Source organism: Bufo bufo, chromosome 5 (assembly GCF_905171765.1).
Source record: "Bufo bufo chromosome 5, aBufBuf1.1, whole genome shotgun sequence".
NCBI lineage: Eukaryota > Metazoa > Chordata > Amphibia > Anura > Bufonidae > Bufo > Bufo bufo.
The window spans coordinates 517,478,264-517,550,352 of NC_053393.1; the positions used below are offsets into that span (position 1 = coordinate 517,478,264).

The 72,089-nt window shown below is 46.2% G+C and overlaps 1 protein-coding gene across 2 annotated transcripts; it reads left to right on the forward strand.

Moving 5' to 3' along the window:
* Positions 1-26,615: 26,615 nt before the first annotated feature.
* TRDMT1 (tRNA aspartic acid methyltransferase 1) lies at positions 26,616-59,177 on the forward strand. 2 transcript variants are annotated; one of them, XM_040434509.1, is made up of 11 exons: positions 26,616-26,876; positions 37,979-38,088; positions 46,731-46,807; positions 48,615-48,686; positions 50,699-50,764; positions 52,003-52,072; positions 52,907-52,990; positions 54,728-55,053; positions 55,311-55,368; positions 56,893-57,022; positions 58,912-59,177. In XM_040434509.1, the coding sequence occupies exons 1-11, from the start codon at positions 26,813-26,815 to the stop codon at positions 59,040-59,042; spliced, it is 1,188 nt and encodes a 395-aa protein (XP_040290443.1). In that variant the 5' UTR covers positions 26,616-26,812; the 3' UTR covers positions 59,043-59,177. The 2 variants fall into 2 exon arrangements, with proteins under 2 accessions (XP_040290443.1, XP_040290444.1); XM_040434510.1 differs by having other exon boundaries at positions 26,678-26,876; positions 37,983-38,088.
* The last annotated feature ends 12,912 nt before the right edge of the window (positions 59,178-72,089 follow it).

Consider the following 72,089-nt stretch of genomic DNA (forward strand, 5'->3'; position numbering starts at 1 on the left):
TTTTTTTTTTTTTTCTAAAACTTCTGCAAGCACCAAAGAAAACTGCAAAAACCTACCAAGATCTGGGAGGGAGCAAAGGGGCACACAGAATAACAGCTATGTCCTGCAGAATGCCATGCTAGTTTTGGGCAGACACAACGGTGTGCATGCTGGGATCAGTAGTACAACAACACGTGACTGATAATACGTCAAAATGGCTGTGGATTTCGCCCTCTCCATTGCAAACTGACATGGTCGATTTACACTGCAGATTTTTTTAAACCCCGCTGGTACGGTGCAACTCGGCGCGAAAGTCCGCAACTGAAAATCTGCAGCATTACAGTCCCATGTGAACATAGTCTAAGAGCTCTAGAATACGGTGCCAAGCTTTGGCAGACGCTACCTCTCGCCAGATTCACCACAACGGATAAACAATACCAATGTGACATGCTGGGATTTGTAGTTGGTAAGCCATGCAAGTAACACCTTTTCGAGAATGGCACAGTATGTGTAGTTAGAATGTGTAGTCCAGCTGCTTGGCATGCTGGCATTTGTAGTTCCGAAATAACTGGCAAGTGGGCTATTTGCCAAAGCTTGTCTCACGCCCATTGTACCGCGATGAGGTCATAGCCAGAGTGTTCATCGCCATGGCAACATGACAAAAAGTTTCCTCCGTGAGATGGGAGTATCCCCTGCTATACTATGAGTGGGGGGTTAACAGTCACCCCAGACATGGGTTATATAGCAGTAGAGGCTGGGGGATGTCTTCATTTTAGGAACACTAGGCGCCCCCCACCTATGCTGCCCTGTAGACAAAGGATCCCGGTCTGGGGAGGAGGGGAGCAGGGGGCATTCAGCAGCTGGGTCCAGCCCCTGTCTGCACTCCATGCACAACCCATCCTCCCTTACACATGAGAATTTCATTAGCCACATCCAGATGTAGCAGAGTTGAATCTGTCATTTAACTCTTTGTGGACTGTATCTTTTGCTTATGATTATTTTGGGGCTACCAAGTATTGGTGGGGGGTCTAATTACTGGAATCAAATCTAAGAGAAGGGGGCCACACTCCTGGATTGTCCGCTAAAATGAATGGGTCGCACCAAAAGAGTAAGGGTACGAGACGGTTGTGGCAGTTGCGACGCGGCCAGGCTGCTGTCAGGTACCACACGGCCATTTTGGCTGCAGTGGGCCCTAATTACATTAATGAGGACCGCACTGTTTAGTCGGTCTGCATTGTTAATAGCCATGCGGCCATTAACACTGCAGACCGCTCAAACTATTCATTAGTTTAATTAGATCCCCCTGTGGCCTGTACAGCCGCACGGTATACAACCACAGCGCAGCCGCGCCACGTGGTCGTACCCTAAGGGTCAATTCACTCATAGCATTTCCCTAACTTTTTTTTTGCGAGGGTGGACTTTCCACAGAGGAGTTCTGACGCGGATTTGTCACTGTGTGCGTTGCGTGCAGATTTGTCCGGAATTTGACGGTATGCATTGTAAAAGGTGAAAGCAGTGGTGGAAATCCACAGCCTAAGGGCTCGTTCACACGGCCGTGCTGTGAACCGAAAAATTGCGGCCCGCAATGCACGGGCACCTTCCGCGGGGCAGGCGCATGGGGATCGCAGACCCATTCGCTTGAATGGGTCCGCGATCCCTCAGTTCCGCAAAAAGATAGAGCGTGTTCTATCTTTTTGCGGTGCGGAGGCACGGAACGGAACCCCAGAAAGCACTCCATAGTGTTCCGAGCTTCCGTTCCGCATCTCCGAATTTGCGGACCGATTGAAAATTAATGGGTCCGCATCCGTGATGCAGAATGACAACGGAACGGTCGGCAATACGGGAACGGGACACCAATGGTCGTGTGAACGAGCCCTAAACCGACATCGCCCACAGTGATATCACCATGAGTTGTGCAAGTGACAAACGCAACTCTAAAACTATAGCTCAGTATATTTACAGCGCCATGGAGATCCACAGATACCACAGTGCAAATGACAAACTCAGCTTTGCTACACCTATCGCAGTCTTTTATGTTTGGAGGACTGCAGCAGAGATAGAGATTTCTGTGTAAAACCACAGCAGGAAACAGCGCTGTGCTATAAGCGAGCGCGGTACTAGGGGCCGATGTGTGCCTTGAATGGTTAAGTGCGCAGCTTCTACATCTGGACTTGACTTGAGGCGTGGCAGCCGCGTATTGTGGGGACATCCCATATCAGCCATTTCCTTCCTCACCACAGCGCGGGAAAATCTTGGGAGGATTTCCCAAAAAAAAAAAAAAAAAGACTTCTAAAATGTGCATCCAATACTTGTAGAGATTATACCTTCCCCCCCCCCCCCCCCCCCCATCAATCCCAGTCTAGAAGTTTCCATGACTAATGAGGGGTAGGACTTTCACTGCTAGTAACCGCTACCACCACAGAGACAGAGTGGAGAGAACCCATATTCTGAAAATAAATCAAGTGGTTTCATACCAAGAGAGCTGGCGGAGGCAGACAGGGGGCACAGCTGTAGGAGGGGTGGAGGTAGCAGTCACATCTGGGGTCTCAAGAGGCCTAAAAGGCTCTGCTGCCACATAAGAAGACATCACTATTAGGCCGATTGCACACGAATGTGCCGTGTTTTGCAGATCCGCAAAACACGGATGCAGCCCGTGTGCCTTCCGCAATTTGTGGAACGGAACAGGCGGCCCATTATAGAAATGCCTATTCTTGTCCGCAAAACAGACAAGAATAGGACATGGTCTATAACTTTTGCGGGGCCGCGAACGGAGTAACGGATGCTGTCCGCATCTTTTGCGGCCCCATTGAAGTGAATGGGTCCGCACTCGAGCCGCAGAAAATGCGGCTCGGAACCAAACCACGGTCGTGTTCAAGAGGCCTTATAAGTGTCACATGCTAGATGCGGGCGCTGTTACAAATTTTGCATCGGAATCCATTTTTTATTTAACTCATTTATATAGCGCTACTATATTCTGCAGCGCTCTACAGACATTAGCATCCAACTGTCCCCAATGGGGCTCACCATCTAAGTTCCCTATCAGTACGTCTTTGGGGTGTGGGAGGAAACCGGAGAACCCGGAGGAAACCCACCCAAACACAGGGAGATCATACAAACCCCATGCAGATGTTGTCCTTGGTCGGATTCGGACCCAGGACCCCAGCAAGGCACCGGTACTAACCACTGAGCCACCGTGCTGCCTATATACTCAAGCTTGAAGTTACCCCTCTGAGGGTAGAAGCAGTGGGGAATGGCAGTCAGTGTCGGACTGGGGTTCCTGGGGCCCACCAGAGGAAAATATTCTTATACTTATTAGTTCCTGCTGCTCAGCTGAGGATGGGGGTCTCTTGACGTGACAAAATGTTAGGGGTCTTGACATCAGGATGTAGCCAGCCTTCCTGTGAATATCTATGACCCGGCTGGGATGGGCAGAGAGTGACCTGGAACAGCCATGATAAAAAAAATTGCACTTGTGGAGCCCTTATCACTTGAACTTTTTAGATTGCCATGCACTTACAGGGGTTTCCGGTACTATTGATGGCCTATCCTCAGAATAGGCTATCAGTATTCCATCGATGGGTCTGACACCCCGCACCACCACTGATCAGCACTGTCACTGTAATGGAAGTGAATGGGAGCAGTGGTGCAGTAACCAGCTCTGTCCACTACACAATGGATGGCGCTGTGTAGTTCCACTGCAGGACAACTGATCGGCGGGGGTGCGGGGTGTTTATCAGATATTGATGGCCTATCCTGAGGACAGGCTGTTAATATAAAAGGTAGGAAAACGCATTATTTATGGTCCAGGATATTTTGGGTGCTCAGTGCCAGGCATAGTTTTGCTGTTTTTAGAATGTATTAGTGCACGGATGCCCAACCTGCGGCCCTCCAGCTGTTAAAAAACGACAACTCCCAGCATCCCCGGACAGCCTACAGCTATCAGCCGACAGCAGGGCATGATGGGAATTGTAGTTTTACAACAGCTGGAGGGCCGCAGGTGGAGCATCCCTGTAAATGCTTGCTTTTAAAAAAAAAATATTTGGGGCAATTTATATGATTATTGCAGAATTGCCTTTGTGACCAATGCAGGTTTCATTTTAAAGCATATTCAGACACATCGTTTTAATTATTAGAATTTGCAATAATATTTTTAATTTTGATATATTAAATGTCTAATTTACAACTGTGCAACTGGTGGTGATGGGGTTTGGCGGAGAGGTGTTTATTTTATAGCGCCACAAAACCTACGCGTGACGCCAGCCTCAGGGCTGGGCTGTGACCCGACATCTCACTTCCGCTACTGGCATCCCAGAGACTGTGTGATCGGATCATCTTCAGCGGTCCTGTGTGCCGCCAGAGGGAGGCCAGCTTGCTGTAGGGCCTTGTTCACATTGCGGCTCAAGGCTGTTTTGCAGATTTGAAGGCAAGAATGTTTCCATCAAAAAACTGGAACCTTGATGGAACCCCATGATAAGTTGAGGGTCTGTTGGGTGCCATCGTGCTAAGTTCTGGCTATAGTATGGTAGCTTCTGTTACAAAGTTGGCAGTGGGGGCATCAATAGACTGCAGTACTACTGGTACGTTTCTAGGACATATAAAAAAAAGTTTTAGCCTTCTGGCGGTGTTTAAGGAGTGATGTAAGTTAAGAAATAGCTGTGGGCCCCCTTCTGGCCATGGGCCCTGGGAGGCCGCCCTACTGCCGTGACCAGACTGCCCCTTCGTAGAGGCACTGATGAAAAAAAAAAAGTTCCAGTTGAGACCTCCAACGGCTAAAGTAGAGAGTCACTGTAAAGAGCGGCCTGCTTATATTATGTGAAACCATGGAAAGAAAGAAGCTTCCAGGAAAAACAATTCCTTGAAGATACCGTGTGAAGCCACCATGTAGGGATGGAAATAGTCAGAGGATCACATCCCATTTATTATGTGTCTTATGTTCCGTGTAGTTTAGGGATGCTCCACCTGCAGCCCTCCAGCTTTTGCAAAACTACAACTCCCAGCATGCCTGGACAGCCTACATGCTAGGAGTTGTAGTTTTGCAACAGCTGGAGGGCCGCGGGTTGAGCATCCCTGGTGTAGATGATTTCTTTACCTATGTCAAGTACCGTATACATTGTTGTTATGAAGGCCTTCTGGGAATTCAGATCACCAACCACATCGCTGTCTACACATAACCGCCGCTGTATCGGCTCTGGTAGGACATCATTTTAAAGGGGTCATCCGACCTTGGAGTTGACAACCCCTGTGGTCCTCCCCTGTCCTCCTGAGCATAAAAAACCCCACTCTCCTGTCAGCAGTCCCAGCTCATGCCGCTTCAGTTCCCCGCAGGACTTCCGCAGCCAATCACAGCCCTCAGACTGTCACAGTGGCTTGATCTTTGTGATGGTTCAAGGCGCTGCAACAATGATTGGCTGCAGCGGTAACAGGACAAAGCCGCTTCCTGGTCCTGCAGGGACTGGAAGTGGCCAGGAATGGAGTGCAGACAGGTGAGGGACAGGGAGGACCATAGGGGTTGTGAACTCCAAGACCGGACAACCCCTTTAATGGAGATGGTGCTTTGGTAACTCGTGCTACCAAGGTATATTGTACAATGCAACGATTGTAGCCACAATGCCTAGAGCCATGAAGACCGTAGCAATAGTGCCCATTGTAACTGGTGCAGTGCCAGGGCCATTGTTCCTCCTATAACTGGGTCAAAACTAGAAAGTTGCATTCGAGCAGGGAGCAAGTAAATGATTACTGTGACTGGTACTCATGGAAGTCATGGCACTGCTATGTGGGACCTCTTATTATACTGATATGGGGGTACTGTGGCATTAGGCTGGCGGGAGCACTGTGTCTGGTAGATATTGGGGGAAACTCTATGGCTTGTACACAGGGGGTTGCATGGGGTAAGAACTGCAGATAACACTCCTTAGGGACAGTATGGCTGCCAGTCTTATGGGGTAACTGTGGTTGGCACTATGAGGGGATGCATAACATTTTTTGGGGGTTGTCTTGGACATCAGAACAGTCCTGGATGGACCATAGCCAGCACCTGTCATCATAAGTTCTGGAGTTGTGCTCAGCTCCAGCTGATAGTCAATAGGCCATTTAGGAAGCTGGGGAAAGTGTGGGACAACCTATGGGAAGCTGTAATAGAATCCATAATTCCTTCACCCAGCTTCGATACTTCATGCTGCACCTCTTTTTGTTCAGATCGCCTGCTGTGTATATGCACAGGCTCACCGAAACGTGCCATCATTTCATTTCATCCCCATTACTCCAAGGTCATTACATGCAAACCTCAGGTGAGGTCCTGTGCCCGTCACTGAGACACTGCTCTCAATGTCTGTCCGCATAATGGAAAAGCTGAGAAGATCTTTCAGGTTTCTTGGCTTGAGCTCCTTTCAGACTTGGTCATGAAGTGAAGCCACAGCTCTAACGCTGCAGTGCCAAAAATGATCAACACCCAACCAAGATACACATGTGCGGCACTGATAAAGCTACACGCAGCCATAGGCCGGGACACCCCGCATGAAGAGAGGTTATTACAGTCCTCAGCTCTTAGTTATAAAATATCTAGAATAGATCGCTATGTGCAGTGGATAGAAAAAGTCTACACACCCCTGTTAAGATGTCAGGTTTCTGTGCTGTAAAAAAAATGAGACAAAGATAAATCATTTCAGAACTTTTTCCACCTTTAGGCCCCTTTTTACACGGGCGAGTATTCCGCGCGGATGCGATGCGCGAGTTGAACGCATTGCACCCGCACTGAATCCTGACCCATTCATTTCTATGGGGCTGTTGACATGAGCGGTGATTTTCACGCATCCCTTGTGCGTTGCGTGAAAATCCCTGCATGCTCTATTTTGTGCGTTTTTCGCGTAACGCAGGCCCCATAGAAATGAATGGGGTTGCGTGAAAATCGCAAGCATCCGCAAGCAAGTGTGGATGCGGTGTGATTTTCACGCACGGTTGCTAGGAGACGATCGGGATGGAGACCCGATCATTATTATTTTCCCTTATAACGTGGTTATAAGGGAAAATAATAGCATTCTGAATACAGAATGCAAAGTAAAATAGCGCTGGCGGGGTTTAAAAATATTTTAAAATAAAAAATAATTTAACGCACCTTAATCCACTTGATCGCGCAGCCGGCTTCTCTTCTGTTTTCTTTCTTTGCTTTGTGCAGGAAAAGGACCTGTGGGGACATCACTCCGGTCATCACATGGTACGTCACATGATCTTTTACCATGGTGATGGATCATGTGATGACCGGAGTGACGTCACCAGAGGTCCTGTTCCTGCACAAAGCAAAGAAAGAAGACAGAAGAGAAGCCGGCTGCGCGATCAAGTGGATTAAGGTGCGTTTAATTATTTTTTTTTAACCCCTCCAGCGCTATTGTACTATGCATTCTGTATTCAGAATGCTATTATTTTCTCTTATAACCATGTTATAAGGGAAAATAATACAATCTACAGAACACCGATCCCAAGCCCAAACTTCTGTGAAGAAGTTCGGGTTTGGGTACCAAACATGCCGATTTTTCTCACGCGAGTGCAAAACGCATTACAATGTTTTGCACTCGCGCGGAAAAAAAACGGACCCGCACATTTTCCCGCAACGCCCGTGTGAAAGAGGCCTTAATGTGACCTAAAAACTGTACAACTCAATTAAAAAACAAACTGAAATCTTTTAGGTGGAAGGAAAAAAACTTTGTCTAATTTTTTTATATCACAGAAATCGTTAATTTCTAACGATAATTTGTTTTCCCTTAGTCCTAACAGCAGCACAGATGGGGTTAACTGCCCCTGTGGACTGGTAGGACCGGTGGAATTTTAATGAGCCCAAGAACCAATAAACGATCTTCAGCTCCCTGAAAGGGAGGAGATCACCCCCCAGCCCACCGTGTTTTTAACAAGCATAATGTATTTAGGGTGGGATATTTGTGTGCTGCTGTTAGGACTAAAGGAAAACAAATTATCGTTAGAAATTAACGATTCCCTTACGTCCTCAACAGCAGCACAGATGGGGAGATAGCAAGAAGAATCCCCTAGGGAGGGTCCTCATGCCTGGCAGAACTAAGAACAGTCTGCCCAAAAGCCGAAAACTATGCCATCCTAGCATCTATCCTATAATGGGAGATGAAGGTTGACTCAGAGCTCCAGGAGGCCGCCTTACAGATCAACTCTAAGGGGAGGAGTCTTCTCTCCGCAACCGAGGTGGAGACCGCCCTAGTAGAATGGGCCCTCACAAACTCAGGAGGATCTAAGGATTGGGAGACGAAAGCTTCCATAATGGCCTCCTTGATCCAGCGACTAATGGTGGCTTTAGACGCTTTACGGCCTTTAGACTTACCGGCAAACAGGATAAGAAGATTCTCATCTATCCTGAACTCACTAGATCTATCCACATAGATCTGGAGGCATCTTGAAATATCCAGCGGGTCTCTAGCTGGAGTATCAGAGGAGGAGGCTGTAAACAAAACTGGTAAAGATATTACCTGATTGATGTTCTGGAAAGTAGGCACCTTAGGCCTGAAGTAAGGTAAAAACTTCAGGAGTACTCTATCCTGTAGAAAAATAATGTACGGGTGAATTGCGGAGAAAGCCTGCAATTCAGAAACTCTTTTGGCTGAAGCTATAGCCAGAAGAAAGACCATCTTTAAAGTCAAAAATTTAAAATTTACCTCCTCCAAGGGCTCGAAGGGGGGAGATGCTAGCCCCCTGAGCACTACTGAAAGATCCCACTGGGGGATAGGTTTCAGTATAGTAGGCTTTAGTCTTTCAGCTCCCTTCAGGAAGCGTTTGATGAGTAGGTCCCGAGAATGTGGCCTGTTGAGACAGGCCGAGATGGCATAAACCTGTACCTTCAAGGTAGCTGGAGATAGGCCTCTATCTAATCCATCCTGAAGAAATTGAAGTATCGCAGGAAGGGGCGGATCTGCAGACACCACCTGTCTGGAATCACACCATGCCTCGAAGATTCTCATGATCCTGGAGTAGGCCTTCTTTGTAGACTCTGCTCGGGAATGCGACAAAGTTCTCAGGACCGACTCGGAAAGCCCTTCTATGTTGGGAAGGGACTGATCAACCTCCAGGCTGTCAGGTTGAACCTGTGCAGATCTAGGCAGAGGTGAGTGTCCCACGACACCAGGGTCTGCTCCGGGGGGAGTCTCCAGTATTGTCCCCGACTCATCTGAATGAGCTGGGTAAACCAGGATCTTCTGGGCCAAAACGGTATGATGGCTATTACCGAGGCCTGATCCTGACGGATTTTCATCAATACCCTCGGTATCATGGAAAAGGGAGGGAAGATGTAAGCCAGCCTGAACCTCCACGGTATTGACAGAGCATCTATCGCCAGGGGATTGTCTTCCCTGTAGAGGGAACAGAACCTCATCACCTTGGCGTTGAACCTGGTTGCCATGAGATCCACTTCTGGCATACCCCATCTGTGAACTAGCTGCCTGAAGATCTCCGGATGCAGAGACCACTCCATGGTCGGTAATCCTCGACTTAAGCGGTCCGCTATCATATTGAGGGAGCCTCGACTATGAACGGCAGATAGATGGGAAAGGTTCAGCTCTGCCCACCGAAGAATTACCCCGATCTCTGACAGAAGGGGCAATGATCTTGTGCCTCCCTGTTTGTTTATATAGAGAACTGCAGTCATATTGTCTGACTGGACTTTTACTGCTTTGCCCCGGATCTGAGGCGCAAAGTGAAGGAGGGCTAGCCGGATAGCTCGCATCTCGCGAAGATTGGAGGAAAGATGCCGCTCCAGAGGAGACCAATTGGGGATCCGTCCAGGTGAGCGCCCCAGCCTACAAGGGACGCGTCTGTAGTCAATATGACCCAAGCTGGTTGGGTCATAGACTTCCCTGCTGGTAGCTGAAACCATCTGAGGGAATTTCGGGTTTGACCGGACAGGGAGCACAGGGAATCTAGCCCCGCAGGGCTGCCATTCCATAGGTGTAAGACCTCCGACTGAAGAGGACGGAGGTGCCATAGCGCCCAAGGGACTGCATCCGCAGCCGCTGACATGAGCCCCAGCATCTTCATGAGAGTCCGGATAGAGACTCGACTAGGGACATAAAGGACCTTTGCCAGGTCCTGAATCCGCGCTCTCCTTTCTGGAGTCAACCGGAGGGACATCTCCACAGAGTCGACCACGAATCCTAAGTAATGGATTGAAGTCGATGGGCTCACATTCGACTTCTGCCAGTTGATAATCCAGCCTAGGCGGAAGAGAAAAGAGATTGCGAGCTGAAGATGGTGGGTAAGGATCGGAACTGAAGAGGCTAAGAAAAGCCAATCGTCCAGATAAGGAATAATAGTCAGTCCTTGGAGTCTCAAAGCTGCCACCACCGAAACCACCACCTTGGTGAAGATAAGGGGGGGCAGAAGAGATTCCGAAGGGAAGCACGGCGAACTGAAAGTGCCTGCAAACCCCTGAAATCTGGACCGCGATCCTGAGGAGTTTCCGGGAAGCGGAATGGATCGGAATGTGAAGGTACGCATCCTTGAGGTCCAGAGTAGCCATGACGTCCCCAGGATTGAGGATATGGCTGACTGACCTTATGGTTTCCATGCGAAACCTTGTTTTCCTTATAAATCGATTGAGGAATCTCAAATCAATGATCATCCGGAGATCTCCTGTCTTCTTGGGAACCAGGAACACTGGTGAATAAATCCCTAGGCCCCTCTCCCCTGCCGGTACCTCCTCTAGGGCTCCCTTGGAAATATAGTCCTGAATGTAAAATTCTAGGACCACCTGTTTGGCAGACCCGAAGTTTCGTGTGGCGATGAATCTCTCTGGGGGGAGAGAGATAAGATCTACCCGGTACCCGGCGGAAACTATGTCCTGGACCCAGGGGTCTGCAATCAACCGGCTCCAAGAGTCTTTGAAATGGGTAAGACGGCCCCCCACGGGAATCTGGGGGAGAGGTACAGGAAAATCTAGAGGAGACACTGCAGGGGCAGCAGGGCTTATCCAAGAGCCTCAAGGAGGCCCATAGTTAGGAGGGTTTTGCCTCCCTGGTGGGTTTGCGGGGGCGTCTCGGATATTTACGAGACGGCCCCCCCCCCAATCTCTGCGCCTAGACTGCTGCCCAGGACGACCTCCGCCCTTCTTTTCCTGTCTGGGGCGTCCCCGAAAGGGCTGCTGGGGGAGGCTCTTCCCTTTTTTATCGGAGAGCCCCTCCATTATTTTGTCCAATTCGGACCCGAATAACCTATCTGGTTGGAAGGGGAGCCCACAAAGGTTAAACTTGGATGCGTTATCCGCGATCCACGGTTTCAGCCAGAGTGGTCTGCGGGCAGCTGAAACTAGGGCCATAGTTTTGGCGGCCAGCTTCAGCTGCATCTGGGAGGAATCAACTAAAAAGTCCATAGCCAGGTTGGCTGACTTGAAGGCTGCCAGGATGTCGTCTCTTGATACGCTCTGGTCCACATCCGTCTGGATTTGATTAAGCCTAGAGCGTAGATAGGTGGCTACCTCAGTGGCCGCAATGGAAGTAGATGCGGAGGCAGCGGCCGCCGCGTAACCCCTCCTAAGGGTGCACTCTGCCCTCCGGTCTAGAGGGTCCTGCAGGCTAGACCCATCGTCTGCAGGGACTAGAGTGCGCCGGGACAACTTGGCTATAGCCATGTCCACCTTGGGAACGGAACCCCACGATTCCACCAAGGGTTTAGCCATCGGGTACATGAGTCTGAATTTTCTGGTAAGCACTGGACCCTTCTCAGGCTTTTTCCACTCTGTGCGCATCACAGAGAGGAGGGTCTCATCCGCTCTAAAGACACGCTGTGTCCGACCGGCGGGATCGGAGGACTCCCCCATGTCAACATCCTGGTCCCCCGACCTGATGGACTTGAGTAACTTCTGCGTCTTTTCTGGAGGGAAAAAGCAAGAAGTAGATTCTTCTTCCTCAGAAGAAGAAGACCCCACTGAACAGGGGGTAGGTCTTTCGACCGGTGCGACCACCTCCATGGGAGTCTGAGAGGGACCTGGTAGCCTCTCATTAAGCAGCTGAACTACTCCCTTGATGGAATCATCCACGTATGTCTTGGTCCATTGGAACATCTCCTGCATCGTGGGTTCCGTGGATGCCGTGCGACAACTCTCACATCTGGAGTAAGGACAGCTGTCATCTAGGGGTGTGTTACATTCGTAACATGCCAAATGCTTGCTCTTGGCCCCAGCCTTCCGCTGATCCTGCTCCTTAGGGGAAGCCATAGTCTGTAATGGAAGAAACAAAACAGGTCATAACACCTACAATATCAGGAGGTGGAGAAAACCAGACCTTAAGGGGGCCCACCAGCACTAGAAGAAATAGAGCTGAAAGAAGAGGAAGTACAAAACCCAAGCAAAGCAATACTGCAGGAATATCACAAAGCACAGGAGAGCTCTGGAGCTAACTTGTGAAAGCAACGCAACCAGAGCACTGACTGATGGGCTCTGGGCGCTTAAAAGGAGGAAGCCCCGCCCAATGGGCGGGTTCCTGAAACGAGATCAGCACCACTCCCTTTTTTTTTTTTCTCTTGTAGAAAAACCAGAGCCTATACTGGCTCTACCTATACGAAAATTGTCTCCCCAGACTAATCCTAAGTCCAGGATGTCCTTCTAGGGAGCCAGTTTAAAAGAAAGGTGAGTTTTATACATCACCGCAACGCTTCGGAAAACCGGAAGTGACGTAGCGCACCAAGGGCGCGTCACTTCCGGAAAATGGCGGCGCCCATAGCGCCGCACACATGCGGTAACGGAGGGACGAAGCACCGTCTACAGATGATGAGAGAAGAGGGGAGGGGACGCCCCCCTCCCCGACGGTACCCCAGACCGAAATCGCCATGATCAGGCCTAAAATAAAGGCACTGAGATCCATAGAAAGCGAGCTAAGCTTAAGGAGGGGAAAAGAACCCCTAAGCAATCTTCAGCTCCCAGAGAGGGAGCGACACGCCAGTCCACCTGTCCAGAGGACAGAAAAAAAGACGGTGGGCTGGGGGGTGATCTCCTCCCTTTCAGGGAGCTGAAGATCGTTTATTGGTTCTTGGGCTCATTAAAATTCCGCCGGTCCTACCAGTCCACAGGGGCAGTTAACCCCATCTGTGCTGCTGTTGAGGACGTAAGGGAACTTGACATAACAGGGGTGTGTAGACTTTTTATATCCACTGTATGTATTGTCCCAGTATAGGGGGAAGCCAAAAGTGGAGATAAATTAGGATAGATAGATAGATAGATAGATAGATAGATATAGACAGATGAATAGATACATAATAGATAGATAATAGTTATGAGATATACAGACAATTAGATAGATAATATATATTAGATAGATTGATATGAGATAGATACATTGATAGAGTCACCATATTTTGTTTTTGTTTTTTTAAAAGAAGACACGGCGCACCCCCACTCCCCTCTCCCAGAATCAATTATTAGAACGACTCTACTTTCTAATAAAGTGACTTACCGGTGACGTCTCCACTGATTTCAGTTCTTCACTTTCCTTTTCTTCTCCATTTGGTCCGGATCGCAGACGTCTTTGGCCAGGGGTGCACTACCCCCTCTGCTATATAAGAAGACACCCGGATTGATAAATGGCACATGGTAGAAGGGGGGCTGTTACACAGGCTTGGGATTCAGCCAGTTCCCTCAGGTTCTCCAGATCAGGTTGTTAAAATAAAAAGCGGCAGCTGGAGATGAGCGCGTCCGTTCCGTAGTTTAGCTCCTTAGGCTTTTTAAAAGTTGGGCAGTATGTGTGTGCAGTGTATGTATGGTGCATGGGCAGCTCACACTTGAATGGGGTCCGCGATCCGCATCCGATGGTCCACACTGCAAAAAAGTAGTGCACGCGATAGTTTAAACTTTGTTAACCCTTTAGGTGTTCCACAAGAATTAAAGGAAAATTTAGATTAAATTTCAAAATTTCACCTTTTGGCAGATTTTCCATTTTAATCAATTTTTTTCTTTAACACATCGAGGGTTAACAGCCAAACAAAACTCAATATTTATCACCCTGATTCTGCGGTTCACAGAAACACCCCACATGTGGTCGTAAACTGATGTAAGGGCACACGGTAGGGGGCAGAAGAAAAGGAACACCATATGAATTTTTGGAAGGCGGATTTTGCTGGACTGGTTTTTAGATGCCATGTCCCATTTGAAGCCCCCCTGATGCACCCTTACAGTAGAAACTCCCAAAAAGTGACCCCATTTTGGAAACTAGGGGATAAGGTACCAGTTTTATTGGTACTATTTTGGGGTACATATGATCTTTAATTGCTCTATATTACGTTTTCTGTGAGGCAAGGTAACCAAAAAATGGCTGTTTTAGCACAGTTTTTATTTTTTACAACATTCATCTGACAGGTTAGATCATGCACTATTTTTATAGAGCAGGTTGTTATGGACGCAATGATATCAAATATGTCTACTTTCTTTGTTTCAGTTTTACATAATAAAGCATTTAAAAAAAAAAAAATTATGTCTTTTGTGTCTCCATTTTCTGAACGCCTTATTTTTTTTATTTTTCTTCCGATCGTCTTGTGAAGGGGCTCGTTTTTTGCAGGAAGAGTTGATGTTTTTATTGATACCATTTTTGAGTACATATGATTTTTTGATAATTGATTATTACATTTTATGGGGCAAGGTGACCAAAAATTGGTTGTTTTGGCAGTTTTTATTTATTTATTTTTACAGCGTTCACCTGAGGGGTTAGGTCATGTGACATTTTTATAGAGCAGATCGTTACGGACGTGGCAATACCTAATATCTATACATTTTCTTATTTATTTAAGTTTTACACAATAATAGCATTTTTGAAACCAAAAAACCGATTGTCTTAGGTAGGATCTCATTTTTTCCGGGATGAGGTGACAGTTTGATTGGTACTATTTTGGGGGGCATATGCCTTTTTGGTCGCTTGGTGTTGCACTTTATGTGATGTTTGTGATGTTAGGTGACAAAAAATGGCTTTTTTTACGGTGTTTACCTGAGGGGTTAGGTCATGTGATATTTTTATATAGCAGGTTGTTACGGACGCGGCATATGTCTACTTTTTTTATTTTTTTTATTTCACTTTAACACAATAATACCAGTTTTGAAGCAAAAAAAATCAAATCATATTTTAGCGTCTCCATTATTTTTTCACTAATTGTCTTAGGTAGGGTCTCATTTTTTGCGGGTTGAGGTGATGGTTTGATTGGTACTATTTTGGGGGGCATATGTCTTTTTGATCGCTTGGTATTGCAATTTTTGTGATGTAAGGTGACAAAAAATGGCTTTTTTTGGCACTGTTTTTATTTTTTTACGGTGTTCAGCTGAGGGGTTAGGTCATGTGATATTTTTATAGAGCTGATTGTAATGGACGTGGCAATACCTAATATGTATCCTTTTTTTGCATTTATTTCACTTATAATAGCAATAATAGCATATTGGAAACAAATTTTTTTTTTATGTCTCCATTAAATGTTTTAATGTCTCCATGTTCTGAGAGCTATATATTTTTTATTTTCTGAGCAATTTCCTTATGTAGGGGCTCATTTTTTGCGGGATGAGGGGACGGTTTTATTGATACCATTTTGTGGGACATACGCCTTTTTGATCGCTTTGTGTTGCACTTTTTGTGATGTAAGGTGACAAAAATAGCTTTTTTTGGCACAGTTTTTATTTTTATGGTGTTTATCAGATGGGGTGGATCATGTAATATATTTATAGAGCCGGTCATTACGGATGCGGCGTTACCTAATATGTGTGTTTTTTCATTTTTTTTTTCTATTTTTTATTATAAAATCAGGGGAAAGGGGCGTTTTTTTTACTTGAAACTTTTTATTTATTTATTAAAAACACTTATTTTTTTTTACTTTATTTCTGTCTCACTCTGGGACTTCAACTTCTGAGGGTCTGATTCCCTCTGCAATGCATTACAATACATCTGTACATACATTACACAGAGTAATACACTAACAGGTGTCTCTAGGAGACCGGGCCTGGAGCTGGATCTCCTCGGCCTCTGTAGAAGGCAGGCATCGGGCTGCCTTGTCACCCATCGGGTCCCCGCCACAGCAGCGTGGGGACCCGATGGGGTCTCCCACCTGCCGCATGCACCTTCTATGCCGCGGTCAGCACTGAAAATTGAAGGGGCAGTTTTTGATGGATGTCTTTTAGGGCTCGTTCACACCAGTGTTTTTACTGGATCCGGCAGGGTTCAGCAAAAACGCTTCCGTGACTGATAATACAACCATCTCCATCCGTTATGAGCGGATCCGGTTCTATTATCTTTAACATTGCCAAGACGGATCCGTCATGAACTCCACTGAAAGTCAATGCGGGTGGGATCCATTTTATATTGTGGAAGAGAAAACGGATCCGTCATGACCCACAATGCAAGTCAATGGGACGGATCAGTTTTCTCTGCCACAATAGAAAATGAATCCGTCCCCCGTTGACTTTCAGTGGAGTTCATGACATCTTGCTCCATTGCGTTCCGTTGTTCAGTTTTTATCGCTGCTCATGTGCACAGCCCCATAGAAATGAATGGGTCCGGATTCAGTGCGGGTGCAATGCGTTCAACTCACGCATCGCATCCGCGCGGAAGACTTGCCCGTGTGAAAGGGGCCTTAGAAAGCAACAGGTTTTTGCCATGACTGATAGGAGATTCTTTAGAAATTAATTTTCAGCTGAGCAAAGTCAGTGAATCACAGATCACACACGGACACGCGGACGAACCAAACATCTTCACGGATGAAACACGTACGTTTTTTTTCATGGACGTGTCACTGACGCGCAAATGTGGACGAGGCCTAAGGCCTCATGCACACAACCGTATGTATTTTGCGGTCCGCAAAAAATACGGATGACATCCGTGTGCATTCCGTATTTTGCGGAACAGAACAGCTGGCCCCTAATAGAACAGTCCTATCCTTCTCCGTAAGGCGGACAATAATAGGACGTGTTCTATTTTTTTCAGGAACGAAAATACAGACATACGGAAATGGAATGCAGACGGAGTAACTTCTGTTTTTTTTTGCAGACCCATTGAAATGAATGGTTCCGCACACGGAATGGGAACGGAAAGAAAATAAGTTTGTTTGCATGAGCCCTAAAAGGGGATATGACACCAATGTCAGATAGGTTCCCATCCCAGAGCACGTTTCTCCATAACGGGCCCCCAAAACATGTGCCCCTTAATATGTGTGGAGTGCTCTCTATTCATTTCTATAGGAGTTCCATAAATAGCGGAGTGGGCGGCCTTGGCTCTTTATGGAAGTTCCATAGAAATGAATGGAGAGTGCACCATGCAAGTGAGACCACCTCTCCCTTCACTTCTATGGGACTGCCGGAGATAGCCGAGCCAGTGCTATTCCATTGGAGGGCGGCTGTGCACGCCCCCGCTGCTCTCCGACCCACTTTGGGAGTCCCATTGTAGAGATAGGGGCGGGTCTCAGATGAGAAAACCCCTTTAAAGAGGACCTTTCATGAGGTTAGCTCTAGTCTAATTATTATCCTACCTTATAGGGCGGCCCCCACTGATGCCATGGCACTTTTCTTTGTTCTACAGAACCCCCCGTTCGTCCACTGTTGGCCCCGTAAATTTTGGCGCCTTATATTATAATGAGGCGACTCGGTTATACTAGGCGGAGACTTGTATTTTCCCTGGGAGTGGTTATCTTCTCCGTGGCTGTGAGCTCATCCAATCAGAGCGGCCCGCTCTTAGCTAGGGAGAATGAGCTCAAGGATGACTACACGCTCACGATTCTCGCGAGAACTTGAGCTCATTCTCCCTGGCTAAGAGCGGGGCGCTCTGATTGGATGAGCTCACAGCCAGGGAGATAACCACTCCCAGGGAAAATACAAGTCTCCGCCTAGTATAACCGAGTCGCCTCATTATAATATAAGGCGCCAAAATATATGGGGCCAACAGCGGACAAAAAAAAGTGCCATGGCATCAGTGGGGGCCGCCTTATAAGGCCCCTTTCACACGGGCGAGTATTCCGCGCGGATGCGATGCGTGAGTTGAACGCATTGCACCCGCACTGAATCCTGACCCATTCATTTCTATAGGGCTGTGCACACGAGCGGTGATTTTCACGCTTCACTTGTGCGTTGTGTGAAAATCGCAGCATGCTCTATTTTGTGCGTTTTTCACGTAACGCAGGCCCCATAGAAGTGAATGGGGTTGCGTGAAAATCGCAAACATCCGCAAGCAAGTGCGGATGCGGTGCGATTTTCACGCACGGTTGCTAGGAGACGATCGGGATGGAGACCCGATCATTATTATTTTCCCTTAAAAAATGGTTATAAGGGAAAATAATAGCATTCTGAATACAGAATGCATAGTACAATAGCGCTGGAGGGGTTAAAAAAATAATAATAATAATTTAACTCACCTTAATCCACTTGATCGCGCAGCCGGCTTCTCTTCTGTCTTCTTTCTTTGCTCTGTGCAGGAACAGGACCTGTGGGGACGTCACTCCGGTCATCACATGGTCCATCACATGATCTTTTACCATGGTAATGGATCTGGTGATGGACCATGTGATGACCGGAGTGACGTCACCACTGGTCCTGTTCCTGCACAGAGCAAAGAAAGAAGACAGAAGAGATGCCGGGCTGCGCGATCAAGTGGATTAAGGTGAGTTAAATTATTATTATTATTTTTTTAACCCCTCCAGCGCTATTGTACTATGCAGTCTGTATTCAGAATGCTATTATTTTCCCTTATAACCATGTTATAAGGGAAAATAATACAATCTACGGAACACCGATCCCAAGCAAGTTCGGTTTTGGGTACCAAACATGGCGATTTTTCTCACGCGAGTGCAAAACGCATTACAATGTTTTGCACTCGTGCGGAAAAATCGCGCATGTTCCCGCAACGCACCCGCACATTTTCCCGCAATGCCCGTCTGAAAGAGGCCTAAGGTAGGATAATAATTAGACTAGAGCTAGCCTGATGAAAGGTCCTCTTTAAGTTAATTTCCATGGCAAGGAATGACTTTAGGCTACTTTCACACTTGCGGCAGAGGATTCCGGCAGGCAGTTCTGTCACCGGAACTGCCCGCCGGATCCGGCAATCCGGACGAAAAACTGATGGCGTTTGTCAGACGGATCCGGATGTGGATCCATCTGACAAATGCATTGAAATACCAGATCTGTCTCTCTGGCGTCATCCGGAAAAACGGATCCGGTATAAATTTTTTTTTGCTTTTTAAAGGTCTGCACAGTCCGGAAAGCCGGATCCGTTTTGCCGGAACACTTAATGCCGGATCCGGCACTAATACAATTCAATGTAAATTAATACCGGATCCGACATTCCGGCAAGTGTTCAGTATTTTTGGGCAGAGAGAAAACTCCAGCATGCTGCGGCATTTTCTCCGTCCAAAAAACGTAAGAAGGACTGAACTGATGCATCCTGAACGGAATGCTCTCCATTCAGAATGCATTAGGATAAGGGCTCGTTCACACGAACGTGTGAAGCCCGTGCTGTGGACCGCAAATTGCGGTCCGCAATGCACGGGCACCATCCGTGGAGCAGCCGCATGGGGATCGTGGACTCATTCCCTTGAATGGGTCCGCAATCCCTCCGTTCCGCAAAAAGATAGAGCATGTTCTATCTTTCTGTGGTGCGGAGGCACGGAACGGAACCCCTGGAAGCACTCCGTAGTACTTCCGTAGTGTTCCATTCCGTGCTTCCGTTCCACATCTCCGGTTTTTCAGACCCATTGAAGTGAATCGGTCCACATCCGTGGTGCGGAATGCACACGGAATGGTGCCCGTGTATTGCGGATCCGCAAATGCGGTCTGCAATACGGGAACCGGACACCGACGGTCGTGTGAACGAGTTCTAAAACTGAAGCGTTTTTTTCCAGTATTGAGCCCCTGTGACGGAACTCAATACCGAAAAACAAAAACGCAAGTGTGAAAGAACCCTAACAATTTGATCGTCTGAGGAAGTCACCTTGTGGCAACGTCGTCTAATGGCCGGTGGCCACAATGATCCTCTCTCCATAGATACGCCATCACGTGGCTACGTCGTCTAATGGCCGGGGGACGCAGTCACATTACACCCATAGAGATTCCGTGCCATTCTGCGGCCATGAAGCCATTATGAAGATAACGTCACTGCGGCCTAGCTACCCTGCCAAACCTTCAGAGCCCAAACCCCTAACCCCTCCAAAACAGCATTCTGGTGGTCTTAAACCCCTACCAGGGCTAACAAGAAGGGGCGTGCCCTCTCATAATAAGTCATCGCGGCAGTGACAATCCTAAAATACCAGGAATGCCGCCAGATAAACCCGCACACCGACGCCCTGGAGTTTATCCATTATTTCTGATTATTCGCGTCATGTAAGAAAACCTTGAAAAACACGGAGATAGAAATTTCCTTTTTTTTTTTTACGTTTCTCTGATTTAGGGCTCATGCACACAAACGTATTTTCTTTCCGCTTCCGTTCCTTTTTTTGCGAACCATTCACTTCAATGGGTCCGCAAAAACAAAGGAAGTTACTCCCTGTGCATTCTATTTCCGTATTTCCGTTCCGTTTGCAAATCACGGTCGAGGCCCCATTCAAGTCAATGGGTCCGCAAAAAATACGGAACGCACACGGAAAACACATCCGTATTTTACGGATCCATACTGTAGAAATGCTATGCCCAGTCCATATTGCTCATGTGTTTGGTGATTAATAAGTTACCGTTTCCGTTTCTGATCCGCAAAAAACGGATCAAATACGGAAACCATACGGATATGTTTTGTGGAATAACGGAACGGAAGAAGACTTCAATCAGAGAAAAAAAAACTTAGATATGGAACAACGGATCCGTGAAAAACGGACCGCAAAACAAAAACGGGCATGTGCATGAGCCCTTAGGCCTCATGCACACGAACGTATTTTCATTCCGGTTTTTTTGCGGACCGTATACGGAACCATTGATTTCAATGGGTCAGCAAAAAAACCTGAAGTGTCTCCGTATGCATTCCGTTTCTGTACTTCCGTTCCGTTCAAATGTAAAACATTTCCTATTATTGCCCGTAAATCACGTTCCGTGGCTCTATTCAAGTCAACGGGTCCGCAAAAAAAAAAAACACATACGGAATGTACTCCATAAGTCTTCCGTATCCGTTCCGTTTTTGCCCAATTTTTTCTATGTAATTACTGTATATGCCATTGCCATATGGAAAAACGGAACGGAAAAACCGCAATGCACGAACACCGTCCGTGGGGCAGCCGCAGTGGATCGCGGACCCATTCACTTTAGGCTACTTTCACACCTGTGTTCGGTGCGGATCAATCTTGTATCTGCACAGACGGATCCGCACCGATAATGCAAACGCTTGTATCCGTTCAGAACGGATCCGTTTGCATTATTCTTTCCAAAAAAAAGTCTAAGTCAAAACGGATCTGTCCTGACTTACATTGAAAGTCAGGATGGATCCGTTTGGCTCCGCATCGTCAGGCGGACACCAGTGTTTTAGTGTCGGCCTCCAGAGCGGAATGGAGACTGAACGGAGGCAAACTGATGCATTCTGAGCGGATCCTTTTCCATTCAGAATGCATTAGGGCAAAACTGATCCGTTTTGGACCGCTTGTGAGAGCCCTGAACGGATCTCAGAAACAAAAAGCCAAAACGCTAGTGTGAAAGTAGCCTTAACCACCTCCCGTCCGCCCATAGGATATAAACGTCCGGGAGGTGGATCTCTATTTCTGAATGGACGTTCCAGAACATCCGTTCAGAAACTGCAGCTGCACGCTAATCGTGCAGCTGCTGATCGGGTTGCCCGCTGTCAGTGACAGCAGGGCAACCCAGAGAGAAGGCAGGGACAGTGCCCAGGTGTCCCTGCCTTCTAGATCGCTGCATACACAGCGCTCGCTATGCGCTTCCTGTTCCGGCCCGGCGGTCATGTGACCGCCGGGACCGGAGAGTGCAGGAGCTGTGTGAGGTCTTTCACAGACCTCGATCAGCCCTGCTCTGAGGCTGTACAGCGCTGGATTGCTGCTGTACAGCCTCTATAGGGGTGCATTTGTCCTGTAACTGGGGCTACTATGTCAGCCCCAGTTACAGGAGAAATCAACAGTGAAAAAAAAAAAGAAAAAGTGAAGTAAATGTCCCCCAGAGGTCTTGTATGACCTTATGGGGGACGAAAAGTGTAAAATAAAAAAATAAAAAATAAAGGGTTGAAAAAATAAAATAAAAAAAAGGTTTCACATGTAAAAAAAAAATTCCCCAAGTAAGGAATTTTTATTTATTTTTTTAAATCGAAAAAATTTAATAAAATAGACATATTTGGTATTGCCGCGTCCGTAAAAACCAGCTCTATAAAAATATCACATGACCTAACCCCTCGGGTGAACACTGTAAAAAAAAAAAAAAAAAAAAAACGGTGTCAAAACAAGCAAGTGGTGCAACACCAAAAATGATCAAAAACGCGTATGTCCCACAAAATGGTACCAATAAAACAGTCACGTCATCCCGCAAAAAATGAGCCCCTACATAAGAAAATCTCTCAAAAAATAAAAAAATATATAGCTCTTAGAACATGGAGACACTAAAACATCATTTTTTTTGTTTCAAAAATGCTATTATTGTGTTAAAGTGAAACAAATAAAAAAAAGTAGACATATTAGGTATTGCCGCGTCCGTAAAAACCAGCTCTATAAAAATATCACATGAGCTAACCCCTCAGGTGAACACCGTAAAAAAAATTTAAAAAAAGTCAAAACAAGCAATTTTTGTCACCTTACATCACAAAAGGTGCAACACCAAGTGATCAAAAATGCGTATGTCCCACAAAATGGTACCAATAAAACCGTCACCTCATCCCGCAAAATATGAGCCCCTACATAAGAAAATCTCTCAAAAAATAAAAAAACTATAGCTCTCAGAACATGGACACATTAAAACATAATTTTTTTGTTTCAAAAATAAATAAGAAAAAGTATACATATTAGGTATCGCCACGTCCGTAACGATCTGCTCTATAAAAATGTCACTTGACTGAACCCCTCAGGTGAACGCTGTAAAAATAAATAAATAGAAACTGTGCTAAAACAACCAATTTTTTGGTCACCTTGCCCCATAAAGTGTTATAATGAATGATCAAAAAAATCATATGTACCCAAAAATAGTAGCAATTAAACTGGCACCTTATCCCCTAGTTTCCAAAATGGGGTCACTTCTTGGGAGTTTCTACTGTAAGGGTGCATCAGGGGGCTTCAAATGGGACATGGCATCTAAAAACCATGTGGAGTTCCTTTTCTTCTGCGCCCTGCCGTGTGCCCATACAGCAGTTTATGACCACATGTGGGGTGTTTCTGTAAAACGCAGAATCTGGGTAAGGCCTCATGCACACGACCGTATTTTTTTGCGGTCCGCAAAACGGGGTTCCGTTTTCCCGTGATCCATGACCGTTTTTTCGTCCGTGGGTCTTCCTTGATTTTTGGAGGATCCACGGACATGAAAAAAAAGTCGTTTTGGTGTCCGCCGGGCCGTGCGGAGCCAAACGGATCCGTCCTGAATTACAATGCAAGTCAATGGGGACGGATCCGTTTGACGTTGACACAATATGGTGCAATTTCAAACGGATCCGTCCCCATTGACTTTCAATGTAAAGTCTGGAGTCCCTTTTATACCATCAGATCGGAGTTTTCTCCAATCCGATGGTATATTTTAACTTGAAGCGTCCCCATCACCATGGGAACGCCTCTATGTTAGAATATACTGTCGGATATGAGTTAGATCGTGAAACCTCATTTCCGACAGTATATTCTAACACAGAGGCGTTCCCATGGTGATGGGGACGCTTCTAGTTAGAATATACTACAAACTGTGTACATGACTGCCCCCTGCTGCCTAGCAGCATCCGATCTCTTACAGGGGGCCGTGATCAGCACAATTAACCCCTCAGGTGCCGCACCTGAAGGGGTTAATTGTACTATCATATCCCCCTGTAAGAGATCAGGGCTGCCAGGCAGCAGGGGGCAGACCCCCCCCCCCCCTCCCCAGTTTGAATATCATTGGTGGCCAGTGCGGCCCCCCCCTCCCTTCCTCCCTCTATTGTAATAATTCGTTGGTGGCACAGTGTGCCCCCCCCCTTCCTCCCTCTATTGTAATAATTCGTTGGTGGCACAGTGTGCGCCCCCCCCCCCCCTTCCTCCCTCTATTGTAATAATTCGTTGGTGGCACAGTGTGCGCCCCCCCCCTTCCTCCCTCTATTGTAATAAATCGTTGGTGGCACAGTGTGCGCCCCCCATTGGCCCCCCTTCCCTCTATAGCATTAACAACATTGGTGGCCAGTGTGCGGCCTCCCATCTCCCCCCCCCCCCATCATTGGTGGCAGCGGAGTTCCGATCGGAGTCCCAGTTTAATCGCTGGGGCTCCGATCGGTAACCATGGCAACCGGGACTCTATTACAGTCCTGGTTGCCATGGTTACTTAGCAATAGTACAATAGTAGAAGATTCATACTTACCTGCTGCTGGCTGCTGCTGCGATGTTCGTGTCCGGCCGGGAGCTCCTCCTACTAGTAAGTGACAGTTCATTTAGCAATGCGCCGCACAGACCCTGTCACTTACCAGTAGGTGGAGCTCCCGGCCGGACACGAACATCGCAGCAGCAGCCAGCAGCAGGTAAGTATGAATCTTCTACTATTGTACTATTGCTAAGTAACCATGGCAACCAGGACTGTAATAGAGTCCCGGTTGCCATGGTTACCGATCGGAGCCCCAGCGATTAAACTGGGACTCCGATCGGAACTCCGCTGCCACCAATGATGGGGGGGGGGGGGGGGGGGAGATGGGAGGCCGCACACTGGCCACCAATGTGTTGTTAATGCTATAGAGGGAGGGGGGGCCGATGGGGGGCGCACACTGTGCCACCAACGAATTATTACAATAGAGGGAGGGGGGGGAGCCGCAGTGGCCACCAATGATATTCAAACTGGGGAGGGGGGGAGGGTCTGCCCCCTGCTGCCTGGCAGCCCTGATCTCTTACAGGGGGCCAGATCAGCACAATTAACCCCTTCAGGTGCCGCACCTGAAGGGGTTAATTGTGCTGATCACGGCCCCCTGTAAGAGATCGGGTGCTGCCAGGCAGCAGGGGGCAGTCTTGTACACAGTTTGTAGTGTATTCTAACTAGAAGCGTCCCCATCACCATGGGAACGCTTCTGTGTTAGAATATACTGTCGGTTCTGAGTTTTCACGAAGTGAAAACTCAGCTTTGAAAAAGCTTTTATGCAGACGGATCTTCGGATCCGTCTGTATAAAAACTAACCTACGGCCACGGATCACGGACACGGATGCCAATCTTGTGTGCATCCGTGTTCTTTCACGGACCCATTGACTTGAATGGGTCCGTGAACCGTTGGCCGTGAAAAAAATAGGACAGGTCATATTTTTTTCACGGCCAGGAAACACGGCTCACGGATGCGGCTGCCAAACGGTGCATTCTCCGTTTTTTCCACGGACCCATTGAAAGTCAATGGGTCCGCGAAAAAAAACGGAAAACGGCACAACGGCCACGGATGCACACAACGGTCGTGTGCATGAGGCCTAATAAATATTGAGTTTTGTTTGGCTGTTAACCATCGATGTGTAAAAGAAAAAATTTGATTAAAATGGAAAATCTGCCAAAAAAGTTAAATTTAAAAATTGGATCTCCATTTTCCTTTAATTCTTGTGGAACGCCTAAAGGGTTAACAAAGTTTTTAAAATCGGTTTTAAGTAACTTGAGGGGTGTAGTTTCTACAATGGGGTCATTTATGGGGGTATCCACTATGTAGGCCCCACAAAGTGACTTCAGACCTGAACTGGTCCTTATAAAGTGGGTTTTGGCAATTTTCTTAAAAATTTGAAGAATTGCTTCTAAACTTCTAAGCCTTCTAACGTCCTAAAAAAATAAAATGACTTTTCCAAAATGATGCCAACATAAAGTAGACATATGGGGAATGTTAAGTAATAAATATTTTATGAGGTATCACTTTCTGTTTTAAAAGCAGAGAAATTGAAATTTTGAAAATTGCGAATTTTCAAAATTTTAGGTAAATTTGGGATTTTTTCATAAATAAAGGTGATATATTTTGACTCAAATTTATGATTATCATGAAGTACAATGTGTCACGAGAAAACAATCTCTGAATGACTTGGATAAATAAAGGCGTTCCAAAGTTATTACCACATAAAGTGAGATATGTCAGATTTGCTAAATTAGGCCTGGTCAGGAAGGGGGCAAATGGCCCAGATGGCAAGTGGTTAAAGGGTCCACGATCCGGCCGTTCCGCAAAAAGATAGGACATGTTCTATCTTTTTTTGCGGAACAGAATTATGGGATGAAACCCCACGGAAGCACTCTGTAGTGCTTCTGTTCCGTGCTTTCGTTCCGCATCTCCGGATTTGCGGACCCATTGAAGTGAATACGTCTGCATCACGGAACAGCGCCCGTGTATTGTGGGTCCGCAATACGGCAACGGGGCGCACACGTTCTGTGTGCATGAGCCCTTAAAGGGGAACTCCTGAGCTTCTTGCTGTATTTATAGTTGGACCCGCCTAATGAACCTTCACTAATATGTGCCCTAATGAGAGTGAGGGGCAGCAGGTGACAAGATGGGGCCCATCAGGGGCCCTCGCCTTCATCAGAGCCCGGAGCACCGCCATTATAGTGTACCGCCATAGTCAGGGCCCGGAGCGAGGCTTCGTCATAGGTCACACAGTGACTGCTGATGTCACCAAACTCCCCTCAGAGCTGAGCCCCGGCGGGGAGCGAGTCCTCCGTCGGGCGGCCTCACACGGAAGTGCCCGGGCTCTGGAGGAGGAGGAGGGAGCGGCGTGCAGGCCGCAGAGACCGCGGGATCTGGTGATGGCGCCGCTGCGGGTGCTGGAGCTGTACAGCGGCATCGGAGGCATGCACTGCGGCCTGTCAGGTAACCGGAGCCCCGGCCTGGTGCGGGGGACAGCTGTGTGATGAGCCCGGGCCTCTGTATAAGAAGAACAGACCTCTGTATAGGATGTGCCCGGGCCTCTGTATAAGAATAATAGACCTATACAGAGGCCCGGACACATCCTATACAGGTCTATTCTTCTTATACAGAGGCCAGGGCTCATCCTATACAGGTCTATTCTTCTTATACAGAGGCCAGGGCTCATCCTATACAGGTCTATTCTTCTTATACAGAGGCCAGGGCTCACTCTATACAGGTCTATTCTTCTTATACAGAGGCCAGGGCTCACTCTATACAGGTCTATTCTTCTTATACAGAGGCCAGGGCTCATCCTATACAGGTCTATTCTTCTTATACAGAGGCCAGGGCTCATCCTTCACAGGTCTGTTCTTTTTGTATAGGATGTGCCCGGGCCTCTGTATAAGAAGAATAGACCTGTATAGGATGAGCCCTGGCCTCTGTATAAGAAGAATAGACCTGTATAGAGTGAGCCCTGGCCTCTGTATAAGAAGAATAGACCTGTATAGAGTGAGCCCTGGCCTCTGTATAAGAAGAATAGACCTGTATAGGATGAGCCCAGGCCTCTGTATAAGAAGAATAGACCTGTATAGGATGAGCCCTGGCCTCTGTATAAGAAGAATAGACCTGTATATGATGAGCCCAGGCCTCTGTATAAGAAGAATAGACCTGTATAGGATGAGCCCAGGCCTCTGTATAAGAAGAATAGACCTGTATAGGATGAGCCCGGGCCTCTGTATAAGAAGAATAGACCTGTATAGGATGAGCCCTGGCCTCTGTATAAGAAGAATAGACCTGTATAGGATGAGCCCGGGCCTCTGTATAAGAAGAATAGACCTGTATATGATGAGCCCTGGCCTCTGTATAAGAAGAATAGACCTGTATATGATGAGCCCTGGCCTTTGTATAAGAAGAATAGACCTGTATAGGATGAGCCCTGGCCTCTGTATAAGAATAGACCTGTATATTATGAGCCCTGGCCTCTGTATAAGAAGAATAGACCTGTATAGGATGAGCCCTGGCCTCTGTATAAGAATAGACCTGTATATTATGAGCCCTGGCCTCTGTATAAGAAGAATAGACCTGTATAGGATGAGCCCTGGCCTCTGTATAGAGCTGTGTAAAGTGAGTCTGGCCTGTACAGATATATTTATAACCCCCCCCCCCCCTCCAAATTCTCATGTGCCGGTTTTGTCAGCATCCTGTCTCAATTTTTGCAGACGTTTTGTGATGATTTCTGCAAGAAATAGTGCTGCCGCATTTTCATGGGATTACGGTATATTTAGATACAGGTCGCGCAGAATCGGTGACCAGGCGGCGGTAGGACCCGCACCGATCACGTGTTTGTCACATGTCATCTGGGAGGGCTTATGATGGGATCACCCCCTGATGCTATTGGGTGTAATTATCATAAGCTCCAGGGTTGCCAGCCGTCCAGACATTTCCGGACAGTCCGTAAAAATAGGCAACCTTCTTCCATGTCCGTGAAAAAAACATAGATGTGTCCATGGATTTTTTTGAGGCTGGTGGTGATTCTGATTATTTTACAGCTCCATCTTGTGATCTTGTCAGTATAATGAGCTATTGACCTGAATTACTTTCTTTATCATTTATCACGGTTTTCCCATTTGTCCGTAAAAAATCGTTGGCTGTCCGTGATTCAGGGATAAGTTGTCCAGAAAAAAGCAACCTTCTGTTTGGCAGCCCATGCCCACCGTCGCTCCAGTATTCCTGGTGGGCACAGCAGCCCCCCTTCTCTTGTGGTCCGGTGGTTCAGACCCGCTGCTCCTCCTCCTCTTTCCCAGCGGGCCTGGCTGCCGGAGTTGCGCCGTCCTTTTCTCGCATACTGCAGCCCGCTTCCTGCCAGAGCCACCTCTGCTGCCCGTAGGGTGCACATGAGATTTCTCTGGCTCCCACCCTGGCTTTAGTCACCTTTCCCTGTGGGAATGTATAATAGGTTCCCTAGCTTGCTAGTATCCTGCAAAGGTGTCTTGTTCCATTCTCTGCTGCCTGCCCTTACCTCTGCCCGTTGGTAACCATATTGAATGTACTCTGCCTGCCCTGACCTCGGCCTGTCCCTGTCTGCGATTTTAGCTGACCCCTCGGTGCTCTGCACCAGTGTCTCTGACCTCCACGGGTCTGTTGTCATCCATACAGACTACTCCAGGAGGTAGCAGACTGGTGGTTTCCCTGCAGTGAAGTCCAGATCGTTGCACAGCGGTTAAAGGGTGAAACCCAGGGAACTGCCAGGATAGTGCCCTTCGGAGTGGCCTCAAGTCACATCTGTTGGTTGACACAGTGATTCCACACGCACTTCCATAACACAACAATTTAATTCTTGTAATGTGACGATCAATAGCGACTGCGGTATCACAAGAGAAGGGCTAGCCCCAGTGATTGGGACAGTCCTTGGGATAACCGATATCTACCCGGTAATCTGCCTGTGCATTTCATGTTGTGTCACTCTACGTTGATTGGCTGGACTGGAACAACTGGTAAAGATGGTACAACCACCACACAGGACTTCACTATAAAAAGTACCATCGAAATCAATGTAAGCCTTAATGGAAAGGGCAGGCTTTTTCACCTCGGGCAAAGGCTCAGTTTGCTGCCCTAGAGGGATTTGGGTTTTCCTATGACTTACAGAGCATTCAGAAAGTCTTCAGACCCTTTCACTTTTTTCACATTTTGTTTTATTGTGGCCTTGTACTAAAAAAAAAAAAAAAAAAAATCAAGATTTCCCTCATCGATCTGAACTCAATACCTAGTACCATAATAAGAAAGTGAGAGCAGAATGTTTTTTCATGGATGTAAGTATTCAGACCCTTTGCTATGACAACTGAAGTTTAGCTCTGGGGCCTCCTATTTCTTTTGATCATCTTTGAGATGTTTCTACACCTTGATTGGAGTCACCTGTGGTAAACTCAGCTGATTGCACCAGATTTGAAAAGACACGGCCCTGTCTATATAAGGTCTCGCTGCTGACAATGTACATATATCAGAGCAAAAACCAAGCCATGAGGAGGAAAAATATTTCTGCTGCACTGAAAGTTCCCAAGAGCACAGTGGCCTCCATAATTCTTAAATGGAAGAAGTTTAGCACAACCAGGACACTTCCAAGAGTTGGCCGCCCCATCAAACTAAGTAATCGGAGGAGAAGGGCCTCGGGGAAAGAGGTGACCACGCACCCAATGGTCAAAGATCCTGTGTGCATATGGGGGAAACTTCCAGAAGGTCAGCCAGAAATAGGCCTCTCCTCAGTAAAAGACACATGAAAGCCGACTGGAGTCTACAAAAAGCACATAAAGGACTCTCCGATTGCGAGAAACAAGATTCTCTGGTCTGATGAAACCAAGATTGAACCATTTATCCTCAATTCTAAACGTCATGTCTGGAGGAAGTCAGGCACTGCTCATGACTAGTGTTGATCGCGAATATTCTAATCGCGAATATTGGCACTTTGAGAATTCGCGAATATCTAGAATATAGTGCTATATCTTCGTAATCGCGAATATTCTAGATTTTTTTTCATCAGTACCTATGACCCCTTACTGCTTCTTGCTTGTGGGCCAATGAGAAGGCTGCAATATCTTTGACTTTAGGAGTAGTGCTGATCGCAAATTTTTGTATCGCAGATTTTTATTGCAAGTTCTCCGATTGCCGATTTTCGCAATCAAGAAAATAATGATTGGAGATCACGAATTCATGAATATATGACGAATATTTGCCCAAATATTCGCAAAATATCGTGAATTCGAATATTGCCCCTGACGCTCATCACTGCTCATGACCTGTCCAATATTATCCCTACAGTGAAGCATGGTGGTGGCAGCATTATGCTGTGGGGGGTGTTTTTCAGCGGCTGGGACAGGGAGACTGGTCAGGGTTGAGGGAAAGCTGAATGGAGCAAAGTACAGAGATATTCTTAAGTAAAACCTGATCCAGAGTGCTGTGGACCTCAGACCAGGCCGCAGGTTCACCTTCCAACAAGTCAAATGACCCTTCGCACACAACCAAGACAACACCGGAGCGGCTTAGGGACAACTCTGTGAATGTCCTTGAGTGACCCAGTCAGGGCCCTGACTTGAACACAATTGAACATCTCTGGAGAGACCTGATAATGGCTGTCCATCGACGGTCCCCATCCAACCTGACACCGCTTGAGAGGATCTGCAGAGAAGAACGGTATAAAATCCCCAAATCCAGGTGTAAACCTTGTGATATCCTGCCCAAGAAGACTGGAGGCTGTAATCTCTGCCAAAGGGGCTTCAACTAAGTCCTGAGTAAAGGGGCTGAATACTTATATCAATGCAAGATTTTAGTTTTCCTGTTCAATAAATTAGATTTCTCACAATTTGTTCTCACTTTGTCATTATGGGGAATTTAGTGCAGAACGATGTGGAAAATTATTTTTATTTTTTTTATTTTGGCACAAGGCCGCAGCATAACAAATTATGAAATAAGTGAAAGGGTCTGAAGACTTTACGAATGCATTGTATAAATATGCTGTCAGTGGAATCTGAAATCTCAAACCCTGGCCAATCCCTGCGTTCGAGAGTTTCTCTGCACAACATGGGTCCGTCCATCCACTGTGGAAATAGAGCACAGCCTCATTCAAGTGAATTTAAATGTGTGAGCCATAGCTGTCAGTATTTTAGAAAACTCTTTTTAAAATTTGGGACCAATAGCTCAGAATCCTGACACGACGTCTGCTGACATCCTAGATGCTGTGTGGTGGGTGGAAAGTGACAACCACAATGCTTCAGCCCTTCACTATACGACTAGACCCGAGGTGATTGTCTCCTTCGATAACCGTGTTTTGTCATCTTTGGCCGTCATCCTCTCCATATTTGTACACCATGGTCATTGTGTTCCTAAATTACGTCCATTTACTGCCAAATTGCATTGCTTTGATCTGAAACCGTTCACTTTCGTCCTCACTAATAGCCACGGTCTAGAAGAAGAAGCTTTATTATTCGAGTTGGTGCAGATATTACTTCTCCTGTTGGTTGCACATTCTTCACCCTCACCAATGCGTCCAGTGCATTTCATGTACCTGGTAAAAGCATTATAATGGCCATCAACATGGTGTAGTGATGCTGTGTTTTCTTTCTGGTCCAACGTACCCCACGACATTGGTCCTGAGGGGTCCTTAATTGGGCAAATAGTGACAGTAATAGAAGAAAGAAATCCCTGAGATCGGTCGTGCCTTGGACGAATGATCCCACCAACAACTTGTCAGACTAAACTGATCGACCAGGGAATAGGGTGATCTCCTGGTCCTTGAGCATAATAGTAGATTGACTGAATTCAGCTGGTCACTAGGTACGCATGTAGCTTTGGCCGACCGAAGCCAAACTGTTCCAACTTGGCCGTTCACGTCTTTGGTGGACAGAAGTTGCTGTGTGCTCTTGCTAATCAACATTCCCTCTAATTTTTCAATGATGGATGGCCAGTTTGGCCAAAATTGGCCATTTCGGCTGACTTTTAGCGTAGTCGTATGGCCACCTTTTATGCAAGCTCTTAAAGAGGTTGGCTCTTAAGTGCCAACCTCACGCGGCTGGGCTTGCGGAAACTGCAGAGTGTAGGCCGGTACTCCGCTGTTTCCATAGCTTCCATTACAGTGAGTGGGAGCTACAACTCACCGTGAAATCAGGACAACCCCTTTAACCTCCCCAAAAATGTAATCTATTACTGTTCCTTAAAACTCCCTCAGATTCTCATTCTACACACTTTTACAACTTGTCCAACACTGATCTCGTGAACTTTGTTGCCAAAGTAAAGCTTTGAACATCTATGACTACTGGAGCGACTAATCAACAGATCCACTCTTTCTATCTATAGAAGGGACGTTGGCTTCTTTCCAAAATCCCTCGACAACAGGCCACGTTTTTTCTCTTCAGCTCTCCTAATTAAGCGTCACTTGGAATGAATGGGGATCGTGTCCAGTAGCGCACATACGTAGGAGGAAGTTTTTTATATGATAATGGACCACACATGGACAGTGTGTTTGTATAGAAATGAAGCTGGCCGTCAGGACATTAACTGAGCCATGGTATTTTCTGGATAATTAGAAGGCAGAACTAAAAATATATTGATGTCCTTGAACTTTTGGTGTACACAAAATTTGAAAGTCACCGATGGCAAGAAAAAGTAAAAGAGAAGTGGATCATAGACCAGATCATGTCTTTACTGACAGCACAGATGAGCGGAAGAAGGCCATCTGTGGAAATAAACCATCTTAAAGGGCTTTTCCACGCTCTATCAAGACTCTTTAATATATTCTAATATGGTGTCCTTTCTTAAGTCACTGTAGTCACGCACTCTGGAATCCAGTCACATTTACCTGTCCGCTATGCTCTCTGCCACTTCTTATGATGTCACGTCCATCGTCTTGCAGCAGGGTCTTCCAGTTGTGGCCTGTTGCTGGGGCATGAACTCCTATCAAATTTGCATGAATGGGAAGTAGGCGAGTTCCTCCGATCCTGCAAATGCAAAGGATCGAAAGAACCAGCCTAACTCCCTGTCCATTCAAGTAAGGATACTATATTAGACCCCTTTCTCATCCGAATCCAAATCCTAGCGATATGCCTCCATTGTCCATGATAAAACAACCCCTTTAAGTAGCCCCATGTTGCAGGTGGGTCCAAACTGACAGAAGCACAATATACTGATATCTGCTCCACAGCATTCAACTGTATCACTGTTCGGAGGATGTCGATACAATTGAATTCAGTAGGGCACCTGCAGCGGCTGGCCAGGTGCGTAAGAGAGAATCAGTTGATGATAAACCTGGCTAGTGGCCGCGAGGAGGGCTTGGGTGGCCCTCCTAGGCATCGGCCCACCGGGAAATTTCCCTGTAGGGTCTATGGCCAATCCGCCACCTGGATTCCGCAAACCACGGACCATAAGCTATGGTCCGTGGTAGTGGAATCCATTACGGAATTCTTAGATAACCCGACCTTGTACGCCGAACTTGAAACACAAGTTCGCTCATCCCTACTAATAAAGGGTTAAACCAGTGGGTGTCTAGCGCACCCACCATGCAGTTCGCTGAAACCAAGTTTGTAGGGTTGTATAATGCCCTCCATAATCCAGCTGAGAAGGACCTCTGGACAAAGTGTTGCGAGTACAGGACTTTCTGGCTCGGTGGGCTTTATGGAGTGGTCTCTTGGTGCCCACCACATTTCTTTCAAGCGCTTCTGTCTCTTCTTTGTATTTTTGAGACCTGTGTGTAGAAATCTTTCAAGCACGTCTGGATCTTTTAAACTGTTAATGAGAACATCCGATCTATCAGGAGGCTGAAAACCTGCATGGCCCTAATATTTCTCCCAGAAGAGGATTTGCTTCATTTGTATCCAGTAGAGACAGTTTTCTGTGAGCTACGCAGTCTGGACTCCAGACTGACCACATTTTACCTGCACTGATACATTGTAGCAAACTATCAGAAGTCTTAAGAAATACAAAGTAGTAACCGCGCGGATTACGACACCTTCCTCTAGAAGATTCAACAATTAAAGAGATGTACTTGCCGTTGTGGACATAAAGAAGGGAGAAGATGACTCGGTCCTACTCTTTATAGGAGCCCGATGTTCCTCCTCTGCTGCTTCTTGCTTGCACCCAACAATCGCGCGCTGCTCCGGCCGGTAGCTAGCGCGCGCGTGGGGAAGCCGGCAAGTGGTTGCTGTGAGAGAGCTTCTGTGTGACGTCACACGCCTCTATGGATGCCCAAAAAAACTCCCGAAGTGTTTCGGAATAATCGTATTCCTTCGTAAGGGATGATCCCATAGGCTTCGAAATTCTCCCGTAACATTTACTTGGACGTGTATCAATGACCGAATTGTTCCCACTTCAAAAATAATGGAGAACAGGCGACTATTATAACCTTGGACAATCCATCCCACTGTGAGCGGACGCTATAGGAAACTGTACTGTTATAAGATGACATTTTTCATCCCCAAGCCCCTCTCCCTAAGCCCCCAGCTCCAATTCATAGATAACTGGGATGTCATAAAGGAGTTATACAACGTCCTTCCCGAATCTCCAGAGCTGGCGTTTTTTGCTAATTTCCAAGGTCAGGGAGAGCGCGCTGCTCAGTCCCCCCCATTGTAGGAGTATGGGCATGAAGATTAAGCGCGGTGACTCATTGACATTGGTATGTGAGGTTTTCAGCGGGTTAATAGGAATTTACTGTTTCTGGACTGTGATCTGTAATGAAACCTCCAAATTCCCGGTCAGCCATAGAGATATAATACTACATTCTCTAATCACATCCGTGCTTGTGGCTTCTGAGCCGTGGCCTGCACTTACATACTGAAGATCTGTAACTCTTATAGCCTATGGTCAGAGCTTTCATGTAGAATACACCACACCCAGCGTTAGGGGGGACACTTCTATTTTTCCTACAATACATCTTAAATTGGATCTTCAGGATTAAACAATTGATGACCGGTCCCCAGGGGCAGGTCATTAATATCACATCAGTGGGGGTTTGACACCAGGAAACTTTGCTGATCAGCTGCGCAGGATCGGCTCCGGTGCAGGAACTACACCTTTTTTGTTTTCAGTGCGAGATGGACAGCACTCCCATTGAGTCCTGCTACTGTCCTTCTGTTAGTCTGGTGAAAGGTGGGAGGAATGTTGCTCGTAGTTGATTTGTTCTCTAAATGCAGTTGTTCTCTTTGTTCTCCACCTGGCCCAGACCACCATGAATATTTTTCAGCCACAATAGCATTTACAAAGTTTGCTGGTGGACATCTTTTGGCTTTTTTTCTTTTTTTGCGGGAAACCCTACCCTCTCTAGTAACCCAAAATCTCTTCCTCTGGTCACACACACACACACACACACACACAAATCTTTTTGATGCCGCAGTGCCCCCGGAACAGTGACATTTTCAGTTCCCCATAATAGACACCGTGCGTCTTATGACAGTACGTCCATCCACATTGCCCCCAGTAGTCCGCCATCCTGCTCCTCCACATCAGCCTTCCATGCTGTCCTCATAACAAAGCGTTTTATGCTACCCCACGACAGTGCCTGCCATGCTGCCCCTGGATACAAAGCCTCCAGTGCTGCCCACAGGCCACATAGCAAAGCCTGCCAGTCAGTTTGGGAATGTGAAAGAGGTAAAAATACATGGCACATCTTATAGTAGTATAGTCTGTACGGGAGTGACGGGCACCATCTTTGACCAAATGCATTGCGTGCCTACCTGTTATGGTTGTGCATAAGCAGGGACAACTGTAGTATGAGCATAGTCAAATTTGTAATCCTGTTGGTTGCTGCTTTCTCCCAAGTCTCCAGCACTCGGGATACTGTTGAGGGAGCTTGAGTTAAGATACATTGGGTAAAAGTAGGTGCAAACAAGAACTACAAGTAGCAGCACACTGACATGCATAAAGACACATGGAAACATGAATAAATGTAAACTGCATCACTGCTATACCTACTATATGAAAAATAGAAGCTCTTTGCGCACATTTTTTTAAATCAAAATTGTGTTAGGCCCATCTACCAACGACAAGGTGGCTTTGTGCATGGCAGTGTGCTGTTATTTGTAGTCCTTGTTTGCTTTTTCATTGCAGCAGGGGCACAGCTATAGTAGAAGCAGGGGAAGTGGCTGCTACAGGGCCCGCTCGGGAAGATGGCTGAAAGGTTTTTATTGCCAGAGCCCCCTCAACAGTATTATACAGTGACATGACATACAGTATATACATGTAGGAAAAGGCCTGCCGGGCCTGGTCTGAGAGAGAGCGATCTTTACTAGCCACAGCACAGAAGGAGGGGGTTGTTGGTTGGAGGGAGCCTGTTCCCAAAAATTTGCTGTGGAGCCTAGTCCGTTCTAGTTACGCCACTCTCTCTTCTTTTTTTTTTTTTTTCTTTTTTCGGATGATTGGAGATTTGTAATGGTAGGTTCATATCGTGTTGCTAGGATGAGGAATTGCAGAGATTCCAGATGGAAATAGACGTTTTAAGAACGGATTGTACTGATCCTGAGGAAGAGAACAGTCCAGTCTTGAAACGCGTTGTCCAGTTTGTGCTTCATCCATTTCCGTTTGAAATCTCTGCAGTTCCTCCCTCCTTTACCAATTGCGTCTTTATTCGGCGACTTTAAGAACGACAGTAATATGTAGAAGGAGCGGTGGATGATGAGAAACTTGCTCACTAGGTGTCAGTATACCCTCACCTGTGCAGGTGTGCTACCTCCACATAGGATGCATAGCTTACTATGGAAACAATGCTATGACAATAACCTGTTAAATAAGCAGAAGTTTATATATATATATTAGTAAATCACAAGAATGTACTGTAGAGTAAAAAATAGTTTTTTTTTATAAAATTTTTTCTTGTGTACTTAAAGGGGACTTAATTTCAGATTTTAATATACCAATCTGCTGTGGGGCTGGTAAAATAATAAAATACCTCACCTTCACAGCCCCGATCCAGCACTGCTGTTCTTCCTCTTCCCCGGGCTGCGGCCTGTAATATATTGTTATGGCTGCCGGCTGCACCACTGGCCTTAGCACTAGCCTGCCCGAGACCACCACTGATTGGCTGCAGCAGTTATATGGGACGTCACCACTGCAGCCCGTGAAGGAGGAAGGAGCAGCAGCGCTGGATCTGAGGGGCTGGTGAAGTATAATAAAATGTTGACTTGGACAACCCTTTTTAAAGGGTTTTTTCTCAATCTCAGAAACTTATGGCTCACAGATCATAAATGTCTGATCAGTTGAGGACCCACCTTTGGCAGCCCCATCCGATGGAAGAACGGAGATATCTTGAGACCCCATTCCATCGAGCAAGGTGCTCATAAATATGTAGGACTGCAATGCCACTTTGAAGGAGTTTTCCCACCTAAATTAGTGTTGAAATATGGCTTGGGTATCCTATCAGTTGCTGATCACTCTGAAAGGACATGTGAATGGTCCTGCAGAACCTGCACAGAGCTGGGTCGAGAGAGGTGCCGGTCAGGGGACGCCCACAGCCTCTAACTCTCCTGTATTGCAATTCTGTAATATTTCACGAGGACGATTGCTAATCTTTGAGGACCTTATGTCTGTTTCAGAAAGTGGGGTGTCTGCCGAAGTCGTGGCAGCTGTGGACGTCAACACCACCGCCAATGAGGTCTACAAGCACAACTTTCATTCTACCCCATTATGGCCCAAGTCTATAGAGGTACGTGTGTTTTCCTTGCTTTCTATATAGTAACAGTGTCCATCGTTCTCCTGCGTTTAGCTTGACCCTGCACTGCTTCCTCTTGGGTGGCGGCAGGTTAGTTTGTCATGTAGCAGCCCTACACATCCTCTGTATTACTCACAATAGCCCTGTCCTGGGTGCCACAGAAGAGTCCTGGAGTCAGTTGGGTTGTAATTAGAGATGAGCGAATTTCCACTTATTAAATTCGTTCACACTTCGTTTGTTGGTTAAAGGTGAATTGCGTTATGGATTCAGTTTCCACAGACGATAACGCAATTCTATGACGGAATGCATAAAGGCATTCCGTTATTCATTCCGTCATATTAGAAGTCTATGGCTTGCATAACGGATCCGTCCCGTTACGCAGGGGAGTCCTCTTCTGCATAACGGTAACGGGACGGATCCGTTATTCAGGCCATAGACTTCTATTATGACGGAATGAATAACGGAATGCCTTTATGCATTCCGTCATAGAATTGCGTTATGGTCCGTGGTAACGGAATCCATAACGCAATTCACCTTTAAACAACAAACTAAGTGTGAACGAATAAAAAAAAAATATATAAAAATAGGATAGAAGAAAGACCACAGAAGATGAGAGGGGCTCTGAGAAAAACTTTTTGGATATTTTCAGCAGCATACATATAAGATTTGTCAAGATTTTATCCGCTTTGCTGCCGCTGTATTTCACTGGGCGTTTTCCATGCTGATTCGCAGCATTTCCAGTAGATGTGGACATGTACTAATCGTCAACCAGAATACATGGAGAAACAGGATACTTGGGAACTGGTAATTCTAAGAAAAAAAGGAAAGTCAGCAGCCATAAATTTTTATAGTCTGCTGACCTTCAGCTGCCGGGCATGTTCTATGATGGAGCATGAAGCAGCCATGAAACAAAGGCGCTCTCACACGTGAGGAGTTGGTTGCGTTATTTAGCAAGGGAGGATCGAAATGTAAGAAGAGATCTGGATTAGGTCCACAGTTTGCAAAATGTCCCAATTAACACGTAGAGCCTTAAAAATACCGGATCTCTCCGCGTTGGTCCTAGAAGTGTCAGCTCTACTGTCTCGACGTTTCCAACATAGTCTCGTGTAGCCCCTCTTCTCATCTCTCTTCTGTGCTGATAGCTAAAGGCTGTATTTAAAGGGGTATTTTGACCATAGCATATCTGTGTGTCCAAAATGTCTCGTCTCCGGGATCCCCACGTTTTGGGAGAAAGAGGCGCCGTGATCTCCTTTGTATCAATCAAAACGATCAATGGGGGCCAACAAAAGGAGAGAGCAGTTTGAGGATGCTTGCTGCTCTTTACATTACAGTCTATGGTAGTTACAGGAACGGCCAAGCCAATAGAGAGAGAAACCGTGGCGGGGTCTGATGTCCGGCATATTTCTGCTCATTGGTGTACTGGATTGACCACTGTGATCGACCCCCCCCCCCCCCCCCCCATCTTCATTGTGACTCTGGATTCTGCTACCTCACTTATCCTCATTTTTCAAGACCTATTTAAGGAGTTGAACATTGACTTATAGGATAGCTGCCTTACATCTGGTGGCATCAGAGGCAGAGCTTGTGAAGAGCTCATTTGCATCCCTTTTCTCACTTATCCTACACACGTTCAAGGAGAAGGGGCTGCAAATCTGCTTACTGGGGGGCTTCAGTAAATATCCTGCCGATTGTCCAGGACCAGGAATGTGGTGGAGGAGGGTGGACTGCATAGATCCTTTCACCCTTTGCTCATGGACCCTCCAGAAGATGCTGATAGTTAGAAGGGTGGGTGGGGGGCTGGTAATTGATCACACTCCTAGCTGCCCATAGGCTGATCAGCCAGAGGGAAATCTGAAAAGACAAAGTAGAGGAAGGTGGGGGTGGTAGTTTCTGTAGCTGTGTGTACACACTGCTTGGGGCCGTGTGTGATGATCACCCGGTCGGGGAGATGTGCTGAGGCCATCTACTGAGATATCGTCGTTACGTTGGATTATTAATAAAATAGTCGAGCTCCACCTGGATCGTCTGGCTGCTGTAAGGACCCTCGAGTCGTCTCCTGTCACAGCCGCACATAGACATTCCCTCACTAGATGGACATCCAAAAATTGGGACCCTCGTCTATCCTACTTTCATGTCATATCCTACGTACACCCTTATGATAAGATGGGAAAACTCCTTTTAAAGGTGGTGTTTAATGTGGGCATGCCCTGTTAGGGTGTATAGATATAGGGGCGTCCATCCACACCAAACCTCCCATTGTGGCAGACTCATCATGACCGTATTTTACATGGTTGTCCATTGATGTAACTATCTCAGGGGTCACACTTTCCCTGGTGTTATTAGCTCATTGCAGCAGGTTAGGCTACTTTCCCACCACCGTCATGGATCAGCAAAAATGCTTCCGTCTTGATAATACAACCGTCTGCATCCGTCATGAACGGAACCGGTTGTATTATCTCTAACATAGCCAAAACGGATCCGTCATGAATTCCATTGAAAGTCAATGGGGGACGGATCCGTTTTATATTGTGTCAGAGAAAACGGATCTGTCCCCATTGACTTACATTGTGAGCCATGACGGATCCATCTTGATTTGCACCACATCGCGGACAGAAAAACGCTGCTTGATCGGAGCACAACCAAACGGAACGGAATGCATTCTGGTGCACTCCATTTGGTTCAGTTCAGTTTGACAATGAATGGGGACAAAACGGAAGCGTTTTCCTCCTATGACGGATCTCAATAGCAGAAAGGGAAAGCGCAAGTGTGAAAGTAGCCTTATATATACACTTTGCAGTAATCTGAATCGTCATTGTGTTGTATAATGTGCAGTTAGAACAGCTGCTGTGTGCCATACACTGACATGCATATTGCATCATGGGGCCGGTAGAGAATGTGAATCGCACCGATTGTAACTGCAGTGCAAAGGTGAAGTGATAAGCCGGCCCGAAATAACTGCAGTCATCACTTTTGGTACATGTCACCGTGACATGATAGTCTGAATGCAGACCTGCTTGACAACGTGCTGTAAGGCATGTAGTTACTCAATACCAGTACAATATATGTAAATCTACATAGGTGTCTATTTGCTGAAAGAACTGACGTGTTGCATGGCACCATAGAGAAGAATGGGTCAGTGTGCTAGCTGCAAAAAACAGTGGTCGTGTGCATGAGCCCTTAAAGGGGTTATCTGTGATCTGAGATTTTTTGATATTGAAGGCCCAGGTCATCAGCATCTGATCATTGGGGGTCCGACTCCCAGCAGCTGTTTGAAGAGACGGAGCACTCCAGTCTCCTCCTAGGCCTGTGATGTCACGTTCATCGGTCACATGGCCTAGGCGCAGCTCAGTCCCACTCCCATTCAAGTGAATGGGCCTGAGCTGCAATGCAAAGCACAGCTCCTATACAATGGACGGCGCTTAAAGGGAACCTTTCACCGAGAGCAGTGTAGTACAGCGACGGAACCACTGATTTCAGCAGGCTGTCACTTTTGGGCTAGAATTTTTAGTATTTTTAAAGCACTGACCGTGCAAACCTTGCAGCGCGTGCCAGCGCTGTGCGGGAGATGAGTCCCTCCTGCCCAAGACTGGCAGGCTTCTTTTATGTTATGCATAATAAAAAAAAAACTGCCTTTCATGGTGGGGGGGGGGGGGCCACCAGTCTGATCGGACTCCTCTCTACTCACAGCGCTGGCGTGCACTTCCAGATTTGCCCTGGCAGTACTGTAAAATTGGCAGGTCTGTCAATATACTATGCTACCTTAAGCAAAGACAGCATAGTAGAGGCGACAGGTTCCCATTAAACTGTGAGGAAACAACTGTGATCTCCAGAGTGCCGCCGGTGATCATTCTGGTGCTTGGAGTCTGACGTCCACCAATCAGATAGGCATGACCTATCCTGAGGATAGGCCATCAGTATCAAAGTCCCGGACAACCCCTTTAATCAAGTGCATCTAACATTTTAAAAATACAGCTTTACAGATTGTCTAGGTTTAAAATCCTACCCTTTATTTATACAGCTCTCTTGTAGAAGTGTGTGTCGACACGGCTGCAGACTACAACCAAACCGTCCGCAGATCCTCCAGTCATTTATCACTACCCAGACAGTATAGGGTAGCAAGAAGAGGGGGTAGAGTGGAGAAACGCCTGATCTCAGGGGCAGACCCCTCCTGCTCTTTGCTAAGCTCTTTGTAGCCTATACTAAATGACTGGTACCCAAAATGAAATTTTGTGGATCTGTGGGGTTTAACGGACTGATTTCTGGTAACGGCGGCCATTTGCTCTGCCTGTGTGCTGCTGTCATTTGTTGACATTCACAGTATGGTGGCGAGCCGGGGAAAGACGTCCTTCCGGTTCATATTCCCCCTGCAGCAGCTGCCTGTGCTGTCTCCTTCTCTAGCTGCAGGTGATGCAGCTGTAGATTCAGATTTGAAGTCTTGGGGTCAGTTTAAAGCAGTGCTTCTCAAATAGTGGGGCGCGCCCCCCAGGGGGGGCGCCAGGCTCCGTAAAGGGGGGCTCGTTCAGGGCCGGCCTTTGGGGTGTGTGGGCTGTGCGGCCGCACAGGGCGCCATAGCAACAGGGGCGCCGGGCGGCCGACAGCTCGCAGTGTAATATGCGGCAGGGAGATGAGCGCTTCCATTGTGGAAGCGCTCATCTCCCTTCCTCTGATCAGAGGCCGGCGCAGGCGCTCGACGCGATGTATGGAGCGGGGGCCGGGGGAGGGACTGGGAGGAGGAGCTGGGGGCCGGCAATAGCGGTGGGGCGGTGCGGTCACTGTACTATAGCCCCGCCCCACCGGTATACTAATATAAAATGTATTATTGAATTAAAAGTTATTAAACATGCCCCCCTCACTCCTAATAGTACCGTATATCCGAATTTCTTCTGTATAATGCCGGCAGGCAGGCCGGGCGGCCGGCGCGTCCCTCAGTGATGTCACGTGCCTGCGCCGCCTGCTTTATGAATGAAGCAGGCGGCGCAGACAAGTGACGTCACTGAGGGACGCGCCAGCCGCCCGGCCCGCCTGCCGGCATTATACAGAAGAAATTCGGATATACGGTACTATTAGGAGTGAGGGGGGCATGTTTAATAACTTTAAACGGTGGCGGCGGGCACACAGAATCTGTGGATGGCACAGTTAAGGGGTGGGGGTCTGTGGATGGCACTGTTATGGGCTGGGGGGGGCACTGTGGATGGCACTGTTATGGGGTGGGGGGGTCTGTGGATGGCACATATATAACAGTGCCAGCCACAGATCCCCCTGTAACAGTGCCAGCCACAGATCCCCCCCATAAGTGTCCGTCATCCACAGATCCCACCATAAGTGTCCTTCATCCACAGATCCCACCATAAGTGTCCGTCATCCACAGATCCCCCCCATAAGTGTCCGTCATCCACAGATCCCCCCATAAGTGTCCGTCATCCACAGATCCCCCCCATAAGTGTCCGTCATCCACAGATCCCCCCATAAGTGTCCGTTATCCACAAATCCCCCCATAAGTGTCCGTCATCCACAGATCCCCCCCCATAAGTGTCCGTCATCCACAAGCGGCGTCCCACACGGCGTCGGTTGCCTAGCAACTCTACGGCTGGAGAGAGGGAGCCCCAGTAGCAGTACTTATAACAATTTTATAGACAAATGATACTATTTACAGTCGCGCGGGGGGCGCAAAATGTTTTCTTCTTCCTAGGGGGGGCATGACAGAAAATAATTGAGAAGCACTGGTTTAAAGGATCATGTGCACTACTAGGTCTACTAAGACCATGAAAATGTTGGCCCATCCATTTTGGCCCAGTGTTGGTATCGTTCACACTGATGACAAACATCTGGCCCGTCGCGGCCAGGGACGTAACCTTGGATGACATGATGTTTATATAGAGACCAAGTTCGGGTTATGCAGTGGGGTCCCCAGCTGGTTTCTAGAAATCTAGAAGCCATGGTTGTATGACAGTCAGTGTAATAAAAAATTATTACTTTATTGGCTAAGTAGTAAAATGAGAAGCACAATCCTTCATATCCTCCACCAGGCAGGGTTATAACAGTTAGCTCATTAGCTATCATCTGGCAGTGTAATACTGCCGCCGATTACCCGATGTACAAGCAAACGCTTGTTCATCGGGTAATCGGGATCTTTTAAAGGTACTATTACACTGGCAGATCAGTCAGGGAGGGAATTGTTGGGAGGGAAGCTTTCCCTCCTGTCAATCGCCTGCTCGCTGGAGGGGGAGACTGCTACTATTACAAGCAGCAATCTCCTCCTCGGTATAGGGACGAGTGATTGTTAATGCCATCGCTCGTCCCTATACTTATCATTGTTTGCCGGCGGCAGAGCACCTATTACACAGCAAGATCCTCCGCGGGCAAACAAGGACTTTTAAACATGTTAAAAGATCCCAATTACCCGATGACCGGAGCGGCAGTATTACACTGCCAGATTGCTAACGAGCGTTACTACGAACACTTGTTAGCGATCATCTTAGCGACAATCTGTTGGAGTAATAGGGTCTTTACATGTTTAAAAATCCTTGTTTGCCATTGGCAGATCGCGCAGTGTAATAGGTGCTCTGCTGCCGGCATACAATGATGAGGATAGGGATGAGCGATGGCATTAACGATCGCTCGTCCCTATAATACACACAGCGCTCTCCTCCTCTAGCGAGCAGGCGATTGACGGTAAGAAACACTTCCCTCCCGACAATCGCCTGGCTGATCTGTCAGTGTATTAGTACCTTTATGCCCCGACATAAGCCTGTCCGACCCGTTTTATTGCCTGCTGTATAAATGTGCTGTCTTAGCAGTTTATCTCCTTTTGCTTTCTGCTTGGTCATTACGGTATATTATCTTTGCTTGACCTTGATGTCTTGTATTAATGATCCGGACTGTGAACATAACTTGTGATTTGAAGCCGTACACCGTTGTATAATAGTAATGATATAGTAATTATCTTCTGTACTACATGAGGGTTAGGTAGAGGCGCCGCTTCTAAGTCTACGCCAGCCCCCTTGCATAGAAAATGACATGGCGTGAGCCGGGAAAAGTCACAGATTGCGGCACAAAGAACTTTTGCGCCGTAATCTTCTCCAGAAATACACCTCATTTTTTTATCGTAAATGACCCCTATAGTGTCAGGTAGAGAATAGACTTGACCTGACCAACACCATTGTCCCTACCTCCTTGGACGATCCACAATAAACGGCAGCCCCAAACTGGGCGACTGTCCCTGACCTAAGTGCGCAAGTCAGACAGGCCAAGTCAAACCCATAGCTGACATCAGAACCAAGGAAGAAACAGCAATATATCAAGCAGGGTAAAAAACAGACAGTAAGGCCTCTTTCACACGGGCGTCCTGGACTTGCTCCAGATGCGTCGCAATGCAATGCGTTTTACACGCGCGTGAGAAAAAACTGAATGTGGTACCCAGACCCGATCCTGGACTTCTTCACTCAATCCAATCCACATTTTAGTAATCATTATGTATTCAGAATGCTATTATTTTCCCTTATAACCATGTTATAAGGGAAAATAATAAAATGAATAGAACACCTAACCCAAACCCGAACTTCAGTGAAGAAGTCCAGGTTCGGGTCTGTGGACCACATTCAGGTTTTTTTTACTCACGCGCGTGCAAAACGCATTGCACTCGCACGGAAAAAACTGAACATCGGAACGCAATTGCAGTCAAAACTGATTGCAATTGCGTGCCTACTCGCGCGGTTTTCCCGCAATGCACACGCGACGCATCTGGAGCAAATCCGGGACCCCCGTGTGAAAGAGGCCTAAGCGTGTGAGGCACATGGACAGTAAGAACATGACGCCGGTGCCGGGCCTCATTGGCTGGGGGTCCCTGGTAGGCCGATCCGTCCCACTGTCAGCTTGCCACAGTAATGGATTGACGCTGGTGGCACCCGTCTGTGGACCTCCACAACAGTATAACTTACGCTGCCATCTCATCTACATTTCTTAATCACTATGGTTCCTCCCCAGGGGCTCTACCCCTCTCCAGCCCACTTACAAAATGTAATCGACCAGGTTCCTTGACATTCAAACAGCTGATTGCATACAGTACACAGACAAAACATTGATTTCAGTGCGAACTGTGGTTAATTTGCCGTTAAGTGGCGCTGCACCAGTGACTACAGCTAATGGTGGAGGGCATCCTATGCGGCTTCTATCTTTTGGGGTGCTATCCTTGTTCAGCCCTGCGTGAGGCTATTATGCTCCCAATAAACCTCAATCACTGAGTGCTCGCCCCGAAAAGGGCGCCACTGTCCAGAGACTGACTCTTCAGTTACGAGTCCCTGAGGTTATCGCTATTAGGAGCAGCGAGTCCATTCCTTCTCCCAGTAGGGGCACAATAATCCTAGAGCTTTTCATCTGGAAATTTGGACCGGACTCATTGGGTGTCATTCAGGACATGTTGGTTGCATATGGCCTGGGCTGAGACTTTGGTATTTGCACCCGGAAGAGGGTGGCCTTCTTGGAGCAATCACTCCATGATTGAGGTTTGTACAGGGCATAATAGGCTAAGCAGGGTTTAACAGGGATAGTACCCTTCCCCTCCCCATGTCTGGACGATCAAGTGTTTTAAAGTCCGGCCGTCCCGTTTGCTGACTGTGGTTGTTCCTTTGTTGTGCCAGGGGATATCACTATCGGAGCTGGACTCCTTGTCATTTGATATGATCCTGATGAGTCCTCCCTGCCAGCCATTTACAAGGTAGCTATGAATAAAGCAATAACCTGCTGACTATGAATAATTACGTATGTAACCAGTTTATTTTTTTTAAATATCATTACCTGTAGTTTGGAATTAAAGGGGTGTTCCCATCTCATGCTGTTACCCGCTCTCTTTGTGGGCTCTATTACCCCCCTGCTCGATCAGAACAGGGAGCGGGGAGATGTAGATGCCCCCAGTGCTGCGCCCAGCTACTGCGCATACCCACCGCCATTCCATAGAGTTTAGTAGAGGTGCAAAGAATTGGGCGGATAGTGCGCTAACAGCATATATAGCCGCACAAGCGCAGCCGCTATTGCGAGGACGTGGTGGTGGCCACGACATGGCATATACAAGATGGTGGATCCGGGGTGAAGAATAGTCACATTATCTATCAAATTTAATAGCATTGCTGAGATGGAAATATCCCTTTAACTGTATCAAATGAAGTATTTTTTAAAGAGGTTATACCGCTGACAATACTAAATATCTGATGAATGGATAAATATCCGATCAATGGGGGTCCAACAATTGGGATCCCCAGAGATAATGGGAACGGAGGTGTAGAAGTGCCCCATGAGGACTGAGCAGTGCTGCGCATGCGCCATTCACTACTGTGGGACTGTAGTGAGTGCAGCGCTGCACTGGACAGTCCCACAGAAGTGAACGGAGTGGTTGTCGTGCATATGCATCACCGCTCCATTCACCTTTTATACCTCTCTTCTCATGATTGCTTTTTGTCCCAGGAGGTGGACCCCTAGCGATCAGATCATTATCTTTTATTCTGTGGATAGAGGTTGTATAACTGTTTTGCTTTGTGTCAGTCGTCTGTTATTCCTCTTGGAAATATTATTTATTATAAAGCAGCATTAAAGGGGCATTCCCATCACATACAATGGGGGCATATCGCTAGGATATGCCCCCATAGTCTGATAGGTGCGGGTCCCACCTCTGTGACCCACACCTACAGCGAAAACGGAGCAGGGAGAGTTGTGGCTATTTTCGGTTTCACCATAGGAATGAATGGAGGGCGGCTGCGCATGCGCAGTGCGCCCTCCACTACTTTTCCCGCTCCGTTCTCAGTGTACCTCCACCTCTGGGAACCGCACCTATCAGACAATGGGGGCATATCCTAGCAATATGCCCCCATTGTCATTAATAAACATGTCAATGAGGCACCTTGTATACGTTTTCGATCACAATGTATAGACCCACTCACCACGTCAGGGTGGCCTCTTTCGAGTGGGTCCCTACTACCCTAGCAGCGCCACATGGCGACGCCCGCTGCTGCAACACAGCACCTTCAGGTGGTGAGACCCAGCAGCACAACACCCCCGCTGTCAGGCTGAGCCCCCTTGGCACTGGACACCACCAACCCACAGACATAGCACCATGCAACACTGACCTAATGTGAACAGATCTCAAAAGCTTGCCTTTCTTCACCACCTTGACGCGGTGAGCGGGCCTGTGCATTTTGATCAAGACGTATACAAAGTGCCCCTTGGACAGTTGGACTGGATTGGACAGTGCAGGAATGCACCCCATTGACTGTGGCAATGTCAATGCCCAGTTTGCATTTATTCATGCATTTCCAAGGGGAATAACAAAGGAACAGCACATTGCAAAATTACTGCAGAATTGTTACTTTATTGAGAATGCATGTATTTAGTAACCTATAGTTGGCAGAAAAATACGTTTAGTTTGCTCCATTGAAGATGTGACTGTACTGGGGTGCGGTATCCTGTACACAAGCTGGTAGATATGGTCACCATGTATACTGTTTGTCACTGTCTATTCTTTCTCTTTCCAGGATCGGCTTACAAGGTGATGTGTCTGACCCAAGGGCAAAGAGTTTCTTGTATGTTTTGGAAATCCTTCCAAGGTGCAGCGTCTGCTCTTTTGTAGTTATGTAATTCCGATTATTGTTGGATCAGATATCATGTCCTGTTATGCGTGCTGTTATAATTATGTGTACCTGAACCACGAGAACAGAACAATTCTCAGAGCATTATTCAAAAAAATCTATTTGTTTCTCTCTTAAAGGGGTTATCCCACAAATTGGAAAAAAAAATTGGTCAGTTGCTCTGTCTGTCTGCCCATCTGTCTATCTCATATCTATCTACCGTATCTATCTATCTCTGTAATGCACTCCAGTGTCATTTTCACCCATTTTGGCTTCTTTACTCACCTCTCTGCAGTTCTGGTCTCTTCATTCTCTGCAGCTTATCACATGTGACCATCAGTCACCTTCATCTCCCAGGAGTGCACTGCAGTCAGCTCTGGTTAACCCCTTCTTCCCCTGCATAGAAAATAGTCTCTTACACCCAGCCTCAGTGATTCCACTAATAAATAGTACTGTGGTATGTAATGTAATTTGCTTCTCCGCTGTCCAGAGAGATGGAGCTATATATTTCTATGTATTCTTCTTATTTAAAAGTAGGGTGGAACGTATATCGCAATCCTAATTCCTTTGAAAAGCCCTATTCATTGCATAGTGATACTTTTTGGTAGGATAACCCCTTTAAGTAAAATTCATAGTGAATTAAAGAGGACCTGTAACCTCTTCTGAGATGTCTGTTTTAGTAAATACTTGTATTCTCAATAATATAAAAATTGTGAAACTTCTTAGAACTCTGCGTTGTACTCTTCCTCTGTTATTCCTTTGAGAAATTCATGAATGGCTAGGTGCTATCAGTTGGGGAGTGTCCATGTACACTTTGATACTATCTTTGATGTTGTCTAATCGGTTCCAACCAAATTGGTTCCACCCAGTTGTCAATTTATTGCTAAATGTCTTGGAGGAATAATAGAGGAAAAGAAAAAGCATGTTCAGGGTTTTAAATCCCTGATATATTCTGTATTAATATCCGAGTGCACTGGGTAGGGGATGGGGGGGGGGGGGGGTTTTTTTTTTGTGCCCCGATTTTGCAGTGGGGTTTTGCTCTTGTAGATAGGGTAAGCAGACGGACAGAGGCAAAATACAAGTTCTTTACTCAAACTTCAGTGTTTATTCACTCTTGCGGCAGTTGCACAAAATAACACGTCACTTTGCAGTCTTGTTGTTAATTCACACACAATGTAAAGTTCATATTGCACAAGTCACCTTGTTGTCAGTTCTGCCTCCAGTAGTCCACAGCAGGCTTTAGGGGGCCTGTTCCCCCTGCACATGGGTCTCAGCCCTCCAGGCCGGAATAAAACCTCAGATCCCAACACAGAGACTCAGCTGCTGAGCCCAGCTGCCTATTTAAGGACAGCCAGGTGCTGCCAAAACCCGGACCGGCACTTAAACTCCGGTCCGGTATTTGACCTCACCTGGCTGTAAATCAGCCCAGCAGCGGATGCTGGGAGGAAAATACCTGTCTTCCCAGACAAAACCCCTCACTGTGTCACAATACATATATATTTGCCTAATCCCAAGGTGTCTGTATGCTCTGTGTGTGTGTGTGTGTGTGTATATATGTATATATATTTTATTTATTTATAATTTAGTCATTCTCAGGGACACACCCCACCTCTTAACACCCAGATAGACTTTTATTGCACACTGCTTGCAATTCATTCATAAACTTCTAGTAGGAGTAACAAAGGAACAGTCTAACATAGAGTCATAAGAATAGATGCTCAAGAATTCACGGAGAATACAAGTAATTATGGTACTAAAACAGACACATCAGGAGAGATGACAGCTCCTCTGTAAGACATCTGGAACTGTGTACTCCAAATCCTTTGTATAGATACTTGCATCCACCACTAGAGGGAGCTTACGGTTTACTATGTTATGATTGGGTTTTATTTGTAAACAGTATTCAGGATGCTCCTGATCTCCCCCTAGTGGTGCCAGTTATTATAAGTTATGTCTAAAACACCCACAATTTTGATTCTGATTCTTTTTAGACTAAAGAAAACTCCCAGTTATATTCTTCTGGAGAACGTGAAAGGGTTTGAAACCTCGGAAGCACGGTAATATTTTATCTCAACACTTTTAAATCAATACCTGTCCAAATTAGACAGACATGTAATATAGAGTTTGGATTCCCTTGAGACATGCTGAAAGGAAGAGTTCTCGCTTACTACATTTCAATGAATGAGCTCTTTTTTTAAATATTTTGAGCATTAAACCCCCAACAACGAGAACCCTTTACAGCCAGCGGTGGTCCTAATGATGTGGAATGGATGCAGCAGAGGGTATAGGAATCTGCAAAGAAGCCGCCATTGTTGTGCGGTGTATTGTGTGCATTGTCAGGAATCGTACAATAGACTGGAGTCTACACAGAGACAGGACTGTGGGGGATGGAAGACAGTCAGACCAAACTGGGGAAAGCACTAGCACATGATGCCGCAGGAGCTATCATGATACACTGAGTGTCCCAGCTTTTTTGGGGGAGAAACATTAAGAGTTTTGGTAAAACTCTGGATGATATGGAAGAATCTCCCAATACATTAGACTGTAAAGCTTTGTGTCTCCATAGTGCCACCTGTATATATGTCCTCATAGTGGCCATAGTAATATCCCCATTAATGTCAAATAATGCCCCCCATCCTCGTTAGTACCAACAAGTTAAAAAAAAAAAAAACTCATCCACTTGCACGCGCAGGGACACTTGCTCCTCAGTGGAGGCACCAGGACCTGCCATTCCCAGGTCGTGACATCACATTATGTCAGGTCCTACCACCTCTAGTAAGGAGTGAGTGGATGAGGTATGTTTTTCTTTACTTTTAACCCCTGATTTTAATGGCACTGTTTAAACAACCTTCAAAAACAGGCGCATTGACTTTAATCGGGTCTGTCTGGCCGAAAAACAAAAATAGGACAGGCATATATTTTACAGCCGCTATTCACTGACCATTAAAAAAGTGTGTAGCCTTAGTAGTGACGGTATATTTCTGCTTCCTGATAGGTGAGGGACTGACTGCTAGGACCCCACGCTCCCAAAATAAAAGCTTCTTCCCAGTTTCTCCTTGTGACGTTCCCAGTCACCGCTCGTGCAGAGTCTGCGTCTTATTTCCCTGCACAGCAGCAATCCCGACCACCCGCTTGGTCCCCAGCGGTCGTTCCTCCATGATCCTACTGTTACACCACATTCTATGGAGGTGTCACAACATTACATCGTGGGCAGCCTTTGCAGTGATCTAGTCACGTTTTCCACGTAGACGTTTATACGGACACCTTCACCTTTTTGCTTCGTTCCTTCATTCAGATTGACACTGATCAGGACATTAGAGAGCTGTGGGTACCTCTATCAGGAGTTCCTGCTGTCACCACCTTGTGTAAGTAGAGGTCTCACCTGTACCACGTGGGATCTTTCGAATTTGCTTTAATATTTTTGTTTTCATTTTTTTTTGCCTTGTTTATGCTATTCTTTACGTATTTTTTTAAAATTTGGTAACTTGCTGAATGCAGTTACTGAGCGGGAGATGGTGGTTCTGCCCATAGAGCCTCGCTCAGGCTTGAGACTGATGTGATCTCATTGTATGTGCAGAGCTACGTTGATGCTATATAGTTCTCCAGGGGTCTGGGGTCTCTTTGCTGAAATCCAACTGGTGTAGGGAGTGTTACAAGCAATGATCCCTAGGAGAAATATGCAAATGAGCCCCCCCCCCCCCCCCCCCCCAGAGGGAAGAAAACTGTCTGTCTTGTGACTTCTAGAAGAAATTTTAGTTTCCTAATGGTGACACTAGAGACAGTTGTCTTCCTTCTGGAGGAGAGCCATTGTGCGTTGATGCCATGTAAATACAGGGAAGTTGGGATTTTACAGTAAAGTTGCAGGAAGGTATGCTGCCCACCTTCAGATGTACAGTCCGACGCCAACTCTTGCAGCAGAGCTGTTTATTTCTGCTTGGCGTATTTGCTGTCGTTTCCTATGTAGTAGAGCTGACTTTGATTTTACGATGTGTTATCAGGGGGAGTTCCTAGGACGTTAACTGCATGCATATTAATGCAGAACATAGTGTACAAGTTGCAGGATGGCGCACACATGTACCGGTACATTTTTTTTGTTTCTACTGGTTTTCTTTATGCTTTTACTCTTGTAGTAAAGACAGAAAGCCAAGTTTTATAGTAGGGATCTCATGAAATCTTCCTCTACTTTAACATTTTACAAGCTTGGCATCCCAAATTCGAGGCTGCGATACTTTCTCATTGCAAAGCTTCAAGCGGAACAGTTTGCCTTTCAGGCCAACAATAAAGTAAGTGGCTAACTTTTTTTTTGTTTTTACTTGAAATGACTCACATATCCGCCTTGTATTTCAAATGCCATCCACCTTCATCTATTTATTGTGTTATTTTCCTGGTCAAGCTGAAAGCAGACTTGTCATCAGATGGATCTCTAGAATTAAAGGAACATTTACACCTAAATTGTCAGTAAAAATAATTCACTGTGTTGTTACAAAATTTCTGTCCGGTGGCGTATAGCTAAATGGGTTTTCTATTCTGGCTTAGAGGGGTCAGTATTTCATTCGCTTGTGGTCTTGGGTAGAAGAGGGGTTGGGATTTTCCAGGAGTTAAAGGGGTTTTCCGAGATTTTTTTAACGGATGACCTATCCACAGGATAGGTGATCAGTATCTAATCGGTGGGGGTCTGACACCCGGGACCCCCGCCGATCAGCTGTTTGAGAAGGCATCGGTGATCGCAGTAGTGCAACGGCTTCCTCACAGCTCGCCAAGTATTGGTATGGTACTGCGCCTAGGTCATGTGACTGATGAATGGGATGTCACATGACCTAGCGTGCTACTGTAAGAGCCACTGCCTTCTCAAATAGCTGATCGGTGGGCCCCCAGGTGTCAGACCACCAACGATCGGATGCTGATGACCTATCCAGTTAGAAAATCTCAGAAAAACCTCTTTAAATCTTGATGACCGATCCTTGGGATAGGTCATCAGTATGAGATCGGTGGGGGCCCAACTCCTGGCACTAGAATGGGACTGAGCTTGCAGTACACTTGCCACTACAGTGTATTGCGCTGTGGCTCCTTTTAGCTGATCGATGGAGATGCCAGGTGTCAGACAACCACCAATCTGGAGTTGATGACCTCAGCAGTGGTCATCACTATTTAAGTCCCAGAAAACCACTTTGATATTTTATTCCATGGTGGTCTATGATAGGGCCCCTTTCCTTGCTGGCCTATGGTAAAAGAAGCGTGGAACAAGTTGATCTCCAGAGCACTGTTTTGCGGTGTTGCCCTGATGAGACAGACTCCCTCTTTAACATTACTGTTTTCTATTTAAAGACATATGCATAAATATAATGAGTTGTAAGGCTGTGTTCACATGTGTTGTGGCTTCCATTTCTAATGCTTTGCTGGAACCATCGTATGGAGGACACCAGCACTGCCCTGAGGGACTCCATTGATTACAATGAGGTCCACCGGATTACTCGCAGTGTCCATGGCAGTAGCATACAGCGCTGTTTTTCCCATCAAATATGGCAGCCTCTGCTACTGAGAGCCCAAACTTCTCCTCCAATCCAGATGTGAACAAAGCCTTAAAGGGGTTTTCCAAGTTATTAAAAAACTTGGGCAACCCTTGTAAACGGCGTAAAAAAAACTAATTAATGTATACTCGCCTGTTTTCTTTCTTTGCTTCTTCCTGTGCTGCTCCCCGCTCCGCTGCTCTTTGTTTTTCTGGCTGCAGCAGTGACGTTCTGTGCACACAGGTCACAACTGCATCCAATCATTGGCCTCAGCTGAGACTTCTCATGTGGCGGGGACTTGTGCATGGAATGTCACTGCTGCAGCCGAGAAGATGACCTCAGCAGCAGAAGGACCAAAGCACAACATTCAAAGAAACGGAGGAGAAAGCACATGAGTATCCATTCATTATTTATTTTAGACGGTTTTCAGGGGTTGTCCGAGTTTTTCTATAACTCAGACAACCCCTTTAAGAACAATTCTGTGACCAAAGTTTTTGTTTTCTCTTCTCCTAGATTCTTGAAGACTTTCCATGCACCGATAGATCAAGCGGTTCTCTGTGTTTGGGGAGAAACTTGCAGACAGATGCAGATGAAAACAGTCCTGGAAACCACGAACAATGCCCCGAAGGAGCCATTCTGTACAAACTAGAAACTGCTGAGGAGCTCGAGAGAAAAGTGAATCAGGACAATGACCCCTCTGTACAAATACTGCAGGACTTTCTGGAAGAGAACGTGGAGATCAGCCAATACCTTCTGCCCCCAAAGTCCTTACTGAGATATGCTTTGATTTTGGATATTGTTAAACCAACATGTAGAAGGTCAACTTGCTTCACAAAAGGGTGAGTGTGTACTCCAGCTATTCTCATGTACAGAGGCCCAGATGGTCCATACAATGGACCTTTCAGAACCATTTTACTGGTTATAAATATACATTTCATAAAAAGTTGGGTAACCTATCTGATACTGATCCTGTAATACATACCAGAGCAGCACTCCCTATTCTGCTGGTTGTCATTGGTAACAGTCAACAACCTTGGCTGACCCCTTTAATGACCCCTAAAAGGACAAATGGACTGAAGGCTTGTTTTCTCTTTAGGTACGGACATTACGTGGAGGGAACAGGTTCGATTCTTCAGACGGCCACAGATGTAGAGGTTTGGATTTCTAGTTTTGTACCTGTTATTCTGTAATTGTCTTCTCCTCCTAGACCCAGCGTATGATCTACCATTGTAAAATAGCAATTAAAGGGGTTGTCCCAAGATTTATCTTGCGGATAGTGGATAGATAGGTATCTGCTGAGTACAGCCGAGCACACCGAGGCATTCCCATAGGGATGAATGGAGCGGCAGCACATGCATGCATGCCTGGCTCAGCCGAGCATGCGTTTCTTTTTCAGCAGGAAGAAAGGAATACGCCTGACACCTCTGAAAAGGATTTAAATTCCATGAGAACAATGGATCAACGATCAATCGAAACACTTGCTCATTGGGTAATCGGCAGCACCTTTAAACTGGCGGTTTATCGCTAACAAGCGTTCGTACGAACGCTCCTTAGTAATAATCTACCCGAACATCGGGGCAGCGTAAAGGGGCCTTTCATTATTTCCATTACTCACCTCCAGAAAATGAACTTTAAACAATATGAAAATGAAGCCCAAAGTGCCCCGCAGGGCAATATCAATATTTTAAAGGGCCCAAGCCCGTCTGTTCAGTTTCGGCCAGTACTTCCGCTCACGTCTCTGTCCCCTCGGCCTGCAACATGACTAATCCCCCTTCCCCGTCAGCTTCTCGCTGTATGTAAGGCAGTGTGCAGTCTGTGCCTGTGCGAGATTTCACTACAGAAAGAAGCTGATGTCGAAGGCAAGGGGCCTAGTGACGTCGCAGGCCGAGGGGGACAGAGTTGTGAGCACATGGGGATGGTACTGGCAGAAACTGAGGAGGTGGGCTTGGGCTCTTTAAAATATTTATAAGGCCCTGCTGGGCACTTTAGGCTTAATATGCATATTGTTCGTAATCTGTTCTCTCCTGGCCGATTCTCGGCATATTTGCCGGGTCACGGCCGGATCTCAGCCAGTCCCCAATATAGTAAATGGGGCCGGATGATGATTTACAGGCACTTCAGGCAGTGCCGGAACGCAAAGAGATCTGGGCAGGCTGTTCCCTGCCGGATGTATAGCGCTAGTGTACACTGGCATTGGTTACAGATGGTAGAAATAGGTGACAGATTCCCTTGAGCAGCTCGAAAGTCCTTCCAGTACTCCATAATATCTGATAATCCGGCACCTATCTGGTCTGGTGGATGCCTGATCTAAGGGACTTTACATATGAAGCCTGTGTACCCCCCAGGACAGATCATACACTATAATGACAAAAACAGCTCTAAGTCGGCATCAGAACTCTTGCAGTTTTTTCCCCGCCGTGCGGAGAGCTGGCAGCCAGGACCCGCCTGTCACTGTGCGCTTTATTACCTCTGGACAATAGCGCTCTCATGAACGGCATGAGTAAAATGTTCAGCCAAGTGGGCAAAAAATGTCTCTGCAGCGTCCACAAACACTGCGCCTGCCTGTTGGGCTGGATCCACACGAATCTGCTAGTCAATAAGGGGCTTCTATACTGCAGCCTGTGACTTATGTACTGGCCGGTGAATGCTTCTGTTGATCTTTCTCCTTTTTCATGCAGATTAGTTCAGCGTATAAATCACTGGAGGCATTGTCTGACGAGGAGAAGCTTGCTAAACTGTCCACACTAAAACTGAGATACTTCACGCCGAGAGAAATCGCAAATCTTCACGGATTCCCAGCATCTTTTGGTACGTGGCGTGAAGTATTCTTCATGTCCAGCTCCTTAAAGGGCACCTTTCAGCAGATTTCTACATATGAAACTTGCTGACCTGTTCCATGTGCGCTTGGCAGCTGAAGGCATCTGTGTTGGTCCCATGTTCATATGTGCTCGCATTGCTGAGAAAAATGATGTTTTTAATATATGCAAATGAGCCTCCAGGAGCAACGGGGGCGTTACCATTACACCTAGAGGCTCTCCTCTCTCTGCAACTGCCGCTCCCTCTTCACTTTGATTAGCAGCGCCAGGCAGGCAGGATAACGTTTACACAAGTTATAACTCTATAACTGTTCTTCTGTTATTCCTTCTGAAAATGGGTGAATAAATTGTGTGTGTTACCAATTTCCTTGACAATGGAGCATGGCCCCAGACAGTCTGACACCGAGAGCATTAATTTAATGGTGTCAGACTGAAGTGACACGTCACCCCTTTAAAATCAGTGGTCTATGTAATGCATGGATCGGGCAGGCCCTTCAGGTGAGATGCTCTTTGTGACAGCTTTCCTATCATAGACTCGCCATATGCCCTGTATGGGGGTAATGGTAATCACAGGGCATATAGTGGTTATCCAAGGATGACAACCACTTACACCTGGCCATACCCCAAACACACATTTAGCTAAGAGCTATTCCTGCCACCCTACCACGCTATACACATACATGCTTGGACTGACAGGTATCTGTGTTCTCAGTGGGGGGAAGGGTGCATCCATGTACTGTATGTAAAAGGACGGCCCATTGGTTTTAACGCGTAATAATGCTTAAAGTGGCGCTGAGCTTTCAACAGACTTTGCATTAATCAGTAGTATAGTATGCGTACATGAGGAATAAAGTGATTTCTGGCCATTATATCACGTGTATCTGGACATTTTTTTGTAGTTTTCCCCTGTGCTTGCTGAATGTCTGGTTTGCAGTGCTCTCAGACATGATGGATGGAGACTAGCTGCCATCCACTGCACACAGAAAGTAGAGGAGAATCAGCTTAAAAACTGTCTCGCATTCACTCAGAAGCAACCCCAGGATAATGCAGGACATTGCAGAGAAGTAATGACCTGTTTTTGTGTATGAAACGCTTGTGATAAGCTCTAAGCTGTGCAGTCTCTCATTTCCTATTCACTCCTTCCCCCTTTCCTCCCCATAGACTTGCATTGACAAGTGTAATATGATCCTCCTGTAGAGATAATCCCATCCTGGACACGTGACCAGCAATTATCGGCAATAGCTGATAACAAGACAGCTGATAAAACATATTACAACGCCTCTTGTGATCGCTTGTACTATTGATTTATGCAAGGTTGTGTGAAAAGTTAGTGACCATGCAGGATCAATCCTATCAAACCAGGCATACAGTTCCTGCTGATCAAAACAACACCTGCCTTGTGAAAATGGGTTGCGGCATTCCAGGGAAAAAAATAATAGTATTCTTTATGCAAATAAGTGCACTGAGGGGTGGCGCCTAGCCCCTCGGTGCACCACAGCTTTCCAGTGCTGGCAATACCCCTGGATGCATAGAAGCCCTCATTTGCAGCCAATTTTCACAGGGCAGGTATTTTAATTAGCAGGATCAACTCTACAAGGCAGTATGGCTGGTTTAATAGAGTTAATGCTGCTGACAGGTGCTCTTTAAAAGGGTTTTCAAAGATCATATCCTATCCGTTTACCTCGGTCCATCTACCGGTGCGCTAAACATATAATAGCGTCTGTGCCAGTGTATGAATTTTCAGAATCTCTGTCACGCCCCCTCAGACCCTTCTCTAGGCATAACATATTTTTGCCTGGAGTGCATCTTTAATGCGTTTATACTTTGCATGCATTTCGTATTAAAAATGTTGTAATTATCTGTCATCTTCTTTCCTTTTAGGTTTTCCTGAGAAGATAACCACAAAACAGCGATATCGTCTCCTGGGGAACAGCCTGAACGTCCACATCGTTGCTAAACTCATAGCGCTGATGCTGCTCTCCCCCCGAAGAAGCATTCAGAACACAACGTAACTTCATAGCCGCAAGGATTTTATACAGAAAAATATAATAAATTATACAATAAAGTTTTTTTTTGTTATTTTTAACTCAAAGTTTGTGTTGAGAGTTTTTTTTACTTTAGCAGTAAAGTAGTCTTCCAGCATCGTGGCCACAATAGCAATAGTTCTAATATACCGTACCTTCTATTAAAGGGGTTTTCTGGGATTTTTAAACTGATGACCCATTTTGGTAACGGCTCTCAACGAGCAGAGGATAGGCACCCTGATGACAGATTGTCTGGGGAGCCAAAAAGGCGAATCACATACACTGCTCAAAAAAATAAAGGGAATACAAAAATAACACATCCTAGATCTGAGTTAATTAAATATTCTTCTGAAATACTTTGTTCTTTAAATAGTTGAATGTGCTGACAACAAAATCACACAAAAATAAAAAAATGGAAATCAAATATTTCAACCCATGGAGGTCTGGATTTGGAGTCACACTCAAAATTAAAGTGGAAAAACACACTACAGGCTGATCCAACTTTGATGTAATGTCCTTAAAACAAGTCAAAATGAGGCTCAGTAGTGTGTGTGGCCTCCACGTGCCTGTATGACCTCCCTACAACGCCTGTGCATGCTCCTGATGAGGTGGCGGACGGTCTCCTGAGGGATCTCCTCCCAGACCTGGACTAAAGCATCTGCCAACTCCTGGACAGTCTGTGGTGCAACGTGACGTTGGTGGATAGAGCGAGACATGATGTCCCAGATGTGCTCAATTGGATTCAGGTCTGGGGAACGGGCGGGCCAGTCCATAGCATCAATGCCTTCGTCTTGCAGGAACTGCTGACACACTCCAGCCACATGAGGTCTAGCATTGTCTTGCATTAGGAGGAACCCAGGGCCAACCGCACCAGCATATGGTCTCACAAGGGGTCTGAGGATCTCATCTCGGTACCTAATGACAGTCAGGCTACCTCTGGCATGCACATGGAGGGCTGTGCGGCCCTCCAAAGAAATGCCACCCCACACCATTACTGACCCAATGCCAAACCGGTCATGCTGGAGGATGTTGCAGGCAGCAGAACGTTCTCTACGGCGTCTCCAGACTCTGTCACATGTGCTGAGTGTGAACCTGCTTTCATCTGTGAAGAGCACAGGGCGCCAGTGGCGAATTTGCCAATCTTGGTGTTCTCTGGCAAATGCCAAACGTGCTGCACGGTGTTGGGCTGTAAGCACAACCCCCACCTGTGGACGTCGGGCCCTCATATCACCCTTATGGAGTCTGTTTCTGACCGTTTGAGCAGACACATGCACATTTGTGGCCTGCTGGAGGTCATTTTGCAGGGCTCTGGCAGTGCTCCTCCTTGCACAAAGGCAGAGGTAGCGGTCCTGCTGCTGGGTTGTTGCCCTCCTACGGCCTCCTCCACGTCTCCTGATGTACTGGCCTGTCTCCTGGTAGCGCCTCCATGCTCTGGACACTATGCTGACAGACACAGCAAACCTTCTTGCCACAGCTCGCATTGATGTGCCATCCTGGATAAGCTGCACTACCTGAGCCACTTGTGTGGGTTGTAGACTCTGTCTCATGCTACCACTAGAGTGAAAGCACTGCCAGCATTCAAAAGTGACCAAAACATCAGCCAGGAAGCATAGGAACTGAGAAGTGATCTGTGGTCACCACCTGCAGAACCACTCCTTTATTGGGGGTGTCTTGCTAATTGCCTATAATTTCCACCTGTTGTCTATCCCATTTGCACAACAGCATGTGAAATTTATTGTCACTCAGTGTTGCTTCCTAAGTGGACAGTTTGATTTCACAGAAGTGTGATTGACTTGGAGTTACATTGTGTTGTTTAAGTGTTCCCTTTATTTTTTTGAGCCGTGTACTATTCTAAACTTTCTGTGTTTGCCCCTACAATGTGTAATATGATTGTGCCTAATAAACACTTGACCCGTGGGCCCTGGTTCTCACATAAGCCCATGCCATCAGGGGCAATAGTGGTAACTCTATTAACGGAACACGTACCTTTTAAAGCGTTTTCCAGTTTGCGTCAACATCCTTTAAATTAACCATTTATGAAGGGAGCTGTAATATTGTCATATATTTATTTTATCTTTATGGATCCTATCTCCCGTTCTGGGCTGTGATCACATGACCATGTCCATGCAGCTCTTTCTTCTTTCCTGCTATGTTATGTCCATGGGTGGGCCAGTGATAGGGGAGTAAAAAAGCACTACAAGTAGCAGCACACTACTCCAAGTGCAAAGATACATTCGAATACTGGAAACAAGAATAAATATAAATTGCATCACTGTTATGCTTACTATATAAAAATTAGAAGCTCTTTGAGCACATTTTTGATCAAAATTGTGTTGGGCCCATCTACCAACGACAAGGTGGCTTCTGACAGATGTAACCTGCACTAGCAGACTTGCCTCTCCAGGGCTTTTGGTCTACAAAGTTCAGGGCAATGTAGAATCTAGCTACAGTTGCAAGAAAAAGTGTGTGAACCCTTTGGAATGATATGGATTTCTGCACAAATTGGTCATAAAATGTGATCTGATCTTCATCTAAGTCACAACAATAGACAATCACAGTCTGCTTAAACTAATAACACACAAATAATTAAATGTTACCATGTCTTTATTGAACACACCATGTAAACATTCACAGTGCAGGTGGAAAAAGTATGTGAACCCTTGGATTTAATAACTGGTTGAACCTCCTTTGGCAGCAATAACTTCAACCAAACGTTTCCTGTAGTTGCAGATCAGACGTGCACAACGGTCAGGAGTAATTCTTGACCATTCCTCTTTACAGAACTGTTTCAGTTCAGCAATATTCTTGGGATGTCTGGTGTGAATCGCTTTCTTGAGGTCATGCCACAGCATCTCAATCGGGTTGAGGTCAGGACTCTGACTGGGCCACTCCAGAAGGCATATTTTCTTCTGTTTAAGCCATTCTGTTGTTGATTTACTTCTATGCTTTGGGTCGTTGTCCTGTTGCAACACCCATCTTCTGTTGAGCTTCAGCTGGTGGACAGATGGCCTTAAGTTCTCCTGCAAAATGTCTTGATAAACTTGGGAATTCATTTTTCCTTCGATGATAGCAATCCGTCCAGGCCCTGATGCAGCAAAGCAGCCCCAAACCATGATGCCCCCACCACCATACTTCACAGTTGGGATGAGGTTTTGATGTTGGTGTGCTGTGCCTCTTTTTCTCCACACATAGTGTTTCTTCCAAACAACTCAACTTTGGTTTCATCTGTCCACAGAATATTTTGCCAGTACTGCTGTGGAACATCCAGGTGCTCTTGTGCAAACTGTAAACGTGCAGCAATGGTTTTTTTAGACAGTAGTGGCTTCCTCTGTGGTATCCTCCCATGAAATCCATTCTTGTTTAGATTCGCTAACAGGGATGTTAGCATATGCCAGAGACTTTTGTAAGTCTTTAGCTGACACTCTAGGATTCTTGTTCACCTCATTGAGCAGTCTGCGCTGTGCTCTTGCAGTCATCTTTACAGGATGGCCACTTCTAGGGAGAGTAGCAGCAGTGCAGAACTTTCTCCATTTATAGACAATTTGTCTTACCGTGGACTGATGAACGGCAAGGCTTTTGGAGATACTTTTATAACCGTTTCCAGCTTTATGCAAGTCAACAATTCTTAATCTTAGGTCTTCTGAGAGCTCTTTTGTGCAAGGCATCATTCACATCAGGCAATGCTTCTTGTGAAAAGCAAACACAGAACTGGTGTGTTTTTTATAGGGCAGGGCAGCTGTAACCAACACCTCCAATCTCATCTCATTGATTGGACTCCAGTTGGCTGACACCTCACTCCAAATAGCTCTTGGAGATGTCATTAGTCTAGGGGTTCACATACTTTTTCCACCTGCACTGTGAATGTTTACATGGTGTGTTCAATAAAAACATGGTAACATTTAATTCTTTGTGTGTTATTAGTTTAAGCAGACTGTGATTGTCTATTGTTGTGACTTAGATGAAGATCAGATCATATTTTATGACCAATTTGTGCAGAAATCCATATCATTCCAAAGGGTTCACATACTTTTTCTTGCAACTGTATGTCATACTCTGATTAATAGCCTTGGGTAGATGGGCAGGAGTGCACAGTCCAAATAGATGAAGCCCCTCGCCCAAATGTACAATGTGAAAAACAAAGGGTGAGTTCACATCACCATTATGGATTCCGTTATTGTTTAACGTTATAACATGGTTATAATGGTATCCATAAGACGGAAGTCAAAACGGAAGCCCTTAAAAGGCATTTCGTTTTGATCCGTCATAATAGAAGTCTATGGGCAATCATAAGGGATCCATCTGGTTTCCGTTATGCAAGGCGGAAAACAAAGTCCTGTCGACAAGGCTTCCGTTTTGACTTCCGTCTTATGGATTCTGTTATATTCCGTTATAACAATAACGGAATCCATAACGGTGATGTGAACTCACCCTTAGACAAGCACATCCAAACAATATGAATCAAAGGTTCAGGTGCATGCCACCATGAGGGTGCCTGAGCTTTAAGGTTCCCTGTGACCAGCAAAGATGTTAGACAGGGTGCATCAGTGATTCTCCTGCGTTAAGTATACCAAGTACCCACAGTGTCCGTGTTTAAGTTCTCCTAGTCTGTCTGTGCTAGTCTTGGTTCCTGCATCCACCACAATCCCACCCACAAGCTCTCCTAGTGTCTCCATTAGAGACTGTCCAGACTGCTTCTGCAATGGTGGTAAGGTTTCCCTGCATCTCAACCATCCTGCCAAGTCTCCTACAGAGAAATTCTGCCAAAAACGACGTAATCAGTGTAAGTGACTGTTATGGCTGTTTTGGTGCGTTTTCTGTACCTAGAGCTCCTGGTACTTCCACCAGAGTCCCTGACCCCAGTGAGTCAGCTGCCAACTAAACTGAGACTATCCCAAGAGGTAGCGGTCTAGTTGCTCCCCTGCAGCGCAGTCCAGATCCCTGTACAGGGGTTAAAGGGGAGCGCATAACATATTTTATGTTTGGGTACCGTCCAATCGTGCAGTCATTGGATGCCCAGGTGTGCTTGGCTTGGCCGTACCATCGAGCCGTAACCTTTGGGTTAAGGTAGATTCTGTGTAAAAGGAACACCTGACACCTATGAAAAATTCACATCACACAGGATATCTAAGAGAGGTGGCGTTTTCATTTAATTTTTTTTAATGTAATTTTATTTTTATTTATTTTTTATTTTACATTTTCATTTTTACCATGGGGGCCCAGCTTAGCAGGGAACACATTATCTATTCTGTCACCACTTACAGCTCATAGATCACCAGTGATCAGTATACATAGACATGCTTTTCCCCTTCGGCACAGGAAATCTCTCCTAACAACTGCCCAAATACATAAGCTTCTGCATTTAAATGGATTGTCCGAGCTCAGAGCTGAACCCAGTCGTATCCTCATCTTCACCCCTCCGGCCCCCTAATGTGAATCGCGCAGGGCTTTTTTGTTTATATTATTACACTGCTAGGTGAAGGCTTCCGCCTAGCAGTGTTCCCAGTGACGTCATCAGCCCTAATGGGCTGGCTTAAGTGCTGCCCTAGCCTGTAAAATGGCTAGGGCAGCACTAAAGCCCGCCCATGAGAGCAGGTGACGTCATCGGGAACACTGCTAGGTGAAAGCCTTTGCCTAACAGTGTAAAGGAGCGCAGGGCAAAGGAGAGCATCAGAGCATGAAATGCTCTGATGCTCCTATCAGGGGGGCTGCCTGGGTGAAAACAGGGGTATATCCGGGTTCAGCTCTGAACCCGGACAACCCCTTTAAGAAGAAAGTGCTCAATGTGAGCTCTGTGTTCAGGGATTTTTTTGTGATTGGGAACTTAATTCAGCTCCATATGTTTTCAGATTTGGGCTGTCCTACAAATGGTGCCACGTGAAGGAAAGTACATAAGTGAACAGGTCTGTTGTACAGGGTCTGCACCAGGAGCTTGTCAGATTACATGGGGTGGGTGGGAAGGGGTTAATGATCAATCTGTTTCCGATTTATCACAAAGTATTTTCCAAGAGATAAAGCCAAGGTAAAGATGATGAGAAATATTTATTGGCCTATTCTGAGGCATTCCTGTGTGACCCGTAAAGCCAATCTAACTAGAAGATTACGAGGAGGAAACTACAATCTGTGATCATGATTATTTCCTTGATCAAAAAGAGTACGGTACATGATTAGTACAAATCCCAGGAGATGTCGGATTAAATAAATAGAAATCAGACTATATTTGTATCATATGTTATGAAAAACGCCATTTACGTCCTATTATTTTACCCACGGCGCTCACCGATCCTTCAGATTGTCCACTGGGGCTAATGAAGAATCTTGAAACATTTGTTTTACGTCAAACACATACGGACATCTGAATGGAGCCTTATAGGGGGGTGATCACCCCATATAGACTCCCTGATCACCCCCCTGTCATTGATCACCCCCCTGTCATTGATCACCCCCCTGTAAGGCTGCATTCAGATGTCCGTATGTTTTTTACGGATACATGGATCGGATCCGCAAAACACATACGGACATCTGAATGGAGCCTTATAGGGGGGTGATCAATGACAGGGGTGTGATCACCCCATATAGACTCCCTGATCACCCCCCTGTCATTTTTCACCCCCCTGTCATTGATCACCCCCCTGTAAGGCTGCATTCAGATGTCCGTATGTTTTTTACGGATCCACGGATACATGGATCGGATCCGCAAAACACATACGGACATCTGAATGGAGCCTTATAGGGGGGGGTGATCAATGACAGGGGTGTGATCACCCCAAATAGACTCCCTGATCACCCCCCTGTCATTTTTCACCCCCCTGTCATTGATCACCCCCCTGTAAGGCTGCATTCAGATGTCCGTATGTTTTTTACGGATCCACGGATACATGGATCGGATCCGCAAAACACATACGGATATCTGAATGGAGCCTTATAGGGGGGTGATCAATGACAGGGGGGTGATCACCCCATATAGACTCCCTGATCACCCCCCTGTCATTTTTCACCCCCCTGTCATTGATCACCCCCCTGTAAGGCTGCATTCAGATGTCCGTATGTTTTTTACGGATCCACGGATACATGGATCGGATCCGCAAAACACATACGGATATCTGAATGGAGCCTTATAGGGGGGTGATCAATGACAGGGGGGTGATCACCCCATATAGACTGCCTGATCACCCCCCTGTCATTTTTCACCCCCCTGTCATTGATCACCCCCCTGTCATTGATCACCCCCCTGTAAGGCTCCATTCAGACATTTTTTTGGCCCAAGTTAGCGGAAATTTATTTAATTTTTTCTTACAAAGTCTCATATTCCACTAACTTGTGTCAAAAAATAAAATCTCACATGAACTCACCATACCCCTCACGGAATCCAAATGCGTAAAATTTTTTAGACATTTATATTCCAGACTTCTTCTCACGCTTTAGGGCCCCTAGAATGCCAGGGCAGTATAAATACCCCACATGTGACCCCATTTCGGAAAGAAGACACCCCAAGGTATTCCGTGAGGGGCATATTGAGTCCATGAAAGATTGAAATTTTTGTCCCAAGTTAGCGGAAAGGGAGACTTTGTGAGAAAAAAAAATAAAAAATCAATTTCCGCTAACTTGTGCCAAAAAAAAAAAAAATTCTATGAACTCGCCATGCCATTCATTGAATACCTTGGGGTGTCTTCTTTCCAAAATGGGGTCACATGTGGGGTATTTATACTGCCCTGGCATTTTAGGGGTCCTAAAGCGTGAGAAGAAGTCTGGGATCCAAATGTCTAAAAATGCCCTCCTAAAAGGAATTTGGGCCGCTTTGCGCATCTAGGCTGCAAAAAAGTGTCACACATCTGGTATCGCCGTACACAGGAGAAGTTGGGGAATGTGCTTTGGGGTGTTATTTTACATATACCCATGCTGGGTGAGATAAATATCTTGGTCAAATGCCAACTTTGTATAAAAAATGGGAAAAGTTGTCTTTTGCCGAGATATTTCTCTCACCCAGCATGAGTATATGTAAAAAGACACCCTAAAACACATTGCCCAACTTCTCCTGAATACGGTGATACCACATGTGTGACACTTTTTTGCAGCCTAGGTGGGCAAAGGGGCCCACATTCCAAAGAGCACCTTTCGTATTTCACAGGTCATTTACCTACTTACCACACATTAGGGCCCCTAGAATGCCAGGGCAGTATAACTACCCCACAAGTGACCCCATTTTGGAAAGAAGACACCCCAAGGTATTCCGTGAGGGGCATGGCGAGTTCCTCGAATTTTTTATTTTTTGTCACAAGTTAGCGGAAAATGATGATTTTTTTTTTTTTCTTACAAAGTCTCATATTCCACTAACTTGTGACAAAAAATAAAAACTTCCATGAACTCACTATGCCCATCACAAAATACCTTGGGGTGTCTTCTTTCCAAAATGGGGTCACTTGTGGGATAGTTATACTGCCCTGGCATTTTAGGGGCCCGAATGCGTGAGAAGTGGTTTGAAATCAAAATCTGTAGAAAATGGCCGGTGAAATCCGAAAGGTGCTCTTTGGAATGTGGGCCCCTTTGCCCACCTAGGCTGCAAAAAAGTGTCACACATCTGGTATCATCGTACTCAGGAGAAGTTGGGCAATGTGTTTTGGGGTGTCTTTTTACATATACCCATGCTGGGTGAGAGAAATATCTTGGCAAAAGACAACTTTTCCCATTTTTTTATACAAAGTTGGCATTTGACCAAGATATTTATCTCACCCAGCATGGGTATATGTAAAATGACACCCCAAAACACATTACCCAACTTCTCCTGAGTACGGAGATACCAGATGTGTGACACTTTTTTGCAGCCTAGGTGGGCAAAGGGGTCCACATTCCAAAGAGCACCTTTCGGATTTCACCGGTCATTTTTTACACATTTTGATTTCAAACTTCTTACCACACATTTGGGCCCCTAGAATGCCAGGGCAGTATAACTACCCCACAAGTGACCCCATTTTGGAAAGAAGACACCCCAAGGTATTCGCTGATGGGCATAGTGAGTTCATGGAAGTTTTTATTTTTTGTCACAAGTTAGTGGAATATGAGACTTTGTAAGAAAAAAAAATCAAAAAAAAAAATCATCATTTACCACTAACTTGTGACAAAAAATAAAAAATTCTAGGAACTCGCCATGCCCCTCACGGAATACCTTGGGGTGTCTTCTTTCCAAAATGGGGTCACTTGTGGGGTAGTTATACTGCCCTGGCATTCTAGGGGCCCAAATGTGTGGTAAGAAGTTTGAAATCAAAATGTGTAAAAAATGACCGGTGAAATCCGAAAGGTGCTCTTTGGAATATGGGCCCCTTTGCCCACCTAGGCTGCAAAAAAGTGTCACACATGTGGTATCTCCGTACTCAGGAGAAGTTGGGGAATGTGTTTTGGGGTGTCATTTTACATATACCCATGCTGGGTGAGAGAAATATCTTGGTAAAAGACAACTTTTCCCATTTTTTTATACAAAGTTGGCATTTGACCAAGATATTTCTCTCACCCAGCATGGGTATATGTAAAATGACACCCCAAAACACATTCCCCAACTTCTCCTGAGTACGGCGATACCACATGTGTGGCACTTTTTTGCAGCCTAGGTGGGCAAAGGGGCCCACATTGCAAAGAGCACCTTTCGGATTTCACCGGTCATTTTTTACACATTTTGATTTCAAACTTCTTACCACACATTTGGGCCCCTAGAATGCCAGGGCAGTATAACTACCCCACAAGTGACCCCATTTTGGAAAGAAGACACCCCAAGGTATTCGCTGATGGGCATAGTGAGTTCATAGAAGTTTTTATTTTTTGTCACAAGTTAGTGGAATATGAGACTTTGTAAGAAAAAAAAAAATCAAAAAAAAAATCATCATTTTCCACTAACTTGTGACAAAAAATAAAAAGTTCTATGAACTCACTATGCCCATCAGCGAATACCTTAGGGTGTCTTCTTTCCGAAATGGGGTCATTTGTGGGGGGTTTGTACTGTCTGGGCATTGTAGAACCTCAGGAAACATGACAGGTGCTCAGAAAGTCAGAGCTGCTTCAAAAAGCGGAAATTCACATTTTTGTACCATAGTTTGTAAACGCTATAACTTTTACCCAAACCATTTTTTTTTTACCCAAACATTTTTTTTTATCAAAGACATGTAGAACAATAAATTTAGAGAAAAATTTATATATGGATGTCGTTTTTTTTGCAAAATTTTACAACTGAAAGTGAAAAATGTCATTTTTTTGCAAAAAAATCGTTAAATTTCGATTAATAACAAAAAATGTAAAAATATCAGCAGCAATGAAATACCACCAAATGAAAGCTCTATTAATGAGAAGAAAAGGAGGTAAAATTCATTTGGGTGGTAAGTTGCATGACCGAGCAATAAACGGTGAAAGTAGGGTAGGTCAGAAGTGTAAAAAGTGGCCTGGTCATTAAGGGTGTTTAAGCTAAGGGGGCTGAGGTGGTTAAAGGGTTTTTTCCAAGACCGAAACTTGTTCGATAGCCACAAGAAGGACGTGGTTTACATTGAAAATTACAGCAAAAGTTTGGTGCAAAATTCTGACGTCACGTAAGCGAGTGGTATGCAAACCAAAAGTGTCTAACTTCTAGCAAGATGCATCAAATTTATTATCCAGCCCGAGCCACTGTGATAAATTTGGAGCATTTTCACACCATCTAGTCTAAGTTTACATTTTCTTAATATTAGACGGTAAATCTGACCCAAGTGTTCCCTACCGCAAAAGAAAAACTATACATGAAAAAGACCAATCCAGGCCTGAAGAAGGAGCTTTCCAGTAATATGTGGGCTGTGGTCTAGAGTCTGCTCACACATTCCGTTCAATAGGCCCAATGGAAAAAAAAACATCATAGCCGCCCTCGACTGTATATAGTGTGGGGGTTCACTCTGGTAGTTGGGATAACAGCCGGTTCAGACCTGAGCGTTTTACAGCGCGTTCCTACGCGCTGTAAAACGCTCAACAAGGAGAAACCAATGCTTCCCTATTGGCATGGTTCTCACCTGGGCGTTTTACAGCGCGTACGATCGCGCTGTAAAACGCCCGGCGCCCCAAGAAGTTCAGGAGCTTCTTTGGGGCGTAGTGTCACGCGTTCCCGAACATAGACTTTTGGGAACGCGCGAAAATGGGCGTTCGCTTGTGTCCGCCGCCAGTACAATCGCGAATACGTTCAGTACGCTCTGGTGTGAACCCGCCGTAACGGGTGCAGTACAGAGGCAAAGTACAAGTTCCTAATTCAAATGTCCGTGTTTATTCACACATAAGGTCAAACAAAAAACACTCTTTGCAAGGTTGGCGTTTGTTCACACCGCGTAGAAAGTTCGTGCATAACAAAAAAAGTCACCTTATCGGCAGTTCTCCCAAGACACAGGTCTCAGCTTTTCAGCCCAGCACAAGGCTCAGTTCCCACACCAACGATTGTCAGAGCACCTCTGTCAGAGAGAGGTAATCGCTCTCAGCTGACACTGCCAGTGTTCTAACAGAAATCCTTACTTCGTGAAAATACCTTACCTCTCGTGACTTCCGGGGGTGTGCGCCTCAACTTCCGGGGGTGTGAGCCTCAGCGCAAGCGCACTCCTACGGCACAGGTAAGATAAAATTACATGGAGCGCTGTCAGGGGTAAGGAGATCTGACGGTCTTTTCTCCTTACCCTCATACTGCGCACGCGCGGATTGTAAAATCTCCTTTTGCTCCCAGCACTATCAGCCATCCGGGGGGTCGGTGGTGGGTGCAGCATATTGGGGGGCATAACCTAAACCCTAACCCTAAACCCTAACTCTTGTGAGGGTAAGGGATTTCACAATCCGCGCATGCGCAGTGTGAGGGTAAGGAGAAAAGACCGTCAGAAAAGACCGTCAGATCTGCTTACCCCTGACGGTGCCCCTGACGACACATGCGCGGTGTTGCCCCATCTGGGCATTCAAGGTATTCAAAAGTTAGTTTACAAACTTTGTTAACCCTTTAGGTGTTCCACAAAACTAAATAGCGAATGTAGAAACAATTTTAGAATTTAAATTTTTTGTTACCTTGCCTCAAAAAAGTGTAATATAGAGCAACCAAAAATCATATTTACCCTAAAATAGTCCCAAAACAACATCCACCTTATCCCGTAGTTTCCTAGATGGGGGTCACTTTTATGGAGTTTCTACTCTAGGGGTGCATCCGGGGGCTTGAAAGGGTACATGGTGTAAATAAACCAGTCCAGCAAAATCTGCCTTCCAAAAACCATATGGCGTTCCCCTTCTTCTATGTCCTGCCGTTTAGCCAGATAGTAGTTTACGACCACATATGGGGTGTTTCTGCAAACTACAGAATCAGGGCAACCCATATTGAGTTTTATTTGGCTATTTTTTTCAGTAATAAAGTAAGGGTTAAAATGGAAAATTTTCCAAAAAATAGAAATTCCAAAATTGTTTCTCCATCTGCCATTAACTCTTGTGGAACACCTAAAGGGTTAACAAAGTTTGAGGGGTGTACCTTGAGGGGTGTACCTTCTTAGATGGAGTCACTTTTTTGCAATTTCTATTATAGGGGTGCAACGGGGGGCTTGAATTGGGACATGGTATAAACAAAACCAGTCCTGCAAAATCTGCCTTCCAAAACCCATATGGCGTACCCCCCCGGAAGTTGAGGCACCCCCCCGGAAGTCACGAGGGGTAAGGGCTGGGGTTTTTATAGGCCAGTCAAGACCCGACCTGAAACGTGGGGAGTAGTCACCCACCCAGCACTTTGATTACTCCCAATCCGTGACGGATCATGAAAACAACGGGATGTTCCTCCCCATTGATTTTGTGAGAGAGTACAGCTCCGAGGCCTACTTCAGAGGCATCGCTCCGTACCACAAACTCCCTCTTGAAGTCGGGCGTCACCAAAACCGATGACCCGTACAGGACCGACTTCAACGCGGAAAAAGCCTCTTCCGCCTGGTCATTCCAGCGGACCATCACGGACATCTGTCCCTTCAAGAGCCCTGTCAAAGGAGCCGTTAAAGTGGCAAAATGGGGAACAAACCTCATATAATA

Excerpts from the sequence above, each read along its gene's own strand:
- TRDMT1 (XM_040434509.1), top strand. The coding sequence starts at position 26,813 with ATGGCGCCGCTGCGGGTGCTGGAGCTGTACAGCGGCATCGGAGGCATG. Across the intron at positions 48,687-50,698 it reads GTTTTGGAAATCCTTCCAAG|ACTAAAGAAAACTCCCAGTT; the intron begins GTGCAGCGTCTG and ends GATTCTTTTTAG. Across the intron at positions 57,023-58,911 it reads CGGATTCCCAGCATCTTTTG|GTTTTCCTGAGAAGATAACC; the intron begins GTACGTGGCGTG and ends CTTTCCTTTTAG.